The 72,089-nt window shown below is 40.6% G+C and overlaps 3 protein-coding genes across 6 annotated transcripts in view; 1 reads left to right on the top strand and 2 right to left on the bottom strand.

The window, feature by feature from the left end:
- LOC128373159 (EGF-containing fibulin-like extracellular matrix protein 1) overlaps positions 1-5,184 on the bottom strand; it is a 16,265-nt gene extending 11,081 nt beyond the window's left edge. For both annotated transcript variants that reach the window (XM_053333435.1, XM_053333436.1), the window contains exons 1-4: positions 5,026-5,184; positions 4,333-4,436; positions 4,143-4,188; positions 3,633-3,911 (exon numbers count right to left, since the gene is read on the bottom strand). In XM_053333435.1, coding sequence (XP_053189410.1) covers positions 3,633-3,911; positions 4,143-4,188; positions 4,333-4,413 — 406 coding nt within the window. In that variant the 5' untranslated portion in view covers positions 4,414-4,436; positions 5,026-5,184. The remainder of the gene's footprint in view (positions 1-3,632; positions 3,912-4,142; positions 4,189-4,332; positions 4,437-5,025) is intronic.
- A 21,211-nt stretch (positions 5,185-26,395) lies between these two features.
- Positions 26,396-38,566, bottom strand: LOC128372483 (exportin-5). The gene is made up of 33 exons (XM_053332576.1): positions 38,465-38,566; positions 37,952-38,073; positions 37,788-37,860; positions 37,541-37,678; positions 36,476-36,658; positions 36,250-36,276; positions 35,961-36,146; positions 35,258-35,334; positions 35,119-35,163; positions 34,912-35,002; positions 34,710-34,793; positions 34,472-34,597; positions 33,863-33,953; positions 33,635-33,763; positions 33,418-33,533; positions 33,175-33,330; positions 32,913-32,954; positions 32,724-32,813; positions 32,404-32,603; positions 32,204-32,306; positions 31,891-32,072; positions 31,667-31,767; positions 31,475-31,571; positions 31,241-31,376; positions 31,012-31,110; positions 30,849-30,895; positions 30,528-30,634; positions 29,844-29,903; positions 29,671-29,765; positions 29,465-29,572; positions 29,024-29,161; positions 28,634-28,798; positions 26,396-28,377 (listed from the first exon to the last, which is right to left on the bottom strand). Exons 1-33 carry the CDS (start codon positions 38,564-38,566, stop codon positions 28,231-28,233), a joined length of 3,663 nt encoding a protein of 1,220 aa, XP_053188551.1. The 3' UTR covers positions 26,396-28,230.
- Positions 38,567-41,566: 3,000 nt separating this feature from the next.
- Positions 41,567-71,704, top strand: tp53bp2a (tumor protein p53 binding protein, 2a). Of its 3 annotated transcripts, none has more exons than XM_053332915.1 (21): positions 41,567-41,632; positions 41,940-42,096; positions 52,837-52,984; positions 54,081-54,194; positions 55,602-55,672; positions 56,284-56,385; positions 57,480-57,654; positions 57,812-57,993; positions 58,164-58,328; positions 58,584-58,622; positions 60,252-60,299; positions 61,490-61,673; positions 63,921-64,043; positions 64,230-64,351; positions 64,464-64,872; positions 67,040-67,866; positions 68,800-68,937; positions 69,158-69,291; positions 69,580-69,746; positions 69,902-70,101; positions 70,460-71,704. In XM_053332915.1, exons 2-21 carry the CDS (start codon positions 42,070-42,072, stop codon positions 70,499-70,501), a joined length of 3,417 nt encoding a protein of 1,138 aa, XP_053188890.1. In that variant the 5' UTR covers positions 41,567-41,632; positions 41,940-42,069; the 3' UTR covers positions 70,502-71,704. The 3 variants fall into 3 exon arrangements, with proteins under 3 accessions (XP_053188890.1, XP_053188892.1, XP_053188891.1); XM_053332916.1 differs by lacking the exon at positions 41,567-41,632 and adding an exon at positions 41,742-41,838; XM_053332917.1 differs by lacking the exon at positions 58,584-58,622.
- Positions 71,705-72,089: the final 385 nt, after the last annotated feature.

Below are 72,089 nucleotides of genomic sequence, written 5' to 3'. Positions count from 1 at the left end.
TTAACATCCTGTGTCTACTGTATCGTATTCACTTTAGTGTTCCCTCTGTGCAACAACATTTTCCATATCTATGCTGTTTTCCCTTATCTTTGATGGATGTTTACAGAGAAACAAACAGTAACAGGATAACATCTGAAGGAATTTCCTGAAAAACTGCAATTGCTCGCTGTGTTTCCTCACATCTTTTTAAACTGTCTGTGGATCCGTAAAAACCTGTGGCTGGGGTTTATTTCTTCAAAAGGAAATGTCATGATGAGACAACAACAAGTGAAGCTATAAAGTATAAATTCTAAAGGTCAAATCATGAAGCTCGCTGGCAGCGTCTTGTTGTGCTTCGCAACCGCTGGGCTCTCTCTGCTTGTTCTGCTCTCTGCATTCCTGCGTCTCGCAGATCGATCCGATGCTTATCTGTCAAGGTGGTGAGTAATTCCTACCATCACAAAAGATGGGAGCAAACGGAAAAAACAACCACCACTGACATTCCAGAGATATTCCTCCCAAGTGCATTGCATGTTCTTGGAAAAATGTTATTGCATGCACTCGGCCTTGTTCGGAAAAGTACACACGTTCTCTCTGTCACACAGGGCTTAAAGAGTCTTAATAGAACATATTTAGGAAAGATTTCCATCCAGTGCAGGTGAAGAAGTGTCCAGACATAGCCAAAATTAGTCAGGCATGTAGGTGGTAATGTGGCCTACCTGACCTCAGGAAACCAGACAGGTAAACAGGAGTGGCATGCCCTTTCATGTCCCACACTGCAGCGCATGAGTATCTAATTTAAAGATGAAAAATAAAAAGGCACCAGCTAAAGTATGTAAACTGAGGGATAACAGGAGGAGAATAACAGAACCCATATGGTGTAAAACATGATATCGTGCATCTTTGGCCAATATAAAGATGCCGATAAGTTAAGTAAAATTAGTATTTCTTAAACATGAGGGTGTACTCACAAACAGTGAGAGTTAAATATACTGTATCTGCTTTTTCACAACAGATTCGACTATTTGTGATGACCGACTTTAATTTCTGGGCGGTAGTGATCTCACCTCTGCTGAAAATAAGACTTCATATGCATACACAAGACTACAACAAGCCACTTGTCAGCATCTCCCGGTGACAAACACAGCAAGTATGTGTGTGTATGTATGTATGGGAGGGGGAGGTCATGGAAATGAGAGGCATCATTAAGCTGTCACACATACAGTAAAAGTTCATAGTTCCGCTGTGTGGCAGCACTGTAGTAGGGCGCCAGCTTCCCCTATGTGTCACTACAACAACACACACTTAAGCTCAGGTTCACACTGAGGGCCAAAGGGCTTTTTTTTGCCCATATGCAAATAGCTGACCACATGGAAATGAATATTATAAGCTACATTTAATTGGAAAAATGTAGGTAAAGTGTATTATATAATTTGTGGTTTGTTTAACTTGTAATCAGCATAAAGAATAGTGTATTTCATATTAGCTTTTTTCCTTTTCAGAAACTTTTTTTTAGTAATTTAGGTTGTGTTTTGGAAAATTGGCTCCATTTTGTGCAGAGGATTTAGCTGATCTCGCCACACACCGCAATAAGTCACCAAAACAACTCAAGCCATGACGTTGTTACAACCTGGCTTGGTTAGTGCTCCGGCACTTCTGTGGTTATTTAGTCAGTGTCAGCCTTTCATCCTTCCCTTTGCCCTACCTGACTCGGCACTCTAGGCTTCCTCCACAGAGTGGTGAGTTAGCAGGGAAGGAGCCTGCTGTAAGCGCTATTTGATACACTGAGGTTTCCCCCCCTCCATTGGAAATTAATGGGAATTCCTTCGCTAGCAAGATACGTAGCTGTGCAAAACAGCCACTGTGGAAAAGAAAGAAGAAGAAGAGACAATTCTGTGTCCAAGAACAATTGGCTCATTGTAGCAAGTTAAGGGTAATGACAGAGAAACCAGAGACTGATGTAAACAAAGATTATAACACTATACAGCAGGAAAAAAACAGCACGAGACGCCTTCCAGTTAAAACTGCAGTCATTTCAAAGCAATAACACTGACAGCAACAGCCTATCTTTGTTTAGCCCATGCACTGAAACCACACGCCAGCGAATGACTAAGTATTATGCCCATGCCAGTTCGCTTATGTGGTTACTTTAGCTGATATGCTGCCATGTTTTACACTCCCATAAAACCTAATTGGGTTCCAATTCAGAGAAACACATAAAGCACTTCACACATATCTTTGCCCCAGGTGTAAAATCAAATTTGTTACTTTCACTGCAGCCCTGTGACCGCAGGCCTCGCCACATCGCCACACGCCTTTGCCTTTTTGGCAAGAAGAATTGCTAACCACTGAACACATGTACGGTAATGCACTTTGTCTAACATTATATTTATAGAGCAAACTCTTCATATCTCAACCCCCCAAACCACTCTCTCACATTTAAACCAAGACAGATGACAAACTAAAGGCTGTAAGAGGTTACAAGTGAGATATCAGAGATTCTTTCTAAGGTTCAGCTATGAACATCTGGCATAAAGCAGCAACAAATGGCACTACTGTGTATGTGTGTGTGTGTGTGTGTGTGTGTGTGTGTGTGTGTGCGCGTGTGTGTGCGCGTCCGCATGTGTTAGAGAGAGAGAGAGAGAGAGAGAGAGAGAGAGAGAGAGAGAGCGAGCAAATCTTTAAACCACTCCCCATTTGAGAGGATCAAAGAGTCTCGCTCAAACACACCCACACAGTGCAGTTACCAAAATCAAAAGCAAGTCAAGGCTGGGGGAATATCCACTATAGGTGTAAAGGTTTTCCACAAATTTTATAAATTCTCCTTGATTTTCCCCTGAAGCTGACAACCTCAACACCCCAAAATAAGAAGCAATTTTATGTTTTTAGGAAGTAGCTGAACTCAGGCCAAAAACATCATGCTGTGAGCGACCAAAGAGTTTAGAAAACATGACATCACAGCAAAAAAAACAAAAAAAACAAGAAGCTTGCAGCACATCTGGCTGCTACGCATGGTTTAGCTGTTGAAGACTGTCAGACAGATGGATGTACAGTTCACCTTTGCAGCTTTGCTTATTGAGGCTCTGAAGTCGTTAGCAAGTAATTATCAAATACCTACAGTATGTGGCTCCACTAAAGACACATCCTTCCAGGCAGCAGCACTGCATCTGGCCAAGCGCAACAAAAGCACGCTGTTGATATTCAGGAGATAAGAACCCCTTAAGGCCAAATACTTTTCAATATCAAGATTGAATTTTGTTTGTATGCTGCAGTACACAGCAGTCAGTGCAGTGGGAATCCAATCTACACTACATTTTTAGGCTCTTGTAATCTGTCTCATGAAGGCCTACTTTGGCTGAAAGTCAAATCTTCGAATATTCTGCAAGATTAAAGAAAAAAAAATGGAGCAAGCGTGGCAAAGCATATTTTGTAGTTCAACCTCTGTTCTTGCTGACAGAGTCTGATTTCTCTCCTGAGGAGCTTGTCAACACTGCTTGCTGAGATAAGAGGAACAGTTTCCATGTGTTGGCGTAAAGTAGTCAAAAATGAAAGGATAGTTTCTCAAGGTACTTAATATCATCTTAAAGTTGAAAGGAGAAGGTGAGGAATGTTTTTTCCTCTTTCATACCCAGCCTATGAGCAGCTGATCTTACCTCTGCAGTGGTTCTGGTCATCTGCAGTGAATCCAGGTGCACAGCGAATGGTCCGGCTAGGCTGAGAGACCCTGGCACCTGGCAAAACCCGTGGGAGGTGTGGTAGGCTTGGTGGGACTGGAGGAACAGGGGGGATAGGTTCTGGCAGTGGCACCTGCTCACCGTCCTTACTGATATAGATGACGGCGCTCTTGGGGAGGCAGAGGTACCCACCGAAGTGGTTAATACACTGCATCCCCCCTTTGCAAGCATCATCTAACAAGGTACACTCGTCGATGTCTGACACAGGAAGAGCAGTGTAACAGAAAGACAGAAACAAAGACATTTCATATACATATTACATATATACATATACATATATACATATATTTCATATTTCATTTTCTGTACGGGAACTGGTTAAAGATAAGACTTACATTAAGATTTGATGAGAACAGGTGAAAAATAAAGACAGGATTACACTCATTAAACATGAAAAGTTTTTTCAGTACAATTTGGCTTTTTTCTTACCTCTGCACTGTTCCCTCACACGGTCATATTCATACCCTTCTGTGCACTGTGAGGGAAAGATAATGATCACCATAAGATTTTCATTTATAAAAATCCTGTGTTCCCCATCAGGAAATGCAGGTAGAGTATCTCAACCAGGTAAAAACCTGCACTAACATTAAACAACTAACAAAAACAACCTTCCACTTACAGTGTAGGAGATGGGCTCCTCAGCTTCCTGAGAGAGAACGTGTGTGAGAAGCGCACAAAGAAAGACGCAGATCCCCAGCATGTCGACGAACCGTCGGAGCGGCACTGTAACGAGACGCAGAGCAACAAAGTGGATAGAGCGTGCAAGATCATTTTTTGCTTGACAAGCCTACAAGTTTTAATACCAGTTATTACATCATTGATGGCATTGCTTAACGAGTCCCAACATCTCCCGCTGCTGGCGTGATGTTTATGTTGGCACCGCTCCAGCTAAATCTGCGACTTCGACTGAGTGAAGTCTTTTTCTGCTGTTTTTCTCCAAAAGGATTAGTGCGTAATACGCGTAAAGATCGTGCGTAAACATGCCCTTGTGTGTCAGTCAGTGTCGGGAAAATGAACGAGTTAATCAGCCATACAGAGGTTGTGTTGATTAAATCTCTGCCTCTGCAATAAATAGGCTACATGTCCAACTTAACAAGCTGCTCGATCAAATGTTGTGTGCGCTCTATTGATTCCAGCCATGTCTCAGGATACTGACACTTGTTACTAGAAGATTCCTTGAGACAGGCAAAACAAAATCAGAAACAAGTGCCACTGCAGAGATGAGCAGCTCTTTAGTGTGTACAGTTTTCATTACATGATCAAAGCGTTGAATGCAGTAGCTTTGTCATCCCATGGCGCCTTGGAGACGTACCTGGAATTACCTGCGGATCTCCAATTCTCTTGGCGTGCAGAAGAAAAACGTCCTTGGTTTGGGTTTTGTTTTGCTGCAGACTCAAGAGCGCGCGAAGCCTTTTTATCCTGCAAACTGTGTAGTGGATGTCAGATGGTTTGTCGGAGTGCAAGCAGCACTTGTGATGAACATGCGGCTCGTACAGTATGACATGCTGGGGGCGGTGTACCGGGCAGGTTGAGCTCAGGGTTTTTCTCTCACCGGGGTGCAGTAAATGATCAGCAGGCTGCAGTGGCTCCCTCTATGGACTGACGACTAGTCACCATAAAAACATAAAATCTTACATTCTGGGTTATCAGAAATTCCTGTATAGTCATAACTGGTTCTACTTCTGCACGTTTATTCACGAAAACATATTTTTAAGCCTTACAAGTAACACTGCATTTCTACTTTGGGCACACATGCATTAAAGCTTGATCCTAAAATCCATTGATCAGTAACTCATTATTGATTATTCAGTTTAAAAAATCAGCACCTCCTTGTCTATTAAATATGTAATGACCTTACCCCGTACCAGTGTTCTTTTAACACTTCTTAAGGAGTTTAGTGGTATTGTTCTTATATTTTGGGATGATTTCAGTATTTTCTACAAGGAACTCCCATTTCATTTTTACATTCTCACACCATTTGTGTGTGCCATTTTAAGATTATACCTCAATAAGGTTGGGGAATGCCATCATGCTGTGGGGGACCACAATGCTTCTGTATGTATATGTACAGTATGTGTGTGCAGCAGGTGGTAAAATCAAATCATGTGTTGAAGACCTCTGTCAGCAACCACTACATTAGCCTCTAATATATTTCATGGTGTTTACAAGATGCCTGCACTTCAGGAACATCTGCTGGAATTGGCATGGTTTCCTGGATTTCCCATGGGTGAAGAGACAGCAAGTGATTGTGCATATGTGTGTGTGTGTTTGCCAACAGCTTGCTGATATGAGAGGACAGAGGAGGCACTTGGCACCAGCTTCTTTTAACGCTGACCTCCTGACCTCTCCTCACAGGGTGTGGATGACAGAGGATTGCAGATACATTCTGGATGTTGCCATATCCTGCAGGTGTGAAGTCAAACTCAGACTTTTCTTAGCCAAAACCAGATTCCTCTCTTTCAAGATAATCAAGCGTTTAATTTGAAGAGTTTAACAGGTTCCTGCACTGTAGTGATACTATTGTCTGCTCACATAATGACTGAATAAAATGGTATTGCAAAAACCTTTAGATGTAAGTACACACTTAGAAAAAATAACTGTGCAAAAGGCTTAGACTCTTCACTAAAAGTTTATTTTACTTGGCATGCTTTTCAACAGATGCACAAAGAAGGCAGAGACATTAAGATAAAGCCTTTAAGTAATCAAAGCCATTTTGAAAGAGTTTATAGAGATTAATAGAAGATTTTATCCAAGCCTGATGAAAGAAAGGAAGAGAGAGCATTCCCTTTGGTGCTATTTCTCTCTGGAACCAAATGAGACAGTCGTGCTTGCAAATCACAGAGGCCAGGCCAGGCCAGGCCACGGCCGGCGGGCGGCCCACGGCTGCCCCCCCCCCCCCCCCCCAAAAACCATGTGCATCTCTAGGTGTGAGAAACTCTCCACAGAAATATTACTTAAGTCAAAGCACGATATCTCTCACACCAACATTACAGATACACATTTATTAAAACTGTATTTTTGCACAATAGTTAATCTGTGAGAAAAAATCATGCTAATAAGACCTAAAATGACCCAGGCGACCAATTTGGACTTCAGTGAACACGAGGGGAACTTAATACACCAGACAGCACAAACATACATTTAAATGTCAGAGTGATAGATTGGACCTTAGCTTAACATAAGTACCGCTTTGAGTTTCACAACATTTCTATGATGATTATTACCTAATCCCCCAGCCCACAATGATGACTAACATACGTCACACATGCACACACATTCTGGGGGAACCACATGGCAAGTATATTGCTGAGAATCTGTTTATTATCACTTTTGAACAGACCTAGGGGTAGAAATACAAATTTAAAACTCATACTAACAACTAAATATACCAAGTAAGTACATTTTTCAGAGCATAAAACAAAAAAAGAGTCAGCGCTTTGTGATGTTTCTTTCGATGCTGAAGGCAATGCATCAGGTACTGTTGGCTATTGAGCATCAGCCAATCAGTTCCTGATGCAGTATCATCCACATCAGAAAGCTCTTCCTTCACCCCGACATCAGTGCAGGGGAAACACAGGCAACAGATTTTGTTCCTGTAATATCTCCTAATGGTGAGAGCAGTAGTACAAAAACTCATAAGAACAAGCCATTCTTATTCTTTTCATCCTGCTCTAATACAATAGCCAATACTGTACAGTACACATCATTGTAAGTCAAGATGGCAGCAGAAGCATCTGGAAAGTGAATTCATGCAAATTCAAAATGGGCATGCATTATGAAAGAGCTGCAAGAGATGAGGCTGCACTTCAAAAGACTGTCGAAAAGAAATTTTTTTAAAAAGTGGGGAAGGGGGATGCGAGAGGAGGAAGAGCAGACAGAGAGGGGTGTCTGTGAAAAGCGCTTGTGTAATTGCAGTGACATCTTCATTGAGAGCCCTCCATCTCTTTCCTGTGTGCTCCAAAGGGCGTTGCTGATGCCGGTCGATGGGGAGAGCAGCCGAGGCGCTGTGTTTAGCATAATCCCAGAGGCCATTGTGAGAGGAGCTAGTGAACGACTCACAGTTGCCAGCTGAGATTTCACCAAAACACAGCAGAACACAAGCAGAAGGGGATGAGACAGGAAAATCAGAGGTGGAGGAGGGGTAAGAGTGTGGAGAGGACTCAGAGACAGGAGGATTGGTAATAATATTATTAATAATAATAATAATAATAATAATAAGCAAAACAAAATGCATCCATATGATATATTACATTACATAGATTCTGATAAAAGTGATATTTTCTGTGTGTGTGTGTGTGTGTGTATTTCGCTGAGTCGTGGGGGGTGGCAGGATCAGGGTGGTTATGGTTACCCCCGCCTGTGGTGAGTGTGCAGCTTGTGCAGCATGAGTACATCAAAGAGACTACTAAATGTGAAACGTTTTCTTCCAGGTGGACTGCACCTGTTGGCCCTCATTCAGTACTGTAAGTCAATAATCTGCCCTATTTTCTTCTTCTAAACAATATAAATGTTTTGACTTGTAACAGTCAAGAATACAGAGACTAAGCAAGACTGTCACACTGAGAGATTTCTTCTATTGTGCAATGATCATTATCTTAAGCTTAGGTGTGAAATCCTCTTTGATCACTGTTGCAGGTGAACAGACAGTTTTTGAGCCAACCTTTGGTAAACACTCTGTCTCCGACGAACATTTTGTAGAGAAAACATTCAGATAAAAAGGGAGAAATATGTTGTTCAGAAACTATTCTTAATAGTTTTTGTTATAATTAGACAAACTGCAGAATCTCTCCAGGTGATTGTGAGAATATAAAAGCACCTTCACAGTTGCCTGCAGAGATTACCCAGTCAGCCCTAAGATTCGTCACTGTCATGTGCCCTGTCACACACACACACACAGACACAGACACAGTGGTGGGTACATGTTATATGTATAAGAGTCAACTGGCAGCAGGTGGTTAACACCGATCAGCATAAAGCCCGAGGTTTGACCCACCCCCCTAACAACGTTCCAAAAGGTCCTCTGTTACCATGGTGACAGGGCCAAGGCACGTGCCTCCCATTGTTGAGCTGTATCCTCTGGGGTCAGGCCCACAACCAGTTAGAGGTCAGATGTCATCCAGGCCTCTCACTCAGGTCACCACTCACCAGCCTTCAGCCTTTGACCCCGAACACTGAAACAAATTGAGAGATGGAGGAGACGAGAGGATGAGTTGACAAAACTGAGCCCCTTCACAACTCTGCACAATCACAGAAGACAAACTGAAGCAAACTGCTCTGTGTCAGGTTATCTGTGGTGTAGTCCTGTGTGGACGATGCACTGTACAGTATGGTGGAAATTCACTCTGCAGGTTACAGTATGTCTCCCTCTTGTGGTGAAGTATGATGCAAATGTTATATTCTATGTGGACTTGGTGGCACAAAACACTGAATATGGGGCATCGTGGTGGCCTAGAGGTTTAGTCCTTTTCCATAAAACCGCAATGACCCCTCACCATGACTAAATTCTGGCTGAGGACCTTTCCATGTCATATCCCCCTCCCTCTCTCTCTCCTCCCACGACAAAACACACAATTTTACATGTAATACATTCACATATTCATCGTGGTCATGCACAGCTCACGCTGAAAAATCCTCTTGACCCGACTGTATTCTGTTTAATTAACAAAAACATTATCAGCTATTGCAGTTCAACTGACCAAATCAGGCACATGTCCACACATTTTGGAAAGTCTTTTGCCAGAGGTGCCATCTATTCCATTGAGCCCCACTGCATGTTGGGATATTCAGGTCACCGAGTTGCAAAGTGTTGCTCAGGCGTTGACAAAAGAAAAATCTTAAGTTTATTAAACGGAACAGGCTGACAGTCCACACTTTGTTAGGCAGTGAATGAACAGAGTGGTTTTGACAGGCCTAACCTCTTAAGCTTCGGGTCCCACTGAGCTCGGCACAGCTAGAGCTAAATGCCATCTGTCCCAACATCATGAGGCCCCCCCCAACCTGTCCCCCCAACAGTTTAGCATAAAAATCATGCAACACTGCTATTAAAAAAGGAAGAATAAAGATGATTGTACTCATCTGATATCTGATAAATTTCTTTTAAAAACATCTCATTGCAATAAAGACTTACTTTTCAGTCACACATTTTAAAACTGTTTAAAGCAAACTAAAGCTGTGCTTTTAATCTACATGATTTGGTTTTGAAAAGAAAAACGTAAGGTATGCACTATGGATTATCAAACAAAAACAGCTTTATTTGAAGACAGTATTAAGTTGGTGTGAATGTATTTTTCATTTCATAATTTTGTAAATGAAATCTGTCTACACCTGTAGTCTGGATCTTGGGCGTCCACGAGCCCCGCTTTACAGTTAACCCTGAAATTAATGATCAGAACAGCCAGAGCAAACGTTCAGTAACATTATTGCTTCACCATGACTAAAAATCCTCATGAAATAAGTTATTTTAAAAGTTTTTCGCGAACAACCTCATATTTTGACTATTTAAGTTTTTTTTTTGGGGTGGGGGGGGGGTAAGGAGATATGGGCTCTGAACCGCTAGCTGGGAAGGTCCAGTTCCTGCTGCACATTACCGGCCTGACATGGACAATCTATTCAAACCACAAATCATTGTTTTCTTCAGTTAGTCTCTCACTGTGACTTATCAATGGCTTTTTCAAATTCAGTCTTCAACAAGTTCATTTTACGCTTTACTGACCTCCGCATACAGCACTGAACAATAAAATAATGATATCACCGTATGAACTTTAGTCTCCGTCCTTTCACAGTGTTGTCTACTCCGTTAGCTGTCATCTAACGTTAAGAGCAAAAAATGACCTTTGTGCCCTGTAGCCAATGTGTGTGCTTTAGCACTTCATTAAGGCCCTCGACCTCCACTGTACAAGCAATTGTCTTCCTCTAACAAAAAGACTGACGCATTGTATCAGTTGGAGGTAAATTTATCAAAGAAGGCCGATACAATGGACAGAGCAGCCCAAATTATGAAACAGGTCTGTAAGGGGCCTCCTGGTGAGCCATATTGTACTGTTTGTTGATGGTCCAGTTTGGACTGAATGATGTGGGGTGAGACTCAGATGGACATAACGGTGCAGTCTGAGAGAGTATATGCAGAGAACTGCTGCATGTACAAGTACTGTATATGAGTCTGTAAGCCTTAGTGTGCGCAGCACAGTGTGCGAGCGCTGTGAAACGGTGTGGGGTTGTATTTACGAGGCTATGCTTAGAAACACAGGGAACCCATAGACCTCTCGGGAGGTGCACACTGCCTAAAAACAATTGGGATCTGCATGAACTGATGTGACGTGTATTTGTTCCAGCTTTTCTGTTAGAGGAGTCCTACTGCAGAGGTGGAAGACAAAAAAATGGATAAAGAAAGGGAGGGAAAGAGGAGTAGGAGCATGAGGAGGGGGGTCAGGACAGATCTGGCAAAGTAAAAGGCTTCAAACTGTAACAGTACCAAGCTGCACAGAGGGATGTAGCCATGTATACGCCACATCATGTTTGGTTCAACGAGATCAGAAAAACTGGTTTAATGTGTGTTTAAATTAAAGTGAACCCTGTTTCACAAAAAGTCCTGATATAGGTCGTGCATTTATACACCAGGATTACTCATCTCTGAAGCTGAGATGACTAGTCGATTCATCGTATATTCAGCTGACAGCAAATATCTGAAAAATCGATCATTTCTTTCGGTAATTATTTTAAACAGAAACATCAAACATTCTCCAGTTTTAGCTTCTCCAGAGTGAAGATTTGCTGCTTTTCTCCGTTTTACTTCAGTGTGAACATCTTGGTCGGCAAACTGTTGGTCGGACAAGAATTTGAAGGCATCACGTTGGACTTTTCCAATATTTTCTGATATTTTACAGAGCTAACAATTGATTAAGAAAATAATCTTCTAATTAAATTGATAATAAAAGTAATGGTTAGTTGCAGCACGACTAATCTCGTCTACACTAAAACAATGTGCTTTCAAGTGAACACTCCTCAGAGGAGACTGTTGATTTATTATAAACACTTCTCTATTGTGCTGGGGAGACCAGGTTTTAATTTACCAGTCGCTCGGTGTGGGACCTGCTGATATTTAGGCCTGCACTGCGGTCTCAGATGAAATGGGCCGATGGCACATCACACTGACTGTCCTGACCATATTTATATCCCATCTCAGTTATTGGACGCATAATTCCTTCACACATCTCTTCAATCTTATATCACCCTCACATACAAACAAACACACACACACACACACACACACGGCTGACTACAATTATAATTTCATATGCCCCAGTGTATCAGCCATCCAAGCAATTTTCTGCCATTTAAATGTGAATTTATGTCTCATGTAAATGAGCGGGGAGTCGATTTAGGCCCATTGGACGGCTGGCCTTTTCACAGGGAGCATTCTGTTATAGGTCTCTGGTCATTTCAAGGTCCCCGTTCATCACCTTGATTTAACAGACAGCGTTGACACCGGATGAGGTCTCGCCATCTTATCAACTTCTCGCCTAAAACAGCATGTTCTGAATACACTATCACCAAATGTTACATGAAGTCATTTTCACAAAGCCTCTAAATGGGAACATCAAATGTTAACTCAGAAGAATATTGCCCCTCTCCTCTTAAACATCTGAGGCTCCATTTATAAGAGGTTCCTCGCTTAAATGAAATCAGGTCCCGCGGTATGATTACATTACATAATTTAAAATTTCTGCTCTCTTTTACATTATCAACTGGAACAATTTGAGATTTTCCTGCACAGTTGAGAAATATCCCCTTTTAAAATGTTTAGTCATGACTAAGAAGTTTCGCCCTGTGCTCGTCATGTGATAATATGTGGTTCCTTCGCTGTGTGTCGATGAGTTTGTTCAAAATGTGTGCACACGGCTCACCTTGGGCTGCTGGGATGTATACATTCAAACCTGCAGCGCCCCAGCGCACACATGAGGAAGATCATTTATATCTACTCCTCAGTTTATGGAAAGGTATCTTCATTTCTTTATCAAAGTCTGTTTTTAGTAACTCTATGATGGGATCCTGGTTAAATTGTTACTTAGGATGAAACCTGATTCTAAAACATTTGTAAACTGAAAAGTACATTTTTAATTTTACCAGGATGACTTTGTGGCCCTTAAAATTATATATCTTCAATCCTGAGGATAAAACCTCAGACAAAGTCTAATTAGTGCATGTTTCACAGGGTCAGTTATTGGCTGTTTTATTGGCCACATCATAACGTTGCAAGCAGTAATGTGTGACCTTTACAAAGAGCATTTCCTGACAACTACATGCCGATCACTTCAGTGAGCCCAATCAGACGGCAAGTTTCATTCTACATCTGAGAAAAAACTGTTCAAACTTCAATGTATATGTAATATTTTAACAATTTTAGTTTTCCCGACTATATTTTATTCGTCCTTGAGTATTGTTAAAAGCACTCTATAAATAAAATGTATTATTATTATTGTAATATAGGCTGAAATAGTGACAAAGAAAGAATATAATGTAGTTGTGGTAGAGGTTTTAGGAAGGTGAGGTAGTTATTAACTTATTAACATAAGTACTTTTGTGTGGTGTGCTTTTTTCCACTTTATGCTTTATGTTAGCTGCTGTAGTTCAGGAGATAAATGTGAAGTGAACCTCTCAGCTGACCAAACTATGTTTGAAAGACAAGACCTTGACTAGACGATCGATCACCTCCTCTTATCAAAACAATAACCAATCCACCTGCTGCTTATCACACGCGCTCTACAAAACCGTTGCTAGTATTGCCAAACGCCCTCAGCCACCTCCTCTGTGTTTCCTTTTATCCAAGGTCTTTACACTAGTCTATCAAATACAGCTGGCTTTTACCTACACCATAGAGCTATGGTTCATTTGATGGCATGCTTGCTTACTTTAATGAAATATGTTGTTAAATTTAAATTTTGTAAAATAATTCATGAAAGAAAATTGGGGAATTTTGTAAGAACAAAAGCAAAAGGCATAAGAGAAAAGTGCCTATTGATGTTGCTCAAAGGTGAGGAAAAAATGAGAGGCACATGCAGAGCTCTTAACAACTGACCTCTGTTACATGTAGTGAAAATGATGTCAAGCAGGCATGTAGAGGCTAATAAAGGTGTAAAGTAGTTACAGTGAGGGTAAGACCTACAATGACGTGTACTGTACTGTGCAGTGTGTACAAAAGGCTGACGCTGTGTCTCATCTCTCTGTCTTTAACACATTTCTCTTATTTTTGAATTTTAAGAGTGTAGAAGCCACAAGCATTACAGACAATCATGTGCAGATATTACTGCAACTAGAGGATCAAAGCCTGATACAAACAGGGGGAAATTAGACTGCATTTGACTGTGTATAAGAGTCTGATTTATAAGTTACATCATACAAATTTATCCTCCGGTCATAAAAGTTTTAAAAAAAAAGACATGTGTGAGTTACGGTGCTGGGTTGAGACAAGAGTCCAGAAAAATGCAGGGTTGCAGGTAAAGTGCTGTGTAATTCCAGCCCCGAGAAAGGACTTAAGGGACCAGCAAAAGAGCAATGCGGCTCACCGTGCTTTGTGATTGATAGTCTCTGTCTGTGCAATAGCTGACTGAGCAACATGTACATCTCTCTTATTCACACATTTAATTGTCACGCACACATCCTACAGTGTACGCAGTTTAACATATATGCACCACAAGTCATACACGTAATGTGCATGGAGAGTCTCCCTTAGAGAAATATACATCAGGCCCGTCATTGCGGCTTATGTGGTGAAGGAACATACCATGTACAGTAACTACGACATCCGGGTTTGAAGACCGACCTGGGATCTTTGTCGCATGTCTTCTTTCATCCTCTGCTCTCTCCCATCTTTTCTTTTCTCCCATCATGGTACACTGTTGAATCAAGAAGAAAAGCCAGGGGAAAAAATCTTTAATCTTTACAATCCTGAAGAATATGAGCATTATATGAATGTCGTTACACTTAGTTGATGATATGGATCAACAATACTGCATTACCCCCCCCCCCCCCCCCGAACCCTTGATCCTGTCACGTCTCTGTTGTTGGGTGCCAAGACATGTCTGGTCTGGCTTTTGGCCAGGCTGGGCTGGTCGCCACCACGGCCCCAGCAGCCTAGCAGAAAGGCCTAGCTTAAAGCTGACACATCGCTAACATCAGCCAGGGAGAGGAGACCTCTGGGAGATGCTGAAACATCAGCAAAGCACCATTTCAGATTTACAAGGAATGATTCACTTGCTCATCTATGGCAGAATTTAAGAAAATGTCACACTAACACTGTAGAAGATTATTTTAATCAAATTTCCTTTGTAAGGTGAATAATTACATATAATTGAAGATACCTGTGAAGCAGCGATGATATATATTGGTGGAAAATTGTGAAAGTGCACCAAACGATCCCATCCTAACAAATAAATCTATCATCGTTCACATGAAGCTACCAAAGTGTTACTTTTTGTCCCCCATAAGACAAACACAGACCATCATATTGATACAGGCCTCGTGTTGAGCGGCTCCCATTCAGTGCACTGTGATTTAAAGGTGTGGCATGCTGGAGCCTCAAACACATAAAAGCAGTCTACATATTGGATAAATTAGTACAGAGGTGAATTAAATGAGCGGAATACTGATAACTGTAATTTTTAGCGTTTAAACAAGTCAGATATGAAAAAGATGTCCAAACACCTGCAAAGAGAATATATTTTCTTCCTTCGAGGGACTCTGAAGAAATCGACTGAGCAGCATACCATTAATGAAGGTTTATGGATTTTATAAAACTTGTAATGTAATTTAAACATCAGCAGAATGAATTGAATTACATTTCCACAAAGAGGTCAAAACATTACTGTATAAGCTGGACCAATACTCCAATTTGCCTCTTTATTCACGTTTATATGATTATAATGGCCGCCCTTTGTGCTTAGCAAGTCATGCAAATGAGATTGGCAGAAACGTGTCATCGATACGTGCAGATATAACCAGGAGTGCCACTGATTGATGATGCAAACCTTCTCCCTGTAGCCTTGTTTGTGACCTCTGACTCCTTACCCCTCGAGGGGTTAAACTTATTACCCTCTGACTCGTGTGACCTCTGATGTGAAAGGAGCGAGATTGAAGGATGACCACAAGCTTAGGTCCTATTGGCCACTCTCTGACCAAACTGTGGCCAGAGGGCTGACGATCCAAAACCCTAGAGGGATGTGACCCTGGCCCTGCCACACGCTCTGTGGATAATACTATTAACAGGTCAATACAAGCCAAAAAAAAAAAGAAAAAAAAAAAAAAAAAAGGAGGGGGGATGCTGCTGCTTTAACCTAAAGGACGAGCAGAAGAAAGAAAGGGATGAGGGGGAGATATTGTTGAAGAAACAGATTTGCAGGATGGATTTTGGCGTTGTTTGTCAGCTCTGATGGAACAAATGGTCACTAATTTGATTTCCAAACAGGGACGTAATGACCTGGGCACAGTCTGAGTAACCCGGGCCATCAGAGCTGCCCCGCAAACGACAAACATTGTTAAAAATACGATCATACACAGAACGTACGGTCATTATTGTGTCCTGAACAAACAGAAACCACAAAAGTGAGTCAAATGTCTTATTCATTCAATTCTCAAACCACAACAAATCATAAAAAGACAAAACATTTGAGCTTAGTCATCACATGTGAAAGCACAATGTTTCAAAATTGGTAAATATCTTAAATGTAAAATTAAAACAAATACAGAACTAGTGTTTCTTTTATGTTTACCAATAAATAACTTATCTGTAGTAAATATTTTAATCAGTATATTAGATTATATTAGAGTGTTCTTACATTGTAGCTCCAGTCTGAGCAGAAAAGGGTGTATTGGATGTTCGCCAGTACAGCACGTTACATACAAGACATGTGCTCTCTCTCTCTCTCTCTCTCTCTCTCTCTCTCTCTCTCTCTCTCTCTCTCTCACACACACACACACACACACACACACACACACACACACACACACACACACACACACACACACACACACACACACACACACTCACCATCACCACGTTATAGGCTTACCAGCCATTCTTGCTGCCATCCCTGACTTACTTCTTTCTAATAAAGCATATAATCTGGTTCAGTATTTAACTAATTAAGTCTTACATGACTCACACTTCTCTCTTCTTCTTTGTTTTTTTTTAACAAACAGCCTGGCCACGACTAAACAGTTTTTAAAATGATGTTACTGTCAAACGCTGGGCGATGGGACAACCATTATCAGACTAAAAAAACTCCCAAATTTTACTCTGCTCATCTCTAACTCTTCCACATTCACCAACATCAATATCACACCCGAATGAGCACAATAGTGCTGTTACTGCAAAGATCCTGCCATGTATTTCTCTAGAATTGATTTGACTGAAAGCCTCTATCCAAAAACCATGAATAGGCATTTTAAGGGTGTACACAAGGCATACATAATGCGCTTTGTCTCCCTCCTCCCTTAAGAGTTGAGCGCCAATAAAAATAATAAAATGCAAGACTAAATAATGCAACAAGCAGCCAAAGGCTTGACCCCATGTAAAAATTAGTTTTGAGAAAGGCATTAAACAAAAATTTAATTAAATAAAATCGAGCTGAAACAAATGTAGCTAATAGAATCCACTCTACTAAAGTTGTCGGACCTGCGGCTACACTAGAGCTTGTAAACAACCACACAAACATGCATTTAGACTCACACAGACACACATGCAATCTCACAAACACATGCACATTAGCAGCAGAGGCTCAGGGATTACTCTAACACGAGGAGAGGAAATCAAGCCGAGGAGGAAAGAGCAAACCAAAGAAATAGAAAAAATTGGATAAATAGAAGAAAGGAGAATTAAAGAAATTGTAGTAGTACCTCCTAAAGCATCCATGAGATGAGAGAAGGGTGGGACACCTGCAGAACCTTACATGGTCTATCCAGAGCTCTTCAGTGACTGCTCCCTCACGGAGTAGAGTGTGTGTATGAGCCAGAAAGAGAGTATGTATGTGTGTCAGTGGCTGAGGGAGGGGATCCTACCCCTCCTCCTTAGGACTGTGCCTCCTTAACAGGATGGAGGGGTAGGTGGGGCCACTGCAATAAAGCAAACACACACACACATTTTTCTATGGTTGTTATGTCCTCGCTTCTCTCGCTCTTTCCCGCCTCCACACTTCCATCTTTCTGTCTCTTTCCAAGACTTGCTTTCTCTCTCCCTCCTTCTTTCCCTCGCAGACTTGCTCTCATTCCCCTCGCCTCGTGCTTCCCTCTGAATCTCAGTCTGCGAGGCTCTTACACTCTCCCTCTACCTTTCATCACCCACCCCTCCCTAGCCCTTGCCCCTGTCCCCTCCTCTCTGACTGTATGGTAATATTAACATGCTCTCATTAATCTGGAGAAGAGAGGGACATATGCTGTTTCTGGCTGGTGGTCCACAACCTGCTAAACTCCTGGTGTGTGTGGTGAGTGTGTGTGTCCCATCGGTCTTTCTTTAGTCTCATAATACAGCGCTAAGATTAAGCGGGACAGTCAAAGAGCATGGTGTGTTTGAGAGATGAAAAGAGAGGAGAGGGACAGCAGGAAGAGGAGAGGAGTGGTGCCATGATCAACAGCAGCGAAGCGCACTTTTTTTTCCTTTCTTTTTTTTTTTTTTTAACCTTTACAGTTCTTCTTGCTGTGGGTCACTGTGCCACCGTCCCCTCCTCCAGCCACGAAACACAAATCCCATCTGATTCGAGAGGTAGCCATCCCTACATAAGTCATCCCTACATAAATCATCCCCTTATTCCATTGGCCACACGTTGCATTGAAAGTATTGATCCACCTCCCGCCCCCCCCCCCCTCGCAGCGCTGATTGCAAGGAAACCCTTCACCAACGGTCACAAACAGGAAGTGGAAAAACAAACCACGGGTGTGTTTCGATTGACCACAATGGCGGACTCCGAAGCTTTGGTCACAACACTAAACAAGGGGAATCTATGCTTTGCTGCACACAGCACGCTTTGGGATGAAAGCCTCAAGATAGTGTCAAAAACACAACAATAGAATGTAAAGTATGTGAAATCAATCAGTAAAAATTTAACGAGCATGTCAAAAAAATACAACAGGGCAAATTTTAAGCCATGTTATCATCGGAAGAAAAACAGCTCAGGAGGAATCGGTACGTCTGTCTGTATTTAAGCATTTCCACGTTTGATATCAGTCTACTAAGATGATTTTTTTTTAAGTTAAGCTGTAGCTACATAAAAAAAAACACTCATAGTTTTGGAGCTTTTAATGAAGTAAAGAACAAAGTTAGAAAAGGTGGGACAAAATAACAGGAACTAAAACCTTGTGAGCTTCAAACGAACCACTGTCCTTAGATTAAAACTGACCATCAGAGGAGCAAATGCTGCTGTTTCCATGACAGCACAGCTGAGGATACTTTGAACTCTGACCTTATACCTTCGCCTGTGCTCTGAAGCAGTGACCAAGCCCAGGGTCAATCAAAAAGAAGGTCGGCAGGGGTCAAATGGTAATGACCCCTCTCTGGTTACGCAACCACATCGTATCAACCTCCTCCAAAAAGCATCATTCATCCTAATCAGAGTGGTCCACGAGTACAGGGTGATGCTGCCTCTCTATAATGAGGTATAGTTGACAGGTTATGTGATGATGCCTGAAATCAAAAGTATAAAACTGACGTATGGGGTATGTATGTATAAGAGATGTAGGGCTGCAACTATCAGTTAGTTGTTTGGTCTACAAAATGTCGAAAATTTGAAAAATGAATGAAATGAAAAATGTTGCTCACCATTTCCCAAAGCCCATCATAAAACCAAAAATGTCTTGTTCTGTCCCAATTAATCTACAACCCAAAGATATTCAGTTTACCATCACAGAAGACTAAAGAAAGCAGAAAAGCCAGTGAATTTTGAAATTTTTTCTTAAAAAATGACTCAAAACAATTCATTGCTCTGGCTCTGAAGAGATGAAACATTCTTAATCTGCTGATGTGTTAATACTTTAAACCATTTTTAGGCATGATTTCATTTTTTTATTTAATTATTCTCTATTAACTAATCCCCTTGAGTATTCAATTAGAAGCTACTTTGGAAGAATAACTTAAATAAATATTTTCATAATGACATTACAAAGTGGGATTGACAAAGACAGCTGTGAACTTTTGATGGTGTTTTTAAGACAAATATAAATCTTTAAGTAGTTATAAACCTTAACTCATAGCATGGCCTGGATAGCCTGTCTACAGTAGGCAGGTCTGCAGCTGCAGAGAAGTCATAAAGAACAGTGTAATATTCAGTGCCAATATATTTCCTGTAAGCTGTGTTTGCAGGTACATTGGAGGCCTGTGATGAGTCAGCACAAAATCAAGAAAAGAGTAATAACTGATCAGGGCAATAAAATAGTAAGATCCATCTACAGTGGTGTAGCACATCTGTCAAAACTACTGGATCTGTCTAATGAGAGGCCGGGACAAACAAGGAATGTAGTAAAAACACATCCTGAGTGTAAGAGGGGGTGATCTTTAAGAAAGGATGACACCGTCTTGGGGTAGAGAAACTGGGTTGGAAGAGAAGGGGGAAAAGACAGATGAAGGGGTGGAGGGACTGATCAGAGGGGTGCCAGACACAAAGAGGCCAGGCCATGGTCGGTGGCACGCGATGGGCAGATTAACCAGCGTTTCCTCCCCTAACTGAAGCATTAGGACACCTGACTGAGTCCCGCCAATGGCAGCCAGCCAAGGATTTGTTGGGGGGGGGGGGGGGCGGTACAAGCTGGGGCTCGCCTTCTTTCAACACTCAGGCTCTTCAACAACACAAAGAGGGGTGGGGTGGTGTTCGTGGGGGGGGGGGGGGGTGTAGGGGGTGATGGGCTGGTGGCTTGGAGTGGGGAGGAGGTGGTGTTGGTGGTGGTGGGGGGCTACAAGCCTTACCCCTCACCATCTGCTGCCCAGGCTAAGTGAGGACAGGGGTAGGGCCAGAGTGCGGGGTGGAGTATGTGAGCGTGTGCGCAGAAAGCACACGTGTATCTGCGTGCACGCACCTGTTACTGTGTCAGTGGGTGGGTGGGTGAGTGGAATGGCAGATGGACGGGGCATACTCCTGGCACCGGGAGCCTCGATGTTAGTCATCCCACATTAAGGAGTAGCCCCCTTCCCCCACATTCCTAACCCCTGCTACCTAATCCACAGTGCCAGCCAATTCTTTATGTTTTGCTCAGTTTGATTAAGACATCCATGATTAGAGACATTATGGGCAGGGTGAGAGGGTATGTGTGAACCGCTTATCCATACGGCTGTTTACTGTAATCAAAGCCAAACGGGCGTAGTCCCTTTTGCCCCCCACGCTAGTTAACAAGCAATTATTTTACATCTATTTTTACATCTTATCATTAATCTGAGTTTTCTCATTTCATTTGCTTAAAAGAGTTATGTCAAAATGTGGTTAAGAGAGGTAAAACTCTTTTAATTGTCGTAAATCAAATATTTATATACACACCTCTGATGATATAGATATATATAGGTTATCATCAGAGGTGTGTATATAAATATATATATCTCACATACTCATCATACAGTATTTGATATAATTTCCCGCCTGGCCTTGTGTGTTTATTTGCACATCATCAGTGAGCTGTCTATTTTCCCTCCCTGTTAGGAAAAAAGGGGGTCAGAGCAGCAGACAGTTCAGTCTTGCTGAGCAGTAATCTGAAAATGCCTGTAATCCTCCACACAGGGCCCTTCTGGAGACCGAGGTAGTAAGTGTGGAAGAGGTGCAGCCTCGTCTCTGTTTAGCAGCCATGTGTCTGAACAAGCTTGACACGCAACCAGAGCTTTACAGCTGCCAGGACACACACTGAGGGATGAGGCACAGTAAAGCTGTCCCCAGTCACTCTCTGGAATAATTATGCCATTTTTCGCCCTATACAATGCAGTGTGAGTGCAGGTCACTGAACTTATTCAACTCATTCTTGGTGTGGCATCTCTGGGAGCCAATGAAATAATTCGTTTATGAACATGCAGTTATAAATGCAGGGTGTGTGCACAATATGTTTAATAAACACTTGAGTAAGAAATGTTCACTTAGCAACTCGTAGGTGACACTTCTTTTGAGTGAGTACACGTGAATCATCCCAGGGGATTTCTATAATGATGAAGAGGCAGTGAAGCTCCTGTAATAAACCACATTTTTAAAAACCACACTGATACAACTAATACAGAAAAGCACTTGAAGACTTGCCTTGGGTTCAGAGTATAGAGGTTCAGAGTGGTAAACACGTTTCACTGTCATCCCTGCCGCTTTTCTTGCATATCCAGGATGTACTTCATTCCCGCTACAACCTACAGCACAGGAAAACGCAGGTTTCACGTATAACAGCCGTCTGCAAGCATATGTATACCAGCGCAGACACCACAATTATGTTTTACCTTCATTTTGGCCGATGTTATCTTCATAATTTTGTAGGCAAACTGGTCTTCAGCGTTGTCGTCTGTCATCAAAACTTTGGTGTTATTAGCTGGGACTCGGTGAGGCTGACCGACCATCACTTGTCCAACGATTACAAACCGACCGGCCGAAGCAAACATCCACACAAAACCACACCGACATCCTCAACCCAGCAAGTTGCTCCAAAGTTGTGAAACCTAAGAATCCCTACTGACCCTCTTCGTGTTCAAAACCCCGGGTGAAACGAAGCAGGAGCCGCACACCTGATTACTATATGTATATGACAGAAAAGTCACCACGCCGACTTGTGTTGCGCAGCAACCGCGTTGCTAAGCTGCCGTGAAGGTGGTGCCGCTGGTGGAAAACAAACTAAAGGATTACACATTAATCTATAAATGTTCAACTATGAGAACAACATTTAACATTTTATTTATTAAGAGAAATACAAGAATGTCTCCAGTCTACATAAAGAGTATGTACAACATCTCAAGCACAGGTGTGATGCCAATTTTATCATTGGCAGCATTCCACCTTAATTCCTTTCATGTATTTTACATAAAAAGGCCTAAATTACTGGAAAATTAAAATCGTCTCAGGTCTTAAAATTTATTTAAAACGTGAAAGGAAAATAAAGCATTATTACAGTATTAGAAGTGTTACTGTTTTACCACACCTGAATAACTATATTTTTTTCTCCACACTGAACAGAATAAATATTAACACAACTAAAATGAAAACATCCTTTTCACACATTTATCTACATTAAACAAAAGAAATCCAAAAGGTGCCCACACCCTTGTGTAACATCAGTGTCACCAATTGTGTTTAGAAATCACACAAATAAGCTGAATGGAGATTACCTGTGTGTAATCAAAAGGGTAAAAGATTTACTTTAAATACCGTAAAACACTGCTTAGTAAGTTTCTTGACAAAAATTACATTTTCAGGGTCAAATAATTGGAGCAAAATACAAAGAGTTACAGGAGGAGAACTTGAAAGACAATTGATACTTAGTTAAATTGTAAAAAAAAAAAAAAGTAAGAAAAACCCAAAGACCCCAAATACTAATTCGAATTGCCCAGATGTTAATCTACGTTGAAATTTGTGGACTTTAAAATGATTACTGCCTATATCACAATGTACCTTACAAGGGAAATGACAAACTTATCCATGTCCATTCTCCACCCACTGCTGTCAAAACTTGTCTCTACAAAATATTAAGTTGAAGAGGGTCAAGGATGTGATCAGGTATTTTGTTTATACTTGCACTTTGTTTTGAACTATTTGTAGAGATTTATTATCACTTTGAAAACATTTTTCCTTTATCAAAGAAAAAAAACCTTGCCACAATTCAGTGTTAAAAAAAATAAAAGGTGGAATAGTCCAGTTGTGGTGAATGCATTTTAAAAGCAGGCAGTGAATATTATGCATTCCAATCAGCACAAATTACTCCAGAAAAAGGTTAACAATAATCCTCATTACCTCACAAGTCAATTTTAATTCAGGATGACAATCAGAAAACCTAAAAAAAGATTAACTTGTAGCGTTATACACTAAATATGGCTGTGCACAGGTGACATGAATAATATTAACGATTCCCCTGTTCTATTCAAGAGCCCTAGTAAGCCTTGACAGTGAGCCAGCATGCACAATACCAGGACCTGAAAACTGAAGCAACTGAGTGGAAATTAACTGTTATGAGATTTTATTAATTAAACCTTTTGTTATTGTGAAAAGAAAATGTCTTCTATAACTTAGAGATAAGTGTGAGCATGTTTTGATCTTTTTTCCAAGACATCTTACATAAAAAAAATATTTAAAGATTAATCATTTAATTTGAGAGTGATAGTTCTGTGATGGGGAGACCCTTGAGTTGGTTTATTGATTGCAATTTAATTGTAATTATTCTATATATAAACAAGAAAAGGGCTCTGTTTTTTCTCTGTAAATCTCTAATCTCATCATATAATATACTGTAGTCGGTGGATGTTTGTAGACTGTGAGTTCATGTTTGCAGACTCGTAGCATGAGAAGATCTTGCAGCCAGGGAGCCATGATGGGCAAAGCAGGAGGACTGCTGGTTCTGGTGGATGGGCCCTGAAAGATATAAGGGGGAAATGGGCATTAGTGTAAAGGAAGCAATAAGAGAGTTTGTAGTTTAGATTTAAATTATCCCTAAAAGACATTACAAACATCCCTTTCATGCACTTGACAGTATTTCCAATCCCGAATCCTGAGACTGTGAAGTGTGGGTGGGAGACAGCATAATGACGATTTATTTTTGCACACTAGGAGGTGATCTCTTCATGAACAGTGGGAATGATTACAGTGGCTAATAACTTTTTGAGTGTAAATATGTATATATGAGTTTTGTGATATAATATAATTAAATAATTCTAAACCCATCTTTTAATAAACCTTTTCTATCCTGCTGCACTTTCAAAACTTAAGTCTTCCACACAGACAAACATGGCCTGATGCACAATACAGTATATCTGGTTCACTATCTCCATTTGATGAGATGTTGCAGCCATTTGAAAATGACTCTCGGCTTTACTGATTTGCTAACCATGACTCAGGAACAAGACGACACAAAACATGAACATGTGATATCTGTGGATAAATGGTTTTAGAGGACTTTAATGCCAACAGAAATTTAACCCTCCTGTGGTCTTCCTGCCAACCATGCAACTTTTGTCCTCCTGGGTTCATTTTGACCCTGTCTGCTCTGACCGTTTATAAAGGATAAGGTATAAATTATCACTCAATTCTGTCTAAGACCTTTTTAGCCAACTTCATTTCAACTTGTATAACCACAGGGTTTACACATATTTGTGGTCAATAAGCCTAATTTAAATGAAAATAAACCTCATTTTTGAGTTAATGCCCCCAGGGGTCCAAGTTGACATGAGGACAACAGGAGGGTTAAGGACAATGTTAAGACTCTTAACTGTAAACAACAATGTGAATCCATTACAACAGCTGTGGTGGAAGAAATATTCAGATCAGGTGCATTACCACATTATTAAAAAAAAAAAAAAGAATGTAAAAACTTTAGTAGGCCTACTTCTTAGGCAAACAGGATCATATCACTGTAAACAGAAGTATAATGCTGTAGCAGGGTGAGGTGGAACTGTATATATCCTGCATACTTTGCTGTAATTTAATCTTTTGCAGAGCATGTTATATTTCATTAACTGGCCACAGGTTTTGTGTGCAAAAATCTTTCATTTTTAAAAGTAACTGCCTGAAATCTGAGAAAACAATATATTTCTTTTCAGGAGGGAATTATTCAGGTAAATGCTTGACGTTGAATAAAGGTTAAGTAGTGGAGTAGAAATATAAGTAGCATAAAAAGGAAATATTAACAACTCAGTTACCTTAACTTTTTTTTTTTTTAAGCTACAGCTAACGTACCGGTGTTGGTTCTTGTTTAAACTTTTAGGAGGTGTGTGACAACACTTGGCGGCACAGACGACCGCCTATTGTCCATGGAGCTTACATGGATTTATTCATTAAGTGCCAAAATACTTGAGAACAAAGTCAATAACATACCATCTGCAGACTGGACGGGATTCATCCATGATTAAACAAGTTTCTTCTTCTCCTCAGTTAACGCTGTCGGGCCACACGGCGGCTGGCAGGCAGGCAGGCAGTTCGTCAGCGCCCCCATCGACCCGGAGTGTGAACTGACCCTTCATCGACCCCGCTGCTGATTATATGAATTTAAATCCAAAACTTCCCTCCTTCTTTTGTTCTAATACTGCTGCAGGACACGGACTCACTTAAATTATTAAAAACTGAGATTGAAGTTATTGGCAATATTTTGACCAAATAAGCACAGAGAATAAATTTGATCTATAAACATCGTTTCCCCAGGTTCATTGTCAAAAATGGTTATTGACAAACTTTACAAGGTTTTCTTAAGATATTTTGGCAGCTAACTATCAAACATGCAAATGTAAATATTCTCAAATATTTACACATTTAAACATATTGTAACAATACACTGGCATTAGGTAGCAAACCTTACATTTATAACTGCAGGCTTATGATCATTTTGCAATTGTTTAGAATGTGTAAATACAATATAATTATGAACAATTAAATAGACTATATTTCAACTAGTTTTGTATTTATAAACCAAAAAACAAGACACATTTTACACAATTGAAAATGTTTTTTTTCTCCTTTTATTTAAAAACAACAAAATATAAACCACACTACACATTTTAAAAGTCAATTTTCTCCTTTTTACAGAAAATTTTCATTTTAGTGTTGAACAAACTTTTTTCTTTTCTTTTGTAAATGGCCACATCACCACAAAAACAGCAAGGTCAATTCATTTGAATACTTCATGACTGTTTCTAATCCTGGGAGTCTGAGTGTGATGTCAACTTGTTTACAGTACAACATTTGATATGTAGACTCATCCGTAAGCATGGAGAGAAGTAAAGGGGCTCACTGAGTCAGAATATGTAAACTCCCATTTATTTTATGCTGAACCTACACAATACAAAGTTTTAAAAGAAAATCACTCTCTACCATGACGGCTCCATAAGAGCAAAAATACATCCAACAAATATGCTTAAAAACAATCCCTTGAACAATGAAGGAATGTAGTGCTGGTTCATCTTTTTTTTCCATGGCTGGCAAAACCAGAACGAACACAAATGAACATGTGAAAAAAAATACCTCTAATACAACAGACTTGGTTTAAGCTACAAACTGGTTGAGTCTACCCTTAAATAATCTTTATTAAAGTTAAATGTAATTAGGTTTTCTTCCTAGGATATGACTGTGAGGTCGCATTTGTCAAACGACTCAACAATGAGTGCTTTGGCACAAAAATGTGTTAGGGTAGTTTGTAATATATGTGCTCTGCATTAAATAAGCTATTTAAAACAGTACTTGGGCTGTGTTAGTTGTGCTGATATGAAGAATTGGCAAGACGTGAACAATCTTTGCCCTAATTACTGTACATTATCTGCAAAATAGAATACTGTAGCTAATTTAAATCCAAGACAACCATTTGTGAAAAAACACAATCCAGCTGCTTTTTTTGTTTTTCTTAGGTTATGTTTCCGTAGTATCTTCACCCCATCATAGGGAACATCGCAACCTGAGGTACCCATTAGCACATCCTCCACAATCAGAAACTGCATTCAAGCTCATCCAGTGAAAAGGAAATTAAAATATAAGTTTATGTAGATATTTCTTTTTCCTTTCTTAACCAGGGACGTAACAGCCTAAGTGTGGTAGCATGGTAACACAACGTATCTGCCAACACTAACTTCCAATATGAGGATTTTTGTTTAAAAGAACAATGGGTCTCCACCTCTCCAAAAGCCACACACACACACACACACACAGACTCAATTTTCTTTCTAAGTATGCTAACAGGCCACTCGTGCAGCCTCATGGTTTTACCGGATTCTGCTCATTTGGATATCCCATTTTGGAAATGCCCATTTCGATGCTGAATATCTTTTAGACCAGAGCTGGGTCATAGCATTTTTCTAGTTCCATAAATCTGTGAAATGCTTAGTGTGCAAGATGGGAAATGGACAAATACTGCCCCTTGCAAAGGAAAAAGGCCCACACAAAAATTACAGAATACGTAACTGCCCTATTTCAAGGTAGTTTTGTGGCTGAGTAGAGCTTCTGTTGCAGAGCATATCTTAATGGTTAGGCTGCTATTTTAAGATGGTCTCATAACAAAATCTGACAGATTCAATCTCAAATGTTTCCCAAAAATGTCCATAACCCTATACACACACATCCTTCAGTGGTATCTTCTGTGAGATACTTTCCAACAGAAATGACCAGATGAAAAATATTAGCTATGTGTCAGTGGTGCTGTGTAATACAGCAAATTAGCAGCAGTAATGCATTTTATAGCAGAACGATGAGGGTTAAAATAAATTGAGGAACAGCAGTGTTGACAGATATGTTGGATAGTGCACACCGCCCTGCCAAGAGGATGCTGAGGGGAAACCCTGGTGCATACACATAAGTCTTCAGTCAGTATGAGAGTCCATTAGAATCATTATGTGTTCCTACAGGGTATTATTCTCTGGGGAGAAGAGAGCTGCCAGGCCCAGTGGTTCATTGCTTGGCACATCTTTGTCTTGCTTCGGCTTTTTAAAGAGCGATGGAAGATTCCGGATATGAACCTCCTTCCTGAACTGCTGGCACAGAGCTGTCTGTTGGCAGGGGACAGAGAGGAGAGGTTAAACAGAACTATCCCAGATCTACCAGAAAGAATTTCATTAAATTGTACAACCCTGTTGAGCCGTCACACATCTTCTGCAGCCTAGCACAGAAGATTTACAACACCGGAATCACACTGCTGAGTAATGACTTGCACTATTAACAGCGTCTCTGGTCATATCTGACTAGCAGTCTACAACCATACATACTAGGGAGGCACTGCTCTCTAGTGGCCAAATGTGGCATTACCCCAATAGTTCCTGCAATGAGCTTCCTGAATTGGTCTTTCCTCTTCTTGTCTCCAACGTTCTGGGCATTGGGATCCATCAGCCTGTGGTCATACTGGTCCAGAGCCTCCACATTGATGTTTGGAATCTGCGTCATCACTGCTCTCAGCTCAATATAACGAGGTCGCTAAGGTGGATGGACAGATATATGTACGCACAAGCAAGGAGATTAAAAGAGATGCAATTTCTGGAATTAACCTGCAAGTCCCACAGATAAAGCTTCACATTTGGAAATATATTACAGTCCTAAAAACTTCAACTTTTAACAGGGAAAATGGATCAAACCAAGGTAAAAAAAAAAAGAAAAAAAAAAAAGCCAGACAGAGACAGAGATGGTTGCCATTAATCTCACCAGGTTTTCATAGATGAGCATGGCCAGCTGAGAGAGGGTAGATTTGCAGACTTCATGCTGCCCATGAACTTGAAGGCCCCTCAGAACACTGGTATAAAACCACATCACTGCCTCAGGAAGAAGATTGCCCCCTACAACCTGGCGAGAGAGAGGACAGATGTGGGAGGAAACCTTATAAAGAATGTGCAACTTTTAGACGAAACTAAAAACTTTTTACACCCACGTGGAAGTCCACAGGTGGTGAGTGATACCCTGAATAATTTTTGGTGCATTTATTATTTTAACCATTCAATGAATTAATTTGACATAGCAGAGGCCAAACAGTTCATTAAACAATTATATGAATATACCAGATTTAGCGGTCAGAAAGGTGGCAATGGTTTAAATGAAAAATTGTTATACAGACTTCTATTAAATCATTTGTTTCATTGAGTGTGCTACCTGCCGCAGAAGGGTCCAGCAGACCATGGAAGCAGTGCGGTGGCAGTTAGTGGTGTCTTTCCACGACAGTGAGGTGAAGGACAGCGTCAATAGGTTCATGTAGATGGTCTGGACAATGAAAAAGAGAAACCTTGAGTTCATGTAAAGCTTGTAATGAGTGAGTATGAGGTCCACTATGAATGTTTTACAGTGTGTCGGAGGCTGACCTCGTGTTTCATCAGGCATTTTCCCAGCTCAGTCAGCTCCTCTGTGGGCTGTGTAGAAGACGCCGTCTGCACTGAATCCATCATCATGTCTTCCTCTAATAGTACAAATTACAGGCAAAACTATCAGACATTTGTCCAATGTGGATTCAAATATTCTAATTTTGGGCTCTCACCATCGATTTCCTCCTTATTTGCTGCTGGTTCAGGCACTTTTCTTGAAATACAGCTCACAGCTAGAAGGAAGAAGAGAGCATTACAGCCACCCAATAACTCAACTCCCCAGTTCCCCCTCAGTCTTAAGAGTAAAAGCTGATCAGGCAGTTGTGCGCTATATCCATCAAATCCCCATATTTTTTTAGTATCCTTTCAGTAGAGAAACATTACAAATTCATCCTCAAACCAGTGTTGTAACTATTTTAGTTTGGGATTTCACGGTAAATTATATTACACTTGACAAACTGCAAAAATACGTTACATGTACACCAAGATGAATGCGAAAACAACAGCAGTGAATGAAATGAAATATACGGCTGCTTTTTATTTGTACTATTGTTTTGTTCCATCATGTGTGTGAAACAAAGCTCATCATCAATTCTAATCAAATTTTAGTACTTAACAAAAAAAAGATTTTGAAAAAGATATTTTCAGATCATGTGAGGCAGGAGATTGCCCATCACGCTAACAAAGTTTTTCTAAAAGGAATCATCTACCCCAATATGTCTCAGCTGTACCATTTCCAGGTGATTAATTAATCTTTAAATCAGCTCTGTACAATTGTTTTATATGTTTGTTATGTATGTATGAAACTATCAGAGGCCGTGGTTACTAAAGGGTGTCAGGGGGGTAAAAGTACTTACTGAGAAGATCAAGCACCTCCCTGGTGAGCAGGCGTACAAGCTGCTCCTCCAACATCTCCTGCGTCACCTGACTGTCTTGGTACACCACCACCTCCTCATCCTCACCACTAAAAATAGACAAATGATTGACATGTCACCACCATGACAAGTCCACATATTCAAATTGTAGCTTCAACACAGTGAGCCGTCAAAAAACTAGACATAATATCCACACAACTATATCCATTCCTGACTGTGTTTGACAAGCACTGATCCAATGTCTCTCACACACACACACACACACACACACACACACACACACGAGACTAATCTACAACTTACTTGACAGAAGTCCTCTGGTTGATGACCTGCCACTTCATGTTGAGACTCTATTGGATAAAACAGAAGAAAAAGATTAAGCATCTAAACAATAGAGTGAAAATACATTTTCTAATGTTGAGATGAATGATGATTGCTACAGAATAAGTAGCGCAGGGCCCCTGACCTGCAACATGAAGGTGAACAGAGAGCTCAGCAGGGGGCAAAGGAGGCTGTCGTAGTACTCCTGAGGACATGATTGCACCAATTGCCTCAGAAACACACGTACACTGGTTAAGGAAACATGATGTTCACATAAAGCAGTAGCTCAAGTTGTATCCATCTCAATAAGATCTTATTTTAAAATCAGAGTTATGGCAAAGGCTGGCAGTGAAGCAAAAGCAAATAAGGATATGAATCATAGGACGAAGTCTGTGGTCAGGCACATGGTCGAGGGAGGCCAAGGCAGAGGCAGCTATTTCTTCAGCCAACCTCTCAATTGTGTAGAATTCCTGCTGCAAAGACAGACCTGCATTTCCCAAGACGTGGAAGCTGCAGGGGTAGAGAGAGAAAAACAAAAAGATGTTGTAAATAATACAAATATAAAGTTTAGGGGAAATAAATGCAAAGTGCTACAATACAATTCTCACCAGTTGTCATTCAATGTGGTGAAAAATCCCTGCATGCGCTCCAGGCTGGATCTATACATAGGAGCGTCATAAATATCCAGGAGATGCTGAGAGAGACCTGGAGACAGCATGGCATTGAGAATGTATTATCATAATGTTGACAGATGATGTCTCACTATGACCAAAAGACAGCATGTGGAAAAAAATGCTCACCAAGAATCACATTTTTCTCTGCATCCATCACCTCGTGGGCCCTGGAGAAGGTCTCACTTAGACGAGCCCTGTTCTCTGGCAGGAACAGACTGTTGTGAGTCCTGTGAGCGAGAAGCGAGGAAAAGAAACTTGTCATTAAAAACCCTCATACCCCTTTTACACCAAGGTCTTGGGAAAACAGCAGTCAAGTTTTTGATATGAAGGATAAAAATCCGTAAGTGTACCTGATTAGAGCCAGCAGGTTGGGCAGCAAAAGCAGAAACTGGGCGGTGAAGGGGTTTCTGTAGATGGGAGCTCCAGCTGGGGTGTAGCCCACCACAAAGCCCCCAGCCTTGGCCTCATCCAGCTCTGCAGGCCAACGTGCCCGTTTCACCACGCCCAACATGGCATACAAACAGAAACTCAGCTAGGAGCAGGATGAAAAAGAGAGACAAAATTGGTGTTTAATATTCCAGCAAAGTCTACATGAATCTAAAAAAATGACTTTGTTCTCAGAGCTTACACACCAACTCATTTTATTCACATCCATACACTTACCCGCCCTCTATTAAGGCCTGCTGTGTCGGCATCTTTACTCTGCGCAGTGACCATTTGATCAGCTCCAGCAAAGGACAGGAAGGCGACAGGGTCCCACAGCACACTGGAAGACAAAGAAGAGAAAACAATTAATTACCTGTTCTGACATTAAAATACATCATGTACAATTTAGACAAAAACCTGAAGGAGTTCAGACACACCGTCTCATCTCTTCTGAAGTCCATTCTGCAACCACAGAGGCCATAAGTTCATCTAAAAAAGCCTTCTGCTTTGCAAAGTCTTTGAACTGGTTACTGATGAGCACCAGAGCTTCCATCAGTGAACATTTCTCCATGTGAGTCAGTGTGGTGTCGTTCGAGAACAGCTTCTTCACGTGATTGTAAAACATGTCGAAACAAGGCTGCAGGGGAACAAAAAGAAATTATACAACAGTCATAAACATTAATCCATGCCTGTTCAGGTACTTGTTTTGTGCATAAAATACATCACCCGAAAGTAAGTATAATGTTGGGATATTTACCAAAATGAACTGTGGGTAATCCCGGCAAATCTTGATGATGGAAGAGCAGGCATGCCTCCTCACATTCTTTACAGCTCGGGTCCGAGGTGCCTGAAGTTGGAGAAAACATTTTTTTGGTCTTGGATGTGAAGGATGAAAAAAAAAAAAAAAAAAATTGCTGATAAATTTGGTTCTGTGACGGAAACTCACCTTATTTTCCTGGATGATATCAAATGTGATGGCTTTAAACAGCTGTAGAGCCAAAAGAATATGGGACGGTCAATGCATTGCAAAAAAAGATAAATATTCACTCGCTAGTTATTAAGTTTCAAAAGGAGTAGTTGTTACTGCTTTAATTATTTAAATGACAAAGGGGACATTTTGAAAAAAAAAAAAAAAATACTGTATGATGCATTTAATGTTCAAATTATGGATTTCCATATGTCTGTAGCTAGAGAATGCCTTCTCTGACCTTGTAAAGGACCTGAGGCAGGAAGTGCTGTCTGTGTATGACAAACGGAAACAGAGCGGAGACGTTGGTGAGCACACAGGACAAGATGAGCGGGTCTTTGGTGTCGTAGTTCAGCACGGCCTGCAGCAGCTCCATGCTCTGATCTATAGGCAACTGCTACTCGGACAGAAGTAGACAGTGAGGGAAAATGTTCACATCATTGCAATCAACAGCTTTTCTTATGTGGTTTTGTTTTCTTGTTACCTCCTCTCCTAGAGTTCTGAAGATCTGTGCGACCATGCACTCCATGAAGATAGTCATGGCGTCCCACTGGACCACTGACGGAGACAATAAGGTGCACAGGCCCTCAGCAGTCTTAGCTAGTGGGGGGGGTGAGAGAGAGACAAATGATGCAGAATCCAAAATAGAGAGTTATCAATCTCGTCTCTGATTCCACAGGTGTCAGAAGCAAAACACTTACATGCAGTATCTCCAGTATCGATGGGGCTGGTGATCTGATACTGCAACCATTCTGCTGCTATCTGGAAAGCCTGCAGAGGAACAATGCGACATGCAGCCCTCACCACCTCTCCCTGCTGCGCTCGGAAAGCTGTGAAGAATGAAAATGCAACATAAAATACAAAAGGTCTAGGGATAAAATAAAGATTACAGATTGTAAGTCAAGCCAAGCTACATACAAAATACTTACAGTTAAAGAATGAGTAGAAGTCCTCATCACTGTCAAAGTCCACCCTGGAGTACTCACAACTTGGGTTATCATTTTTAGATGGAAACCCAGTCTGGAAAGAAAGACAAAAGTTTAAGTATTACCCAGTGTGGCCTTCATGTACACTGGGAAAGGTAACGATGTAGGGGTGTGACGATACACTCAGCTCACGAGACGAGACACGATATTGGGTTCATGAGACGAGATTTCAACTATATTTTTAAGAAAACTTCAATGAGGAAATATGTCACAAAATGGAAATAATGCAGATGCATTTTGAAATGTTTTAACTAATCATCTTATAATGAATCACTTCAGTTCTACTTTCTAAATATATAATTATCGTATGCAGCACTGTAAAACGTTTCCTCATATAGATAGATATTTTATAGATGGATAATTTAGGTATTTATGGAAATAACAACCATAAATTCAAAAGTTAGTATACCAAAATAGCAAAAAGTAAATTATATAAAGTAGAAAAAAATTCTGATATATATATATAAATTAAATAAAGAATCGCAAGACAACATTCACTTCGACAAGAAACATCGTCTCTACACTCCTATAACGCTGACATCACTGTCCCACCTTGACAAGGTTGATCATAGATGCTCTGAGGTATTTGACAGCCATCTCCACAACAGCTGCTTCTTTTGCCAGAGTCTCATGTCTGAACAAAGCTCCCCAAGTAGCCACAGTGGATGACTTCAAAAACTGTAGAAGAAAAAAAAAAAGAAAAAAAAAAAAGCACAAGATGAGAAATCAGGCTCAGCTGCACGATTCATATTAGAGGTGAAAGCTTTTTGGTGAAGTACTTTCATCTCACCTGACTGGAATGTGTAGTGAAGGCTAAAATGGCTTCCATGTACTTGCCGAGATTTGCAGGTACCTCAACCTCTACATCTGAACCCTGTGGAGAAAACATAATAATTTTACTTATAAGTCTGAATGTGTGTGTATGTGTATGTGGATCAAGCACAGATACGAGACCATGTGAACTGTTTGTGATCAAATTACTACAAACTCACCACTAATGAACAAAGCTGGCTTCCCAGTGCGCAGAGGACCTGACACAGTCTCTTCAGGAAGCTGTAACGCCGCTCCACTACCTCTACTGCTCTATGGTAGTAAAAAAAACAGCAACAACTGAGTCACAGCCAGATGTACTGAATACATTTTTAACTGTCCAACATCTGTTTTTATGCTGCAGCAGTCAGGTGTGTCACATTACTTACTGTGCATCAGAGGATTTCTTGCATATTGCTAGTCCATCTGCTGACCTGTAATCAGACAGACACATGCCAGTCAGTAACAGAGGAAAGGACATGTTGCAGCTTGTTAAGAGGGATGATGCAGAGGATCAGTTGTACTCACTGGGCTGCAGAAAGGATGTAGTGGATGGCCACATCATCAAACAGCAGCATGAATGGCTTCCTATCCTCCAGCTTACCCTGTGGCAGAATGATACAGCTGATTAAAAGCAGCTTATTACTATCAAATAAATGTTTGACATGTATCCAATTATTGTAATTACGCTACGGTTGTATTATTAATATATACTAAATATTCTAACAAGAAAGCAGTCAGAGAACACATAACTCAACCAAGGCAAGGCAAGGCAGTTTGATCTGAAACTTATACAAGAAATTAAGTACTTTATTGGGCTTATTCATGTATTCAATGCATCAACTTTGGTGGGACTTGATGAGAATTTGTAGTAGTAACAAAATATTTGGAGAAAGATTTTAAAGGGTAGAAAATCTAGTAGTTCTGTCTTGTACTAAGGGTTAGGGTTTAAATCAGGGTTTATGAGCCAAAACAATATGTTATAAATGGCCACATGGTAGCGCTATTGTTCTGGATCTTCATCAAAATCTATTCACTTCTTTGGGCTAACTTCACACCACATCCCATTAAAAGCCATTGGATTGTTTTTTTTTGTTTTTTTAAGAGATCATAGCAACTGTCTGACCAACAGACACAAACAAATCTGCCTGAAAGCTCCTCAGTGGAGGTGAAAATGACATCATATTTGCCTTAAGGCTCAACCATGGCCTGTGAAATCCCAGTGACTCACCTTCCGTCTGATGGCGATGAGCAGACACTCTGCTGCCTCCAGCTGCAGCTCGGGCTCACTCAGCAGCAGACACAGCATCTCCAGCAGGTGACAGTTTCCAGAAGTTATGTGCACCAGAGACACCCAGTCTATGTAGCCCGCAAGTGTGTTGAGTGTTGTCACAGCGACTCGACAGTGAGCTTTGGTCTGTGTGTGGAAGGACAGGAGAGCGATGAATATAGAGCCTGGTCACATCGGAGTTATGAAGACAAGTACATTTTATAGCAGACTTGCACTTATGTTGTCTTACCTGTATTTCGTGCCCTGGTGACCCTTTCTGTATTAAAAAAAAAAGAACAAAAACAAAACATATGAGGCAAATATTTTAGCCACTTCAATGTTTCCACACTTGATTTAGCAATATCAATGATTCTGTGTCAAAAAATAACAAAATTGTGAAATATATAACTCAATTCTAATGTTACTTTCTCTACAAAAGAAGAAAAAAAGATAGCAATAATTAAGACCACACTGACCAGTTTACGGTAGTCTTCAACATTAAGATGCAGAATGGCCATCATGAAGCTGAAGATGTTATCCATGTTTTGCGTGAGCGTCTGCTGGATGTCTCTGCGGCGCTGTGTGGGCAACGTCTGGAAGGTGATCACATCCTCTGCTAGCCTCAATAGGATCAGCATCACCAGCTCTGTCTGTGCCTCCTATGAAAAACAAGAGGTCAATTTTTTAGTAGAAGTTAAAAAAGTCCATAACAATAAAGATTAAAAGGATAGGTTCACAACACTCAGAGGTTTTCCTCGCTGTAAACAGTGTACTCAAACAGTCATTTTGTGCATATTTAATGTTTATATGAAGCTTATATGAGGAGACAGCCTCATATAAGCCTGGCTCCTCCTGTCCACATATCAAAGAGTCCTTGGGCAAGATACTGAAGCCCAAATTGCTCCTGATGGCTGTGTGAGTGTGGGAAAAAGTGAACCTATCCTTTAATAAGCCTCTTTAACCACAAAAACTCTTTCTTTAGTCCATTATTACTAACTCATGTTGCGTAGAACAAGACCATTTAACCCACTAAACCTATTTAAAGATAAAGAAGTCAGTGAAATGTGTACAAAATGATGAATGAGAGAAAAATTCTAACCCCTCCCCCTGTATCTTTTTTGAAAATCAGCTTAGAAAGGCCAAAACTTCATTGGTGTATTTTTCATGAATTTATTATGAATTTCAAATGCCCACAAAGTGCTGAGGTAGCTTAAACTTGTACTGTGAAAATTGCTGCTGATTTGCCTTTGCTACATTAGTTAATTATTTATGTCACTGGTTGACGCCCCTTACCACATTACAAATCACACACACACCTCCATGTGGCAGGATGCACATGTGCAGAATGTATGAAATGAAGCGATGATAAATACAGTCTTAAAAAAACAAATGAAAAACATGCTATTTATTTCCTGAAAGATGACATGCCTGTCAGAGGCCAAGCTGACATGAAACATGAAAATAATCCATTCTCGATTGGTATTATTTAGCATGCAAGATATTACATAATCCCATTTCTGCTCTACATAAAATTCACTCACCCCTTGGCTTGTGAGAGCCTCCATCTCTTTAAGCATATCTGGCCAATGTTGAGGCCATTCTCTCTTTATCATTTCTACAATGATTCGTGACAGGACATCTTTAATGTGACTCTCCTCCTCCAGGATAGGATGAGTACCCTATAAGAATCAAAGCAGGTAGTAGTTAAGTGTCATTTCATTTTAATAGAGCCACATGACAGATGGATATTACACTACATGTTGTTAACAGTCTAGAAATCACACTCACCTTTGATAACAGCTGCATGGCACAGTCCTTTAGCTGGACTTTTTCTTGCTGTTGCATATTGTTCCACCTGAACCTAAAAGGAAAAAACGGTCTTTCTTTTACAAACACAATATTGATCATGCAGTTAGTTACACTTGATTTATGATAGGTTGTGTCACACTCACTTGACGACGTGCTCCAGGATTTGCAAACCAAAGTGTCTCACTACAGCCGACTGGGCTTTGTCGGCTAATTGCAAGCCACATGGGACGCAGAAGGAGCTTGTCTCTTTAAACTCCTCACAAAACTAGTAACACACACACATACACAATTAGGTTATATTTCAAACAGCAACAACATCACAGATAAATACTTAACATAAAATAGCATACAGATAAGCTACCAACCACCAATTCAATATAAGGTGCCGCGTTGCTATTAGTAACACAGTCTTTGCCGTTTCTATGAATGAATGTGGTGATGAGGTGGTAAACATGGCACACCGGCTAGCTCGCAAAGCATCTGTCTATCATCACCGCGAATGTAAACTCATTAAACTGAAACTGTATGATAAAAGCGGAATTTTTCAACTCAGCTAATCACTTAATTCAACTTTCACAGCAGCTACAGTAACGCTAAATGTCAAGCTGAGCTATCTAATTAGCAGTTAGCTAGCGTAACCTGTATAACGATGCTACCTTTAGGGCCTCCAGTCGGTAAACTTGGCTCGTTTCTGGGTCCATTATCACATTCACAGCTTTGATGAGCTGGTCACACACGGAAGCCACCTGGTCGGCCATGACTTCAGGTAGCGTCTGACTCTATATCAAGACGAAAAGCGAGGGGCTCCCTTATGCAAAACACCTGCACAACACTCGGCTACGTGTGCTGCTCAGGGAGGCTCCAACGTGCACAAAACGTGCTACGTAGTTTGAACCTTTTGCTCGCCGTAGAAGAGGAATTATGGGAGTTGGAGTACAAGCGACATAAAATAATTAAATAAATAAATAAAGATCGTCTATACATTGGCAGATAAATCACTCCTAACCCTATACAGTCTATGCTCCTAACTAACGTTATTTCTATAGCACCTTTCAAAACCTAAGTTACAAGGCGCTTCACCCAATACAATATGAACAGAATAACTTACAATAAGAAAAACACAATAGAAAAATAAAATCAAGCATAAATAGATGAAACATTAAACAATAAATAAAACAACAAATATACACGGAAATTGTCTTTAAACGTTTTTTTTAAATGATGTATGGACTCAGCTAACCTGATTATGAGGAGGAGTTTGTTCTACAGCGTTGGCACTACAACAGTAAAAGCATGGTCTCCTTTAGTTTTAAGCCTGTAGAATTCAGTGGCATCTAGTGAAACAGACTTGACAGATACAACTGAGTACTTTTTATATGTATGTTTTCAATAATGTGTAATCATCTTAAAATAAGAGTTACATGAGAATAAGCCCTTTATATCTACATAGGGAGTGAGTCCTCTTCCACAGAGCCTGCCATGTTTCTGCAGTAGCACAGAACAGACAGACCAAACACACTTTTTTTTACAGTCTGATACACTGGTCCTTTAATATGGTCATTTCATAATGTCTAATTCATTCATTTATTATTGAATGCTGTGTGGTCCATTACAAGTAATTGTACAAATATCAACAATATTAGTATTCTGTGTGTACTTGATCTTGTTTATGACCATAAGACCCACTTTTTCCAATGTGTTATGTAAAACTAATGTCCTACTCATTACACCTACAAACAGCGAAGCTTTATCAAAGATTGCATCCACACATAAGAGCAGAGTATTTCTATATAATGTATGTCTGATATGGCATTTCCACAATTTTTTTAATTGAGTAGTAAAAAAACAACACATTTACTCCATCTCCCTCATTGAAAAATCCACAATCAATAAATATGCAAATATTCTTTCATTTCAAAATGTACCTGCTGGTTACAAGATGCCTCCTACTTTACTGAAATGTCACATTTCCACATCACATTGGTGCAAGCTGTACACTGAAAGCTCTACACTTAGTTGTGATCTCGCCAATAATGCTCGTAGGTAAACGTCTCAAACTCTCATACTTCCACTAAGATAAATGTGAAAACAGCCTTTAGTATCAAACTCTGCACAACGTCAAACTCTCCAGTGGATAAGAAAAAAAATGTTTGACTAGAAGGGGAAATCTTTAATATCTTTAATTGAAATCATGACAAGTTGAAACATATCTACTAATTAAGCCTGATTAACCAAGGAGGATCATTGGGGAAAAATGAACTGGTGGGCCCCCCACTGATCTTCCATTCTCCCACCCTATGTGCAATGAGCAACCTCTGCCCCAGGTTTGTTGAGTAGTAATTTGATTGCACATAAAACTGAAATCATGTCTAAAATTTTGATTTTGACACCGGGGGCTTCTTGATTAGGAAACAAATAGGTCCCACCACAGTAACACTTTTATCATGTCAGTGGACATTGTGTTTAAATAGTGCATAGGCCATTTCCACACAATACATTTTGACTTGTCATAGTAAGAAAAGTGCTGGCACAACTAATAAGCCTAATGATAGCTTTGCTCTATTTAAGTGTCTCAGTAAGTGTGAGAGCAAGCCTTCGGGGACAATGCGAAAGCAGCTCAGTGAAATTCAATTATGTTTTTCAATGGTGATGTGTTGAAATGTCTTCCATTAAAAGGACTATGTTCAAACAAATTGTACATCGGATCATTACAAACCAGCTGACACACAGTGAGCATCGAGCTTTCAGGTTCCCTGAAGCTCTTGGACAGAGTTATAGAGGTATTCAGAAACTAGGAATTATAAGTAGCTTTATTTGCATGCTCATACAAAGCATGGAGCATCTAAAAGTAAAGGATGTCAATCTGTCAAACATTAGAGATATTTTAGTTTAAGACCATCAAAAATGTGTCTTTCTAATTATCACTTCATTTTGATGTCAAGTTTGATCGAGCTTATCAATCAGTTGGCCAATCGTTCCCAATTCCAGCTCCTAAGATATGAATATTTACTGTAGTCTTCTTAGACAGGATCTACTGGGCTTAGCCCCCAATCTTGTCAACTCCTAAATCCACCCCTGGTTGCATCTTTACCAACAAATGACAAAACTGCTTGGCCCATCCACTCCAACAACAGCACAGGACTTTGTTGGCATTGAGTTGCCATCACTTGTATAACTCCATAACACTCGCTATGTGAGAAGGGCCAAGAACATCCTCAAAGACAAAAATAGCTTCTTCCCAACTGTCACAAACCTTCCGAACTCTGATAATTAGCTATGCCCATAATGTGCAATACACTCTTTACCGTATTTTATTTCTTTATTCTTTCATTTATAGCGTATCTATTCATTTAATTATTTATTTGTATTTGTTTTTAAATGCACCTCTGGGATTGTCACATAAGTAATTTCGTTGTGCTATCAAATGACAATCAAGAAGTGATTGCATCTTGAAAACTTGTAGTTTGGTGCCAAAAATACGAACAGAGTGAGACATCTTACTTTTCTCTGATTCAATTTAGGTTGAGACCTTTAATGCAAGTTTGATTTGTCGCTGAAGATCTTGTCGACTACTTGAATAATGCTAAAGTGGATTAAACTGTTGTAAAACAGTTTTTATTAGCCGGATATGGCACAGTTTCATGATTCAAACCAGGCATGTTTGAAAGATGGGGGTGTTTGTTTTGTGCTTAGGACGGGGCGGAGCTAGAATTCCACAGAGGAGCGAGTTTCCTCCGTCGACGTCACTCTGGGATAGGCTGTGAGCTACTGAGCAACGCTGTCAGCCAACGGGGGTTTGGGACTGATTACCTACGCGTCCTCCGGTAAGTAAAACATAGAAAACATCGAATAATTCCCTCATAATTGTACAGATTGTTTTATGTGTGACTTTTGGGTAAATGTAGAGGTTTTTTCCCTGGTAGTGCCTCTCGTTCACAACGAGACGCTACAAAGTTGTAAGCGATGCTTTCCAAACTACAACGGAAACTTTTGTCGTGAAGGCCTTGTTATTTGTTGCAACAGGTCCACGGTACGGGACTATAACTACTGTGTGTTTTAGTGTTGGTGATATGTTTGGTTGAGTTCATAAAAAAACCCAGTGTGCTGTGTGTATGTGTTTTTTAAAAGCAGGACGGGACCCCCAAGCAGGAGAAAGTCGCCTTGCCCATTGCGGGTTTAGGCTCTGGGATTAAAGTGCTCGATAGTCGCGCTGCTTTCGTCGAAACTGCCAGCGGGGATTCATGCTGTGTTGGTTAGCTAAATGCGGTACGGAGCTACAATGATGCCGGTGAGTTTACGTTTTATTTTACTTACACTACTACAAGTTTCAACGTTGTCTCGTAGCTAAATATTAACATGTCGACACTCATATTTATATCTCGTCGCAGTATCGACGCCGTGTTTACCTGAGCATTTAAATTGACGTGGCAAGTTAAAGCTACCTTGTGCCGTCATATTATTATTATTATTATTATTATTATTATTATTATTATTACTACATCAGCACAGGCTCCTCATGTGAAGTTTATTAGTTGTGACAGCCGTGTGTGTGACCTCTACATGTGGTTATTAGTCGTCTAATTTATTTACTTCTTGGGATACTCCAGGAATATACTTCCTTTGAAGTGATTCCAAATGATCAAAATGCATTTATCTATCTCGTCCATACCTGTCAATGTTGTGTAATGGCTTAGAGTTATTTTTTAAAGATAACAAAATGCCCAAATTCTCGGATTCCAGCTTCTCAACTGGAATGTGAATATTTTCTGTTTTCTCTAGTCTTCTATGACTTGAAGCTGTATGTCTTTGGGTTGTGTAGCCTACTGTTGTAGACAACATTGAGATATTTAAGGATGTCACCTTGAGCTCTGACATTTTTAAAAAACATTTTCCAACATTCTTCTGATCAGATTAATTGATAATGGGTAATGATCATTAGTCGCAGCGCTGATATGAATTCATACTCAGCAGTTTGCTCCATTAAGTAAAAAGCTTTATTAGTATTTACACATACATTTAGCACACACACAACAAGCAGTGGGTAGCTGCCAAGTCTGGCTGGCACTATGCTAACCTCAGAGCTGGATCCCTGCCATGTCATCATCGTCGTCATCATCATCATCATCTTCAAAGGTCTATCAACTATTGCTTTTGCTGCAGTGTATGGTTGTATCTCTCAGCACTTAAATGTTTAGGGAGGGCAGTGGGACAGTGGTCTTTGTGCATGTGTGCTCATTGTAGATTTGGGTTGCAACTAATATTTAGTTGCAGCCTTTCAATTTTTCTATGTCAGTTAAATACTGATTGGATTACCCTTCAAAATTTCCTAGAGGCCTGGGGTGACATCATCATATCGTCTGTTTTTGTTACACCTTAAAGGATAGGTTCACAGTTTTTCAAGTTTGTCTTAAAACAACGCTCAAGAGCCCAAATGAACACTGAAAGAGGTTTTCCTTGCTGTGCTTGTAATGTAAAGTGATGGGGAAAAATCCATTGTGTCTTTTTGTGCAAAAATGCATAAAAGTATATCTGAAGAGTATATGAGGCTTCAGCAGCCTGAGTTAGTCATATCAAGTGGATATGTAACACGTATAGTATTTTTAGCATCAAATTCCCTCTTTGTGTTTCCCTTTTGTACTGTGGTGGCTAAATAGTAACAAAAGGAGGGACTTTGACACTAAAAAGACTAAAGCTCAAAGATATGTACTTGATTTGACTCATTTTGATGGCTGAAGCTTCATATTAGCTTCAGATAAACTTTTGAATACATGGAGGACTGCGGATTTTGCCTGCCTCCTCTTACACTGTAAGTGCATTATGAAGTGATCTTCAAATGGCCAGTATGAACAGGACAGATGATTATGGCCAGAAAAACCTGTCAATGTGCATTAATGATTGTTTTAAGACAGACTTGAAAAATTGTAAACCAGCTCTTTAAATTATTAATCTGCTCATTTTCTGTTGGTCGGCTAATCATCATCATCATTTTGGCGCTAGTGGTGCATTACTACTTTACTAATTTAAAAAATGACCCTCATTACCTGGATGTTAATCATGTGGCATGTGGCGTTTTTCTGAAGCATCTCAGGTTAACTTTATCTTATGTGTTTGTGGTTAACAACTACCTAAAGTCACAATCTCTACAACGCACTTTCACTTTGTTTTATAGTGATTTTTAGTAACTTGTACAAGATCTAGTGTAATGTTACCCTTCTTGACTCAGACCTGTACTTGCAGTGAAACGGCTCGACACTGAATTAATCATCTGAGCAGTAGAGATAGGGTTGTATTTAGATGACTCCTGTCTGGTGCATGACCTCAGTCTGCTTCTCACACACGGTCATTTGTTATTATCAAGCCCAGCTCTGTGGGACATCGATATAAATTATCCTCCGTACATGTTTTCATACGAGATCTATTTCTTTATATGCCTCATTAGACGTCAGAAGTGTCCACCTTTTTATTCCAAATCTATCACTGGAGAATGAATGTGTTAGTTTGTGTGTTAGAGTGAGATACAGCTTCTGGTGTTCGCCTGATAAACACAAAATGGCCTCTATATAGCCATGTTTGATGTGAGGTATTGTCTTAGAAATTACAGCCACAGCCCATGACCCTGCTTGTACAGGCCAGGGGCTCGGGGGTAGTGAGAATTGTGTCGTAATTGCGGGCTGGGATGGTAAATAAGGGGTCACTGTTTTCTGAACACAATGAGCTACGGGGACTCTTTAGCAGCATGTTGTACAGAGCACATTGTGTGTGCCTGAGCTGTGGCAGCACCCTGATAAGGGATTCACGCCCTTTATTGAACTATAGCACGGTATAACTCGTATACCTCAGGGTTTACAGGGTCTCCGTGTCTATTTAAACCAGCACTTGTTCATATTGATGCCACATACAGGCTAAAATACTTCCCTGGTTTATCAGGACATATTTCAGTGTGTAGTAATTTTACATTGTTTACAATAAACTATTTGAGCAACATTTTTGTGTTTTGATTAAAATCATTCAGGGAATAGTTTCTTCATTATTTTGTTTTTTTTTTTTAAATCTCACAGGCACAAATCCTCTATCACTTCCTCATTTCTTTCCCATGACAAGTTGCTTGCCGTGTAGATTTTGAAGTAGATAAACTTTTGTGTTCCTTGCTTTGATGATTTAGGCCTGTGCTTTCCATTCTTTGTGCATATTTTGCAGTTCAACCACAACAAATCCCACTGTTGCTTGACTTTGTGACGGTATTATGACGGTGGGAAAATGAGGTAATGCTCTGGGAAGCCTGGTTTAACTGTGTATGTCAACAGAAATCCGAGTGTGCTTTCTCTGTGGCCACCACGGGCTTTGTGTTTACTCTGTGGGAGAGTTTGCAGTGGTTACGTAAGCAGACGGTCACATCAGTGATAGGACAATAAAGGACATTCAAGGGCAATGTTTTGACTTTTATCTGAAGAAGAGGAGTTGTCAGGATGATTTTACTGGTAGAAAGGAGTGGTTTAAATACAGTGGCACCAACCCAGGAAGCTGTTTTATCTGTGCAGTATCTTCAGAGCACCGAGCACTGTACCACTGTGTACACACGGATGATTCACTCATCCCCGGGCAGAGCAGGAAATATTTGAGGTAAAGGGAAGAGCCAGTGCACGGTTGAAAGCTTAGGTGAACCTGTTAACCACATGATGTTTGAAGATTTGAAGAATAATGTTCTTGAATGCATACATTAAGACTGTGCAGCTCACTAATGCCCAATACAACACCACATTAGCCTGGTTTCTGAGGGTGGGGAGGGCTCACTAGAGTCACCTGAGCAGGTATCCGCTTACCCAACTTGAAATACTGACTCACTGAGTGTTGTTTCTCAGTTCTGTATGTGAGGTGAAAAGCTGAATTTCACATTTAAGTGGTGCAGTTCCAGAAAGACCCCCCCACCACCACCACCACCACCCTTTACAGACAGTGAGGACATTGTAACAGCATTGTCTGAGGAAACACTAGTCTAGCTCTGGGGAACACAGGGGCACATGGTTCAGGAGTGTACCCAGGGTGGTCCGGGAATCAGCTTTCAAGGAATCTCGTGGCACTTTTTGACTAAATAATCTTAGGAGCTAAATAGGGAATTAACAATCCCTGTTCTACCACTCCTCAAGAACCATGAAGATGAGGTAAAGTAAACAGATAACTGAAATAAATGTTATAAAATGGCCTCTTTTTTTTTTTTTTAGATTAAATATTCTGTAACAAGATAACTACACAGCTGTTAATTTGTTCTTTATAATTTACTGTTGCATGACTATTATGTTTTAATGGATGTTCTTCTGCTATATAACATTTCAGTTTAAAAGTTCTGGTTACTGGAAACCAGTGCTTGCTGCTGCGTGAGTAAAACCCCTGGCTTGGGGTCTTTTTGGGGGACTGGAACTGTTGCAGCCAGTGGAGTCACATTAAGATCTCGTTTCCTCTGGTTATAGTGTGGGTGATGTTCCTGAACTCTAAAAACAGAAAAGGGCTTATCATATCATACCCCGCCTCTTCCAGTCACCTGCTCTCCTGCTTTCCGGATGTCTCTTTTGCATACAGCAGAATAAATACAACAATGACATCATTTGTTTTTTTTAGGAACCCAATTAGTGTCTTGAATAGCTCTCGGCTTATAATTTGACTCATGAGATGAGCGCCGATAAAAGATAATTACTAAAGTCTCATACAACACAATTCTACTTAATGCTTCAGTTTTCAGTCATTTATTTATATAACTCTTCTAGGTGATTCAAAGCTATGTCTATCTGTAATATTTGAAGGGAACTAAAAATAGGTGTAGGGCTCTCAAGCCTTGACAGTTTGCTGCGGTCCTGTTGTTTCTCTGAATGACTTCACCCTCCCGTTAAGATGGCTTTGAAAAAAAAAAGAAGAATAAATCCTCTCCATTCAGCTCAATTTTGACTTCCACTTGCCTCGTCTCACAGATAAGCACAAAGTCAGAACTGTCTCACCATGTGGACCAGGACTGACAGAGTATTGCAAGAGCACAGATCATGAAGTGATGGGCTAAGTACTGCAGTGCAGAAGGAGAGAGGAGCGTGTCCTGATCAAAGAGTCACAACTCGCTGCAGCTTCAGTGTGTCGAAAAAACTGTGTGGTGTTTTTTTTTTTCTAAATGCAGCTGAATGATTCTCCTGTGTTTCCTGATTCCCTCTGCGTTCTGCTGTTCGTTACCCCCTGACCTTTCCTCCCTCGCCCCCTCATCCCCCTAATGCAGTATAGAGAAAGAGAGAGAGAGAGAGGGAGAGTGTGAACAAGAGATGAAGAGGAATAATGCATAAAGCCATTAGGGAGTTTTCTGCTGCCTCGCCTTTTTGAAGGACTGCTACGTTGGAACAGTTTCAACTCTTGAAGCTGTGGCAGGGGAGAAGCGAGACGCACACAGATGAAGATGCTGCTGCAGTGTCTCACACGCTGGCTGTAATTAGATTCCGAGGTGACTCCCTCAACAAGACCCTAGTTGACTCATTCGCTTACCGCAGCAATATCTGTAATTGAAAGTGTGTTGGTGAACAGAGGGGCCCAGCAGCTCGGAGTTGAGACCCCTTGGGCACGGTCAAGGATACGACCTCCCCCCTCCCCCAAATTATCTTCCGCCGCTGTCACACTGTCCACTTTCCCAGTTGTCCCAATCCTCCAGCAGACATTTGATCAGATGTTGTATATCTGTGGCGGTCAATCCCGATGCATCATATCCAGCTTGTCTGACATCTTGGCTCATATGTTCTGACTACATCTGTGCTCCTCCAAGGCAGAGAAATAGTCACAAATAGCACTGATATTTATAAACTGTAGATAGAAGTATGTTTTTTTTATATATAATATTGTTCTTTTTTATTATCTTATCCTACCGGAGCACTCTGCTTATTACCTTAATTGTTGCTACCATAATTGTTCTTCTTCTGACTGACTTATTTATTCACTCTCACACTTATTAGCAGGAGGTTGTAATCAGGTCTGCTCAGGACTACAATGACACAATATAATCTGCGTTTGGTTTACGACTTCTCTATTTCACAACTTTAACAATGAATGATTCAAATCAACAGCAGGCTTCTTTACAACTTTCCACAAAAGGTTCAGCCTCTTTACTCCAGTTTAAATAGTGCGGGAAAGCTTAGTCTATGAGTAATAAATAATAAATAATTCTTTCTAGATAATATTTTCTGGATCAACCTTAAAAAACATGAGTATTTCCTTTTATTTTGTCCTATATTAAATTGACTTCATATGTGCCTTTTGACTCTTAGCCATTTTAATTTTAGGTATATTCTTTTTTATATTCAGAACAAAAAATAAAGCTTAAGATTAATCAGTACTAAAAATCTCAGTACTGAAAAAATGGCACATCAGTCAGGATAATGGGTTCTTTGATAAACATTAAAAAGGAGATCATAATCTCTGATGTCGTTGGTGTTTTTAGTTGTGTTGATGTGACAGGGCAGACTTTAATTTGCTCGTTATGTCCTGGTGATGTGGAGTACTTTCATTACAGCACAATCCCTCATGATTTGTCTATTCTTAGAAGCAGGAAACTGCAGTGGCAGACAGTTTTGATCACTCTTAACTCAATATGCCACCAATTCCATTTGGACAGTGATCTTGAGAGTGGAATTGACCCTCACAAGTAGAGAGTGGGGTTGCGAGGAAGGACACATGGATTGATATGCTGTCAGGCTTCACATCAACATACGAGCACCTTTCTTTTTAATTTTTCTTTTGCATTAAGATGATGATCTGCCAACTGCTCTCTTTATGTGTGCCACTCTTTTATTGCGCTGTGCATGTACGTTATCTAAATGATCAGTGGGAGTGGCGCACACACGGGCACAGCATTCCTCCCTCTAATTGGTTGCAGCTACAGTGTTGATTTTTAAAGCTCAAGTCATCTCAGAGTCCTCTGTCTAAACAACTGGAGAGTCTTGAAAAGCCTGTTCCCTTAGGCATGCAATCAATGGTATCTACTTCAGAGCCCCTTAGGCTTAAATGGGAGAAAGGATCCAAATCACACAGTAAAAGGCTAAGTCAGCATCTAATTTAAAGCTGTAGGGTTTATAGCATTTGTCTTTAGAATATTTAGAATAGCCCACACCTTCCTTCAGCCACTGCATCTTACTAAACTTCATACAGGAAAGAATCATAAAAAAACAAGCCTGTTTCCCAACAATAACCCAGAACATTTGTTACAGTGTATCTCTTTGTTTCTTCCTGTCTCAACCTCTCAACCCTTTTCAACACGGCAGGTCAAGTAAATGCTGCCAGCTGCACTCACTCTCCTCCTTTTAGATGTGTTCTTATTACAGTGTCTTTTTGTCTGAGGCGTTGATGTTACAGCCTTTCATCTCCGAGAGACACACACTCCTATCTGTGTTATTTTGTCTGCATAAGAGGATCTTAAGCAGCTTCTACTGACCCCCAAGACTGTGTAGGTTTTTGTTCTACCCGAGTCACTACAGTACCTAATTAAATAGATTTAACAACTTTTAAACCTGCTGCTGTACAACTAAACTGTGAAATATACTCATGAGAGTGAACACCTGCATAGTTTGGCTTTCTCTACAATTTACAGCTTGTGGTCTTGCTGCAAGCCTTCGAATTTAAGCTTACTATTGTAACATTGAGCCAGTGAAAAGCTATATTTTTATATAGCGGATTAACTTAATCCCTGAGATATAGCCCCAATGACCTCGCCTTATAGCTGCTCTGCTTTGAGAATATCTACAGTGTGCACTGACGCAGGCTGCGGTGTATATGGACACATTTCTTCACACTTGCTATAATTGTTGGTGTACGATTTTGGGCTTTCACATTGGTCCCTGACCCAGGGAGACGACTCCACATGAGCTTTGACTTAACTGATACTGTAATGCATTTTGAACTCTGTCACTATCAGCAGCAGGAGCAGCCTGTCCCCTTTCTCCTTTCCATGGGTGATATCTTTGCCCTGTCTCAAGGTAGGAGAAAAGTGCAATTCAGCAGATGCTTCTGTCAACCGGAAGACATTTTTGTCACACACTCTCATATTAAATTCAGATTGGTACTGTTCAGCTCTCCTAGGCCACCTAATGCAGTCTTGTTTGGTATTTTGCTTTAAACAGGCTTATCATGTTGGTATTGAACTGTTTAATTTTACTTATGAATATTTAATGAGCTCTCAAGTTGTTTGGCTGAGAAGAAACAAGGAGTACGGGCTCTCTCCTCTCCTCTCACTTTAAGTAGACAACTTGCTGCCAATCTTTTCCACCAATCAGGATAGCCGCGGCTCTGGTCTGTAGTCGGGCTGGGCAAATTAAAATGTTCAATAGCTAGAAGACCTTTTCTGAAGTTGATGTACTTTACTGTACATTTGATTCAAACTGGACTTTTACTTTTCTGACATCCTTCTCAAGCATCTGAGAAATATTTTTGGAAAAGTTGAAATAGTTCAATTCAAACAATAATGGACCATATAGTGTCTCATGATAAAGACTGTTCTGCAATATGAGTGCAGTGATAACGTGAGTAAACAATATTAATATTATGTTGAACCCTTTTTTATCACATTAATTGTTCCCTAAACAAACACCATGAATATGCATATGAATAAGATGTATGAAAATGGATCGAATTAGCTTATTTGATTATGCGTATAAAGCACGTGTGCAATATGCTAACCTATAAGTGGTAGATGAAGGTCAGCGGTAAATGCTAACTCATCTCGATGGAGGCTTGGGCCGGCTAGCTGGCCCTGGATCATTAACTTTAGTGCTGAGAGGAATTGGCTTTCAGTGTAGGCATAGCCACTCCCCCCCTCTGCCAGCCCCCACCCCATGACTCCATTCCCCCTCCCATCAGTGTTTCTCTCTCCTCACTCTCTTTCACTCCTACACCCCTTCCACCCACCCCTCCCCTCGCTCTGTTGTCTCTCTTTCACTCTCCAAATATTAACAGGGTTATTTGAATGTCCTACATTGCTGGGAAGTTGTGATGATGTCAGCTGCTTTGCGTTGGTCTCTGAATGGCTGTTTGGGAATCTTCTGCTAAATGCAGATACATCAGAATGACTTCAGCTGAGGTTTTTTTTAGTTACTATGCTGTGACGATGTCGTTCCACAACTACGTACGACAAACACTAAAACCTGCCTGATTAGCTGATTGGAAGATAAGTCTAGTTTCTGACTTTGTTCTCTTGGGTGGTCCTCCAGCTATTAGGTCTTCTATGGGCAACGATGAACGCAGGAGCAATGTCTGTTTACAGCTTCCTGCACTGTAGATTACTGACAAGGGTGACTCACTGCTGCTGATTCGCTCCATTGATGGGGATCTCTCATTTATATCCCTGTGGAACAAACCAGTTGAGTCAGGCCCTCTGAGTCAGACCGTCACCCTTTACTTCCACCTTCCCCTCCTGTATTGTTGCTAAGGAGATTTTCAGAGGAAACATATCACCTGCCCACTCACTTCCACTCACTTCATTTGAAGAATAAAAGGGGAATAAAGCCACTTACCTTAAGCAGTGTTGAAGATTTACTCAGTTCACCCGACAGTTCAAAAGCAACTCAAATACTTTTGTTTCTGCAGCTGCTCTGCATGTTCTCACCCCCTTTCCAAGCCCTTTGTGTCTGTGACCCTGCTGACCTGATGTTCCCACCATGGTCCCTGTAGGCACGGCCGTTCATGGCAACATACTGAGAATAGAAAAAATCTGACAGTCTAACCTGGGGGTTTCAAACAATGAGAGAGGGGGGAAAACAATAGTATCCTAACTATAAAACACTTTCCAGGTTATTCTTTGGCTGCTGCTGCTCTATTGCAGCATCGCCGAAGTCAGTGTGAAGACTTGACATTGTGCCAAAACCCGCGGCTGAAACAAACGGTTCAATAAGTCAAGTCGTTCCACGTTATAATATTGGGTTTATTACGGCCTTATCAAAGCTCTCACTCCTAACGTGTGATCAGATTCCAGCTGAGACGATAGTACTGCACGACTCTGAAAGCCTCGTAAGCATATATCTGTGTATGACTACAGACAGACACGTTTTCACTTTTATTGCTACTGTCAGTATTTGTATAGGTCTTAAAGCATCACGCAGGCAGAAGATGACATTAAACTCCCAGATGTGTATTTTTAAATTGACTGTCATAGCTGTAGTTTGACATTTTATTACACTGGACCCCTGATATCTGTTATAGCAATAAAAAATAAATTATATATAAGTATTGATTTGAAACTTTCTTAAAATGTTTGTCAGCAATACACTACATGTCATAGTTTCAGTATTGAACATACCTGGCAACCTTAAAGATGTTTGTTGTCAGACAGCTCAGTTTCCTGCTCTGTTTTTCAGTGTGTTTATTTTTTGTCGCAGCAACGGAAGACTTTCACATTGTGTCAGTGAGGGTTTCATCGAGATCGTCTGTTTCGTTTTAGAAAGTCGTAAACCAGACTCAGCCGTCTGTCAGTCACACACTGACATAGAAATCCAGCTTCTCCAGAGTCCTCAGTGCTCTGCTTCTTCAGAGTGCTCGGCAGGGGGGTGTGTGTGTGTGTGTGTGTGTGTGTGTGTGTGTCAGTGTGGTGACAGCACTAGTTGCTGAAATGGAATTCGAGGAGCCGGCCTCTGATTTCTGTGTTGACATAGAGGAATGAGGGTTGGGACACTGATACTCCTTTCAGCAAAGCATGCATATCAACACACAGTAGAGTAGTAGAGTGCAGATCTCTACCAGGTGTGTCTGGGGGCATGTTGAGTCTCAGTTCTCTTTAACATGCATAGAATAGTGTAATGGTATTGTAACCAAGCATCCTCCTGGGTTAGCCTGACTTTATAAACTTAATAAGGCAACAATAAATGAGTATGATAAGTCCGAACTTCTCAATTTAAACATTTATTTATTTACAACATTTTATTGTAGCACACCAGGCCAAATAAAACCCCTCCATACCTCCCTTATGTTGTTATCTAACTTCTTGGTTTAAATCGCCCTGTTGTCCGCCTTTCTCTTCCAACAGATGTTCCTGACAGTATACCTCAGTAACAATGACCAGCATTTTACTGAGGTCCCTGTTACCCCGGAGACGCTGTGCCGGGATGTGGTGGAGTTGTGCAAGGAGCCCGGGGAGGCGGATTGCCACCTGTCTGAGATGTGGCGTGGATCTGGTGAGTGACTGACTGTTCCAGTTAACTCAGTGTTATCTTCATCCATCTACTCCACATTAAAAACATGAGATTTTCAGTCACATGCTGTTTTGTTTGTGAAGCATGTCTGTATCCCAGGGGACAGAGTTCCTTGTACAGAGACTTGTTTGTCTTCTTTCTTTAATTAGAGGGAAATTGCTTCTCTGAAGTAGACCATATATGGAGATTATCAATGTGGTCAACTGCTTGGTAATTTCGTTTTGAAGGGCTTATCTGCTTTTGGTCTGAAATGCAAATGAAGTAGAGCCCATAATCCCCATAACAAACACAAGCACCCAGACATCTCCTGCATCTCTCAGGTGGGGAGGCGGAGGGGGTTTGAGATTTCATGCCTTCCCCATTTTCCCCATCACTCAGAGTCAGAAAGTATTCAGAATCAGAACTCAAGGAGCCGGGGTGCGTAGCAGTTTCCATGGTGACGCTGCTATAAGAGTGAAAAAAGTGCCAATTATTGTGTTTGAGTACTTCCACAAGTAGCCTGAAAAAAGACTGCTAACGGCTGAAAAGATTGTCTCTGCAGCCATTTCTCTGTGCAGGCCACCGCTGTCTCTCTTTGAAAACACATCAGTGACATTGTGCATCAAGTTTACATTCAGGCTAATGATAATCTGTATATTACAGTACTTGCTGATTTCTTTTGCAGTCCTGCCGTTATAATAGATTGGCTTCATTGACCTCTGTTCGACTGTAACGTGTCGGCCCATTTATATAATGAAATGGTCTTAAGCAGGTTGGAGAAAATGTCACAGGAATGGATGATGAGCTTTTTGGCTCAGTACCAGCCAGAATAATTGACAACACATCACTGTTATTTTCACTGAGGTCATTTTTCAGAAAGATCAGCCAGCAGCAGATGATGCTGAGTAAATGAACCTCCTGTTCAGTATGTAGGCCAGCAGTGGCAGGCAGGTTGGACAGGATTCACAAAGTAAACGTGCACAGCTGACCTACATTGGTTTTGTCACGTTATTATCTTGCCAACTTATTATAATTAAACATCCTTTATTAATATTTATTTATCACTTTTTTAAAGTGTTATTATGTATTACATCTGCAGAGCGAGCAGTAGGTGAGGGGGAGAGGATGCTGGATGTGCTTCAACGATGGGGACAACACAGGGCAGAGGTGCGCTTCTTTCTGCGTCACAACCGAGCCCCTAGCAGGGAGTCAGGTAAGTGTCTGTCTCCATACACATGCAACAGATGTGCAGGTTACTTATCTCACATAAGAGTCGTGTTTTGGCCAAGAGCTGTCCTCAGACAAAAGACGTTTGACACAGACTTGGTAAACTCCTGAGATGCCTGCAACCTCTAAACATACAAACCTCCTCTCTGGAGGTTATTTAGGAATGGAAATTTTCTTTAACAGCTTGTTTCGAAGCTGAGAATGAACCAGACCACCTCTACTCTTTCTCTCCCTCTCTCTACACTACAGAGTTTAGAAAATGTTCTCTAAGACCTGCTTTATCCAGGAAAGGGTTTTATATTAGCGGGCCTCAAATCCTTGAACAAGCCTTATTTAGCCAAACTGTTAGAGGCCAGGCTGAATGCAGGGTGTCCCAGTCACATCGTCATAAGCCTGTTACTTTTCAGTTTTCTTAGGAACACAGAAAACCCTAGTATTTTGGTAGTGTGCGATCCTCTCAGCCCCCAGTTGCGTAACTAAACCCTTTTACCCCTTGCAGCTTGAGTCTGGCCCAGGGATTAGATGGCTGTTTTCCCTTCCTGTTATCTTATCCTACTCTTGTTTTCCCACACTGTTAGCTCAGCCCTGCTCAGTCTCCGTATCATAGTTCTGTGTTACCTTCTACAGTTTTCATTTATGTAAACTTTTAGTATTTAAAAGTTAGTTAAAATAAACCTGAATATACCAGATACTTAAGATATATTCAGGTCAGAGGATGAAATTTATTTTCCACTGTATGAAACTAAATGAGTAATTTTTACACTGTATTTCTCTCATTGAGGGTTAGCATGGTCTTATGTTAAAGTAACACTTAAATAGTCTGGGTATTTAGCATACGTACTGTATGTCAAGGGTCATCTAAAACCATTATGCAAGCTAAAGGGCTTTGGTCATGGGCCAGGGCTTTAAAGATGAGATCTGGATTGCCAGATCCCCCAGCAGTCAAATGCCACTAGCATGTTAGACATAAGTGCATCCATCAAGGCAGACAAGCACATACACATACAGTAGTGAGACCCACCCACAGACGGTTATGTATTAGGTTAAATCCTGAGATTATTGCAAGTCACAAAGAGCACTGATCGGTGTTGTTTCCAAGAGGAGTTAGGACCCTTCAGCACTAGGCAGTCTCAGACTAGCTTTCTACTGATCTACATCCGCCCCTGCAGCAAATGCATACACTTCAGTGCTATATGGTTGTTTTGTCAGAGACAGTGACAAACAAAAAAAGCGAGAGAAAGTTCCGATCATTTTTCACAGGTGTCTGTAAATGCCAGTCGTTTACTCAGTTTGCTGTTTCTTGCTTCCGACTAAACTGAGGCAGTGGACTTTGATGCAGCTCTGTAGGAAATTGTGATGTCTGATGGGGTTTTCTATCGTGTTGCTTTCTCAGGAGGCTCAAGAGGCTCAGAGCCGAAGAGAAATGGAGTGAAGGGTCCCCCAGACAGAAGGATGGAGAATGGGGTGAGTGGTTCCTGTCTTCTTTTGAGACATTTTAAAAATTCCAGCATATATTTTTATGAAATATTTTAGTTGACACAGTTCAGCAGAGATGACGCTAGTGTTATCTATATCTGACACTTTTTTAACTTAAAAAGAAAAGATTTGCAACTGTTGTTCTTTTGGGGGTTTTTTTTAACTGCAAGATATTTTGATGCATTGTCACCAAGACATTTCCATTTCTACTTAATTACCATCATGTGGGTCATAGATTTTAGTATTGTCATACATTCTTTGACCTAGTATAACAACAGACACACCCTTCAGTGTATGAATGCACATTAGAAACTAATCAGGGCATCACAACATTGACATGAATGTTGAGATCATTATAAAGTTGAAAATGTCAGATTCAGATTTTTACTACAACTGTTGAAATCACATCAGTCCTCTTTTGATGGTTTGAAAGGGTATTTTTCTGACTTTAAGGTCCATTTGTAGTCTTGTATTAGAAGGTGGGGTGTTTATTAATATATAATATAGAACACATAACAAGCTGTTGATTTACTCTTAAAAACAAGAAAAGAAGAATACATATACTCACTCCTTTTCTCCATTTATTTATCTCTGCCCAGGTGACAACACCCAGGATGGACATGACGCTGGCCGAGCTACAAGAGATGGCCGCCAGACAGCAGCAGCAGATAGAAGCTCAGCAACAACTCCTGGCCTCCAAGGTGCATAGAGAGACAGTGTGAGATGAAAGGAGAGACGGGCAGAAGGTTAGGTGGATACAAGGGGTGGAGATGAAAGTAAAATCCAGAGGAGAAGAGGCAAAATAATGGGAAGAGATTAAAGACAGGGTTATTTCAAGAAAGTAGAAAATTGGTACACAAAACAAATGTAGTGTATGTAAAACATGTTTTGTGCACTTAAGACGTGGAGCTTCTGATAGACAGGTGAGATGGATTAGAGATGGCTGCAGGTGTAGTGTTTATAATTTGAGAAGCCTGAGACAGCTGCATGTTTTCGCTGCACAGCACTCATTTGGTATTTGAAGATCTCTTGTCTGTTGCTTAGGGCTTGTTTCTCACGTTGCTCAGAATTTTTGATGACAGGGAAAAGACATCTGACAGACAACAGACGTGGCTGACCATTTTTACTCCACGCATTTTTGGGTTCTTGCTGAGGCACCTTTAAAAAGTTTTGCGTTGTGCTGATCCAGACATGTAATACTATATTAAGATATAAAAAAGAAAATTATCCAGAAAACAATTTTACTGAGTCATCTCTTTCACTGTTTCTTTCCATAATATGCCTACAGGCTTTAACCTGTGTGTCCTTCAACCACTTCTAGCACTAACACTGTCAGTGTGCATGCCTGAGGATACTGTAGCAAGCCAAGGAATGTAACTTCAAGCAGTCACGTACACTTGCACACAAGTCAAATAAATAAGCGATCATTAACATCAACACACAACACCTTGAACAGTGTCATATTCATCTCAGAACCAGTTTGAGAGCTCTGACAGGTTTATAACACATCTTTCAAGACTGATGATGGGTTTTAAAAGTTTGACATGGTTGAGTTTCACAGAATATTTTCTTAACCCTTAACCTAAAGAAAGAGCCTAAAGGATATTTAAATGAAGAAACATACTCTTAGAATAGTAAGCCCCTTAACATCTTAACACAGTGTGTAGCTCAGTGCTTTCACACAACTTGGACAGTAGCTGCTGAGAAAAGCATACTCAGACAGGGGATTTGTTTGTTTGAGTATTTTTATAAATTCTGCTCCTTACTCCCTTTCTCTTCCCCTTTGTCTCTCTAGGAGCAGCGACTGCGCTACCTAAAGCAGCAGGAGCAGCGTCAGCAGCAGCAGGCCTCTGAGCAGGAAAAGCTACAGCGCCTCCGGGAGAACATTGAGAATCAAGAAAGCCGGCTGAAGAAGGTCCGGGCCCTCAAGGGCCAAGTGGAGCAGAAACGCCTCAGCAATGGCAAACTGGGTAAGCTCATAGATTCAAGGTCAAATTAGATGTGTTGTGTTTTCTTTTTGTTTCTGATACATGGATGATTGTACAAGATTATGGCTATTATGGAAACTACACAAAGTCTTTCTTTGACTGTCTGTCTTCATGATATTTTGTCCCTCTCCCTCTACAGTCGAGGAGATTGAGCAGATGAACAACCTGTTCCAGCAGAAGCAGAGAGAATTGGTGATGGCTGCATCCAAGGTGGAGGAGCTCAGCCTGCAGCTGGAGTTGCTCAAAAATGGCAAGATGGACAACTTCCACGATAACCAGACCTCTGTGGCTGAACTAGACCGCCTCTACAAGGAGCTTCAGGTGTGTGCATGTGTTTCAGATAATCAAGTGTAAGGATTACACAGGCACACTATAATCCCAGTAATATGAAACACAACTCCAAATCAAAATTTAGCTCCATATTGATATTTGTTTTAAATGGGCGCAAATGTTAAATTTGTCTTTGTCTTTATGTCCTTCTTGGTGGACAGCTGAGGAACAAGCTCAACCAGGATCAAAACTCTAAATTGCAGCACCAGAGAGAGAGCCTGAACAAGCGAAACCTGGAGGTAGCTGCTATGGACAAACGGATTAATGAGCTCCGAGATCGGCTGTGGAAGAAGAAGGCTGCACTGCAGCAGAAAGAGAACTTGCCTGTAAGTATTATCACACACAGTCAACACAAAAACAGAAAAGCATGCACACAACAGGATATGGAGCACCCTCACATATCATCTTTTATATTTTGTGAAAGGTGTTGACCTACTTTTAATCATTAATGTGACTCTTTCACAATTAGTCAGGACACCAATATTCATATCTTGTAATAACTGCTAGAATTGGTTTTGATCAAAGCTCCCCCTAGTGGCCTCATAATAAAGGCTGTTTGTATCTCTCTTTACCCCCTGAAGCCTCAGAAGCCGTGGCATTCAGAGCTCACCAATGCCAACGTAAGGCTCTAACTTTCTATCCTCTGTGTGGGGAAAAACTCCCTTGTCTTTCTCCATTCTTTGATCTCTTTCTGTCTGAAAAAAAGCTGGTGGGGATTGATCATTGTTTTGATCATGTCACAGAGTTGCATCTCACTTCACTCAGCTGTGTTATTCGGCAGAAACAACTCTTGAAGATGAGTAGAGGAGTAATGAGTGCAGGCTGACATTGCAGACAGGCAGGAATGTCAGGGGAGATGATATCTTTTCTGGCTGCACTTTTAACAGAAACAGGAAGAAGCAAATAACCAGTTTTCTTAAAGGCAACCAACCATCTTTTTTTCTTTTTTTAAATTGGCTTTTTAAACCACAATTTACAATTAATTACATGACAGGATTAAACGCATACTAGAAAGCAGCAAACTGAATAATCAAGTCTTTGTACCCTCCGTAATGGATGTAATGGTTTTGGCTATGAGCTTGCTTCCTGATGTCTCCCTGCTGCTCTGCTCCTCTCCCCCCTTTCCATGAGTTGTTTTGAACGCAGGTTGCTATGGGATTGTATATAGAAAAGAGACAACAAACCTGTCTATGAAATAGACTCTGTGGAAGAGAAATTAACATGTTCACTGCTTGAATTTAAGTGTGGATTTAAATTACACTTGTGTAGCGAGAGCAGGCATGTACTATAAGGGTGACCAAAAAGGAATCATAATCATTCTGAGAGGATAGTGGATGATTTATATTTTCACTTTCTTAAATTACACAAATAATTTCATGTCATCCATGCAGTAATTTCTTTAATTATGTTTTCAGGATCAAATCAAATGACACACAGTAAGACCCAAAAGTCTGAGAGTGAATAGGAAAGCCTCAGACCTTTGGACCCTACTGTTAATAGGGTGTTTCATTGGCCTTCAACACTAACTTTCTTTCTTGTAACCAAATAAACATGTAACCAATTAACCGCAAAAAAATGTTTTTCATCTTTTATGTAAAGCAAAGCACCAAGCTGTTTGGATTCAGTGCCATCAGAAATGTTTCTTCCTTTGTTGTTGTTCTTTTAATATGCCGCATGCAATGTTTACTTAGCAGATGTAGTGTACAAGATCTAAAATGGCCTGTAAGTTAGAACATAAATAATAAATAATGGTGATTTAATGTATCCTTCTAAAACTCTGCTAGAAGCCTTTTTAAATGTATAACCTCCAACTTTAAAGAAACCAATGATGCTCTCTTGACATCTTTACTAAAGCAGAAACAAAACAGGAGTGTGTGCGTGTGTGCGTGCGTGTGTGCGTGCGTGCGAGATGAAGGCCTGAATAGGCCTTAGTGAGGAGGTGATTTACCCACAGTCTGCCTGGAATCATAATGAGAAGGCCTTTTTTACACCAGCACAAAGACACACTCCATCCAAGCTGCTCTCTTCTCTAACCAAACAGCAAGCGTCTGTCTGACATCAGCCAACAAGCATGTATAACCGTACTGACTGAGAGAGGTAGTCAGGGAGCTGCCAGCCTCGAGTTATCTTGCAGTGTATAAGTAACATAGTTCAGGCGAAATTAAGAAGTTGGTGATATTGGATTGGAAAAAGGGGATTATTTGGTATTTTGAACTGCTGTTGCATGTTTGTGCTTTTGTTTTCTCAAGAATGGCTATCCTGTTAAAGAGAGGGCTTCAAAAGACACTCATCCTCAGGTAATTAAACTAGCACTGGAGCTGAAAATCTGTCTTATTTTCTCTCTGATCTCATCTCTTCAGTATGACTTGGCACTTCAGGTTTCATTAGTTCTTTCGACCCTTGACAGGCATAGTGAGCTGTGTTCATCTTGCTTTAAAGGATCACAGTGTGTTGTCATCCATCAGAAGTGTAAGATTGTAAGAGTTTTATCTCAGGGTTGAGCTATATTTTTGAAAAATGGTTTAGGAAAACTTAACCAAAATCTGAAGTCAAAGTTTGGCTTTCTGTCTTGAAACTCCTAAGATCTCCCGTCCAAGATGGAGAGCTCACCTCTATCCAAGTACTTTTAAGATTCTTGTAAAGCACGGTGCTGCATTGCATGTGTTTATAAAAAGCACAATGATACTGAAATTAGAGAATTTTCTGAGTCGTTTTGAAGCAATATATTGTAGTAATTGTAATTACTTAGAAATCTAAAATGATTGTTATTGTGCAAGGCTCAGGGGATCCAACATTTTGGTCCAGAGTAAAACATCTCTTTCTCTGGAAAACATCTTTGCCAGGATCAGTTAAGTGGATCACCAAACTATTTAGTACTTCTACAGACATTCACGGTCCTCAAAGGATAAATTGTAGTTACTGCAATATTTTAACTTTACATTAAACCCCACTCAGCCACAAATTCCACTTGTCACTCCACTTCATTTTACTGTAATGACCATTCAGTAAACACCACACATAGAGTAGGTTAAAGTGTTTGAACACTTCATGCACACCTCATTTTATTGCAGTGATGTTACACTCTCTGGTGCCACCCTCAGGTCAAAGTGGCAAAGAACAATATGGTTGTCTGTCAATTTTTCATTCATCATATTATAATTTCTGGGATGTAATGAGTATTACAACTGCTGATGTTTAGTGTTGTCATTGCTTCCCATATGAACAGTAACTTCAGCATGCTCTCTTTGATCATTGGATTGGTTTTGACTGAGTCACACCTGAGTATCCCAACACTTTTTTTTGTGCCATTATCAAAATGATCATATCATTTTTTTTTGTCATCATTCTGTTTTCTATATGTTTTTGTCTGAATAGTTTATTTTGTATCTGCTGCCTACTGCACTTCATCTTACTCTCACAGACTTTCCATGCTCTAAAAGCCTCTTCTTGTGTTTTGTTTTCTCTCTCCAACCCTTTCACTGTCCAGCTGCCCTCTGATGGCCCAGCCGGACAGCAGTCAGGTCCGTCTCGTGTGGCAGCGGTCGGCCCATACATCCAGTCGTCCACTATGCCCCGGGGCCCAGTGAGACACGACCTGTTAGTAAAACCAGCCTACCCAGACGGCACTGCCACCCTACCAGCCCACGACCCTCAGAACAAGGCCAGCACAGGTGAGCAACCAGAGATGATATACTGCCTGCAGCCTCTCATCTCATAACTTAGAGGCCGCAGGCAGTGACTCTTCTTTTCTGACCATGACTGGGGTCTCTGCTGGTGTCTACTTGGCAGCAGGCCTCCACTTTGTTTCTCCTGTCATTTAACACATATTTTAGTCAGCCAAAGTTGAGTCAGCATCAGCTCACTCAGCAGCAGATTTAAAAAACTGTATCTTACATTTCCAGGTCACACATAGTAAGGAGTTTAAAGGTCAAAAGTTGTGTATTTTTTTCTCAACAACTGTGCCCTTTGTTTCTGTGTCATCATGAAGTCAGGTATTTTCTTATTAAAATGTGACGACTGTCCTGGTTCCAGCAGGCGCAGAGGATTCTGGGACAGCTGCTGATGTCACTCTGAGCTCAGAAGGTAGCTAGTTACCTCCTGGATGGTGTGTTGTGATCTAGTATTGCTGAGCCTGAACATCATAATATTTTTCCTGAATTTTGATATGTTTTTGGAGTGAGTGAACTTTTTGAACCAGTGTTTTTGCCATGGCGTGTGTATCTGTGTCATTCTTTATACCAGCTCACACTACACTAGCTGTTATTCACACACAGGCAAATTAGTAAATGTTTCAAATGAATGCTCACTTAAATGACTATCAAATTACAGAAGTATGAGTTCACCTATGTGCTTTTGACATTTAATTATTTTGTTTGGTTCAGATGAGTTAGAGCTTTGTAGTCAAAGAAATCCAAACTGCAAAGCATTGATTTGCAGATGGAGGCAAAAAGTTAGCAGTTGTCTGAGTACAAATATTTTAAAGTTTGGTATTGTTATTGTCATTCTTTTTATTTTAAAGTCAAGTTTGAGAGATGGTGCAGTCAGCTGTTATTGCACCAGCATCCTCTCCCCATGGACTACTGTAGCATGTATGCTGTGTAATCGAGGGGAAAGGCATTTGGCCAAATGGATGACAGACCAGAGTAACATATCCCATTTAAAGTTGCTCTTCATGCCATCCTCTATGAGCAATTCTTCCTCACGCGCTGCATCTCTGACTCGCTCTCTTAGCCCCTCTTAAATCGGTCCCCTAGTGGATAGTGGGCCAGCAGCGCGCTTCATGTTATTAAAAATGAATGATCCAAAACCAAAATTAGTCATTACAAAACAACAGCAGAAGGGACCACCCCCATCCTCATTCCCTCTCTCTTAACATCCTCATCAGCCCATATATTCCTATTAAAAGAAACAAAACGCATACAGGAAGTAAAAGTAACAGGTTTTTCCCAAGCTGCCACAATGTTGCACGCAATTATTTCTGCATGCTGAGTTGATTTGCAATACGGAAAGAAGAGAGAGAGGGATGGGCGGGGAGGATGAGGAATCTGCTCTAATGTACACCCATTCCCAGTTTCTCTCAAACCAGGACATTGTGCAGAGGATCAGGCAGGCTCCTGGGGGTTGTGCTGGTCTCTGCGTGGCCCCTTAGGGGGGGCCCAGCCAAAAGCATGTCTTGAGCAAAGGGATATCTGGAGCTCTAAGACTACTTTGTTTTTCTTGTCTTTTGAATGCATTTTCCTCAGAAGCCATGTTCTTGCTTAAGCCTCTGAAAGAGCTGCGGGCTAAGAGAAAAGGTACACACTTGTGTTTGTGTGTGCGTGTGTGCTCCTCAACGGCTTTGTTTCAATGTTTTTATTCTTCATGTGAGTGATTCACTGAAAAAGATGAAAAGATAACATATTTTCATCATTTCCTGGCTGGATCTTCGGTCCTGTTTGCTTGTTTTGCTGCTGTTTGTTAAAGCGTGTTTGTCGAGCTTTCTCCTCAGTTCTTTTTTCTGCCGCTCTAAATGGGTCAGTTGGAACAAACATAACCTTCACTTGAACTGACATTTGTGTGGATTCTGACCAAACCAATCAGGTCTTGTATGCAAAATATGTGTGTTTTGTAGGAATATTTTTATAACAGTTCTCGAGAGGGAGCATTTATCTCCAATCTGCAGGCACTGCGATATAAATCATGTTTTTACCATTTTTGACGTGATGCTAATCCTGCCACTTGCAAAGAGTTGTGTGCTTTTATGCCTCATCTGACCGTGGATGTCTGTGGACATGCAAGGCCACTGGCTGGGTCTTAGTCAGTCAACCAAAAAACAAATAATGAGTGAAGAGGAAGGCAAAACTACTAAATTCACTCTTGGATGCTGTTTTTCTTTGCAGCTTGGTGTTCATCTCCCTCCTCTCTTTTGTATCTCCCAGGCCTTCAGTCATCCAAGCTGGCAGATTGGAGCTCTGCAGGTCCAGAGTCCAACTCAAATGGTCATGGTCCAGCTTCAACACTGCCACGAATGACCTCTCACTTGAACTCTCACACAGAACAAGGTAAGGGACATACACAGATGCAGTCACCAGCAATTACATACGAAATATATACAAATACACACACACACAAAGCATTTCCACAGAAATGGTAGTATGGTCCTGTAACTGTTGAACAAAAGCTTCCAAAGGCTGTCTGAACATGTGAGCCGAAACTGATTGCTACCTATACATGTGATCTATGGTTAGATGAAACGGAACTGAAGAAGGACAGGAAGGTACGTCCATTTTCCATGTTTGAGCCAACAGAGGTTCCCACCACCTCCTTACGAAAAAACCAGAGTAGTGATGACCTGGTCAGGGATGCTCAGGTGAGAGGGAATGAAAATTGCACTCCTTACATGTCCACAGAAATATATATTTGGTCAGATTAGTTTATTACCAGAATCTAATTTTCTATCTTTCTCTCATCTCATCTTTCAGTCTGCTGTTAAGGCCCCGGTCAAGGTGCCTCCACCTGTCCCCACCAAACCCAAAGGCCCTGGTGTTATTTCCTACAGCAAACCAGGCCTCAATACAGGCACCTTTCCTAAAGCCAAGCCGCACAGCCAGCAGCCTCAAGCTGCACAGGGCCGCAGTCCTGTCCCACCGTCACAGAGCCAGACACTCCCCCTACCCTCCAAGCAAGACCCTCCACCTGCCGCCACAGTACGGCCCTTCACCCCAGAGTTGCCCTCCTCCAAAGACACCAACCTGAGTAAGCCTCAGACCTTAGCAGCCAGCTCCATTTACTCCATGTACACACAGCAGCCTGGCTCAGGGAAGCCGTTCCAGCCTGGTATACAGGGTGCACTCAACAGGGCCCAGACCCGCCCCAACGGATTTATCAGTGGTAAGAATATCCAGTTATTTTTAACGTTTTTTAAATGGCTGTATGGACAGTGACATTGAGTATACCGTAAAGTTTAATCTAAAGCTGATCATATAGATACAGATGAATGTGGCCATTCTCAATAGACTATAGTCTCAATAGACTAATTTCTAGTAGTCAGTCCACTCATAACAATATCAACTTCTCTGTTATGCTTTGGACATTACACTATCCTGTTTTCGAATAAGCTTTTAGTCAGTGGATTTTAGTTTCAATGGATTAGACATAGTTTAAATGGATTACATGTTGAAACAGAATAACATACTTTGATTTAAGCTTCAATCCACTGTAATTCATAAAGTATACTTTTGAGTGGAGTGAATGGTGATATTAAATTTCATGACTAATGTTGTAGTATAAAATGAGGTGTGACAAAGTATTATCTAAAGGCAAGAGAAACAATATACTTTATATTCACTGTAGGATAATTCTGCCAAGCTGTCAAGTCAGTTTTATTTATATAGCGCCAAATCATGATAAAAGTTATCTCAGATCAATTTTCATATGGAGCAAGTCTAGAATGTGCTCTTATTATAATAAACTATAATATTACTTACAGAGATCAAACATTCCCCCATTAGCAAGCACTTGGAGACAGTGGCAAGGGAAAAACTCAATTGGTTGGGTTAAGAGAGAAAGAGAAAGGGGGAGAGATAGAAGGGGAACAGAGCATATCACAACGCAGGTTCCATATAGAGATTGATAACAATAATAATAATAATAATAATCACATGGTAGTAGGTGGCCATCATATCTCATATCAATGACTCTGGCCTTACCTTACTATATGTTTTAAGTCTATCTTGCCAGACTGAACAAGATTATTCCAGTTTGGTGGAACACAATATCCCTTCAAGTTTTTGTGACATTTGCTTTAATTTGCAGGTTTGGGAGTTTTACGATGGAGGTCACCTCTTCTGTTTTATTGTCATCTTTGTTAGAGGGGCAATAAAGTCAAGTGCTAATCCTAAACCTACAACACTATCAACAAGACAATCAATTTTAAAGGGACTGAAATTAGCAAAAGAGTCCTTTGTTGTATATAGACATAAGAATGTAGTCCTGTTATAGGAATTCAAAAGTTATTAAATACTGGTCTGATGAGAGAAGATTCTGGAAAACTATTAAATGTTCATTTTCTGATGCCATATGCTAGAGTAAGTTCAACTGTGTGGTTAAAACAGTGTGTGGGTTTATTTACACTCTGAAAGAAGCCAATTGAGTCTAATAATGAGATAAATGCAGTGCTAAGGCTATCATTATGACATCCACATGAATATTAAAGCCACCCACTATAATTACTTTATCTGTACTAAGGACTAAACTTGATTAAAACCTCTGATAACTCAAAGTACAGGCCAGGAGGGGGGTTACACTTTAATAAATTGAATTGGCTGTAATGTTTTCCAGGTTGACAAAAAAATATTCACACATCACTGACCAGAGGAGCAGCGAGAGAGGCAAACCCATCTGTTACATCTCCTCTTTTCATGGTTGCCTCACAGGCAACCATATCAACTGTTCCCTGACTGCAATTGTGGAAATTAAATGGAACACAATTTTTCTCCAGCACTCAATCTAATTCTAATATAATCTAATGCTAATTCAACATCAGAACTGGAACAAGCAGGTTTCTTTATAGCCATCAAGTAACACAAGCAGTGTCTTGATGGAAAGAATATTTCATTTTTATTAGATTTTGCTCCAGTTATGTAAGGTTTTCTTACTTTGGGCCCTATCCTGCTTTTTTGCCACAGGGGTTAAATACAGTAAATCTTAATTAACATTTCATTCTTATTATGTATTTAAGGCAGGGGTAATGTGGCCTCATCTCGTATTCATCACGCTATAATGCGTTGGTTTGTGTGTCATAATTGCTTGTGAAAATGTTGTAAATCCATTTCACTTCACCGAGAAGTTACAAATCAAAGCAGCAGGAAGAAGAACAGTGAAATAGAGAAAGTAGTTCATACAGTGTGATAGAAGATGATGGTCCAGGCATTAGGTTGTTAATTTAATAATGATGCGTTCACTGACCCGTCACATGTGACTTCTAACACGTAACACAAGAAAGAATCTCTGCATACTTCACAATCTTAACATTTGTTTCCTCTGTTTGTGTTTGCAGTGTACGGTAAACCAGTGATCCCCAGTGGGGGCTCTAACCCAGAGAACCCTTATGTGGACCGCCGCTCCCCAGCCCCAGAATCTGAGGTGGACCACAACGGAGCCCAGCACATGGGTCCCAGCCCATCTGAAGGCTCTCAACCAGAGACTGAGCGTATCCCCCGGCCCCTCAGCCCCACCAAACTTCTTCCCTTCATTTCTAACCCCTATCGGCATCAGAGTGACGGGGACCTAGAAGCCCTGAGAAAGAAGCTCTACAATGCTCCCAGGCCCCTGAAGAAACGCAGCTCTATCACTGAACCAGAGGGGCCTGCAGGCCCCAACATTCAGAAACTCCTTTATCAGAAGACCACACTGGCCGCTATGGAAACTGTGACTACACCGACCACTCCCACCTATGCCGGGGAGGGAGAGAAGGTAGCAGAGGGATCTGTGGGGCAGCATGTTCCTCTGACTGGTGCAGAGAGCCAACCATCAGAGGCGGGACAGTCTCTGGAGGGAGGACAAGTTCCATCTCAGATCATTCCTGCCCCTGCTGAACAGACCAAACCACATTCAGTAATCCCAGAGAGCGAATACATTATCCCCCCTCCTCCTCCATCCCACCCAGCCCCCAGGCCAGATGACAGCCTTTTCCCACCACCACCCTCTGCTGGCTTGGATGACACAATGCCCAACCTGCCTCCTCCACCTCCAGAAGGCTTCCTTGAAGAGTTCCCCCCCTACCCACCACCCCCATACCCCAGTGGGGCAGAGCAGGACAGCTTGGGAGAGGACACCTTCAACATGAAAGCACCAGAGGTCACTGGTCAGGTCACTCTGCCACCGGTAGGAATCATCATTATGTGGTTTTCATTTGTGTGTGTTTGTGTTTTTTGATTTGACGGCTGTATTGGTCCGTCATGATATTGAGGGCTGTGGTTACCACAGTCCTGAGTCCACAGTATAGATAACCCTTGTTTGCTTTTGGGCTACGTGTGTTTTTAAACCCCTTCACATGTTTGTTAGATCCACAGGGGCAGGTCATGAGTTACAGCTAGTCCAGGCTCTAGATTTCACATTATACTTTTTAATGGCCCTCTGGTCAACAGCAGTGACCTGATCTGTTGTTACGTAATTAAATAATCCCTATCAAGTACTGCTATTGTTTCTGGAGAAAATTGGGGACTTATTCTACTTATACTAATCGGATACCCACCCCACCTTTGCCCTGAGCTTCCTGTTAGGTCCCACCTCCTTCTCATTTACTCAGTTATATTCTGGGTTGAAAATAAACACCAGTTTACATTTTCTTTCTGTTAAGCTCTTAACGATCCTCTTTAAGCAAGGTTTATGATGAGGTGGCAGGTTTTACCCCAAAAAGGCGAACCAATAAGAAATCAGTCTTATGACCCATTTTCTTTTCCCTCCTTTATCCCGTCCTCACGTCACCTTCTTATAGGAGCGCGTTGAGAAACTAAATATTTTTTTAACTTCACTGATGGAGAAATGCTCCTAATCAGGTTGCATAATCATCTTTATAGAGAAATGGATTTGTTTCTTACAGCTTGTGCTGATAAACAGGATTAGCAATGCTTTAAGACCTGGAAAAACAAGTCCCTCCTCTTCTTTCGGTTCAGACTCGACACAGGATGGACACTTGTACCTCAGCAGAAATAGAGTCCAGCTGATTCACGTCTTAGACTTACTTTTATCTTTCTCTGTGTTTAAATGGCTGTTCAAGAACATTAGCGTGATACATAATTATGATTGTGTCTTTAGGGGAAGAGGACAAACTTGCGCAAGGTTGGATCTGAACGCATCGATCACAAAATGAGAGTGAAGTTCAACCCACTGGCTCTTTTGCTGGACTCTTCTCTGGAGGGAGAGTTTGACCTGGTCCAGAGAATCATCTATGAGGTAAGAATTTCCCTCCACAAGATATTATTAATTATATAAATGTGACTATACGTTTTTATATATATATCTATACGACCATGTTACTATAAATGCTCAGATGAAACATACAATTATTTCACATTTATTCTGAGGATAATATTAAACTTTGACTAATTATAATTAAAGTATTAGTACTATTAAAGTCTGTCTGCCTTCATCTCTTGTAACTTCTCAAACCCAGGTTGAAGACCCCAGTCAGCCCAACGATGAAGGCATCACTGCTCTGCACAATGCTGTCTGTGCTGGACATACAGAGATTGTCAAGTTTCTGGTTCAGTTTGGCGTCAACGTCAATGCTGCAGACAGTGACGGCTGGTAAGTTTACAGCTGACATGGTTTATATTGAGTCTGTATTGCAACACAGATTGTCTACAGTATATCAAATACGTTGGATTTTTTTGAACTCCGTCCTGCTGTATGATCTGGTTAACTACAGAAATCTGAATGTAGTGTAATGTACTAGTGTGCTTTGACCCGTAATCAGAATTTAAAGTCTTAAATCAAGCTTTACTCAGCACTACTTTACAGCGGCTTTTTATCTCCCTCACTCAATTCTTCTGTTCTTTCTCCCTATTTTTCTATCTCACCCAACCTCAAACACAGGACACCTCTTCACTGTGCTGCATCCTGCAACAATGTGCAAGTGTGCAAGTTCTTGGTGGAGTCTGGTGCAGCAGTCTTTGCTATGACTTACAGTGACATGCAGACAGCAGCTGATAAATGTGAAGAGATGGAAGAAGGCTATACCCAGTGCTCTCAGTTCCTCTATGGTCAGTGAAAGCTTTTTTTGTTTTGTTTTTGCTTTATTATATATGCTGTATACCTTTCAACCTTTTCATTTTTATATGTCCCGTGTTATCATTTCTGTCCAGACAAAAATTCTCATGATTATTTTTCTGTGATTTTTACACCTGTGCACCTTCAGGTGTACAAGAGAAGATGGGCATCATGAACAGGGGCGTGGTTTACGGTCTGTGGGACTACACAGGTGAAAATCCTGATGAACTGTCATTCCGCGAGGGAGACTGTATGACCATCGTCCGCAGAGAAGATGAGGACGAGATTGAATGGTGGTGGGCATGCATGGGCGACACCGAGGGTTACATTCCCCGCAACCTGCTGGGGGTAAGTCATGAGTCAGTCACACTGTAATTATGATTGGTGTGTTTATGTAATGCAGAATGTTTATTTTTTGTGTTTTGTAACCTATACGTCATACACTTAATTTCTTTGTAGAACAGCCCATATTTCCTTTTGTACAGTCAATGTCGTTTCAAGTTTTATCCCATTTCAAAACTATAACTATTCCATCCTGTAAATAGATTTTACATTTTACACTTGTTCTATTTTTATTCTTCTGTGTTACATTTTTAGGAGCAAATGCCAAGACACATTCTTTGTATTCTTGCATATTTGGGTAAAAGACAGATTCTGATTCTGAGGTATAAATGCATGACATTTGACATTTTCTTGTCTCCAACAGCTCTACCCGAGAATAAAGCCAAGACAAAGAACACTGGCTTAAACCACAAAGATCCCTGCACATTTCAGTCTGCCACAACACTCCAAAATGAACACACACAGGCTTTAACAGACTGGGGAAGAGAAGGACACTGCTGAAATGAAGAGACAAGGACAGACCAAACAATATGAAGGATCAGCTATGAACTCTTTCTGGCCCAACTGGCACTTTTCTGTATCTACAGCTGAGGGACTCCCTCACATATCTTTCCACGCCACACTGTGTACTGTGTACTGAAGACACAAATGGCATTGTTTTTCATTATTCCACTGTTTTTGTTTTTTTGTAATCAGATATAAGTGTCTGAAATAGTTTCCTAAAATGACAAACTCAAATGTCGGGATGTAAATGGAACAAGCAGTATTCTTATTGCTAGAAAATGATTTTTACACTTTTAAATAGTCTTTTAAAACTTGCTCTCTGGTTATTTTCTAACACACTTTGGGCTCTACTTGCATTGAGATGAATGAGTGGATAATGATGAGGATGCTTTTGAAATGCTCTGTAACCATGACAATCTTTGGGTGCTTGTTTCTCATTATCTGTTACTGAGTGACTGTGCCTCTATATTTCTGCACTGGAGGTGTAAAGTTTCCACTGTGAGTACCACTGTTAGATAATAGATAATGAAATGACTGGTGGAGAAACGGTTATGAAGGTTTCGATTGATCTGTTGCTGTTCATTCTGTGGTCCATGATACCCAGAGAGCCAGTCTGCTTTCCTGCATTGGCACATGGTTGAGATGCCATAGATAGTTTTGTCACAAAACTAGTGAAATCTTACTGTAGGAATTATATTATTATGAAAATGGACTTTTGAAACTCTGAAGAGGCCCCTTTGACCAAGAAGAAGTCATGCAGTATGAATTTTAATGTTTTATCACAGCCATTCCATGACAATACAGTAATGAACAGTAAGAAAGCTAGCCTAATACCAGAAAGGGTGACTCTTTGTCGTATTTGGTAACAAAAGACACTATATTCTAAAGTCGGAGACAATTTCTAAATCACATCATTTCTTGAAAGCAAAAAGTTATATAAAAAAGATGGAACTTGTACATTATGAATTCCCAAAACTCAACTCATCACATCTCTCTGTCACTGCAGATGTATTTATTTTTGTTACTTTTTTCTTTAGCCGTTTTGTCTGAACTATAACCACAAATGTACTGTAGTATTTCAAACATTTATAATAAAATACTTTGTACTAAGTTTATATGTTTGTCCTTTTATTGATCACAGTTTCCTTTACCTTTTTATCTGTGTTTTCGTGATGTTTATGTGAATGTTCAGAAAACCTCTGGCTACATCAGTGCATAAAATTAGATCCTGTTTGCTTGTTAGAGGACATTTGCTGCCCTCTATAGACAGAAGGAGAAATGTTCACCTCCCAAAGCATTAATTCAAATGTGGGAAAGTCTTTTGGGAACAGGTTATAAAATACGAGTTCTGTAGAAGTGGTACAGTGTGTAAGCCATGTAAAACAATACCTGACCATCTGAGCTCATTGTTTGTGCAACAACTTCTAGGGGAATGAATACTAGATATTGAAATAATATATCTTTGATAAATACTTGTAAAATGGCATATA

This window comes from Scomber japonicus, chromosome 14 (assembly GCF_027409825.1).
Source record: "Scomber japonicus isolate fScoJap1 chromosome 14, fScoJap1.pri, whole genome shotgun sequence".
NCBI classification, from domain to species: Eukaryota; Metazoa; Chordata; class Actinopteri; order Scombriformes; family Scombridae; genus Scomber; species Scomber japonicus.
The sequence above is the reverse complement of the archived record's forward strand: the minus strand, read 5'-3'. Positions and strand labels throughout refer to the sequence as shown.

Coding starts and splice junctions, on each gene's coding strand:
- tp53bp2a (XM_053332915.1), top strand. CDS start 42,070: ATGCGGTACGGAGCTACAATGATGCCG. Junction 52,985..54,080: donor TGAGATGTGGCGTGGATCTG/GTGAGTGACTGA, acceptor TTACATCTGCAG/AGCGAGCAGTAGGTGAGGGG. Junction 69,747..69,901: donor GTGCTCTCAGTTCCTCTATG/GTCAGTGAAAGC, acceptor GTGCACCTTCAG/GTGTACAAGAGAAGATGGGC.
- LOC128372483 (XM_053332576.1), bottom strand. CDS start 38,566: ATGGCCGACCAGGTGGCTTCCGTGTGTGACCAGCTCATCAAAGCTGTG. Junction 31,768..31,890: donor AACCTGCTGGCTCTAATCAG/GTACACTTACGG, acceptor TCTCGCTCACAG/GACTCACAACAGTCTGTTCC. Junction 30,896..31,011: donor TGTTCACCTTCATGTTGCAG/GTCAGGGGCCCT, acceptor TTTATCCAATAG/AGTCTCAACATGAAGTGGCA.